This window comes from Vombatus ursinus, unplaced genomic scaffold (assembly GCF_900497805.2).
Source record: "Vombatus ursinus unplaced genomic scaffold, bare-nosed wombat genome assembly UNPS02014812.1, whole genome shotgun sequence".
Lineage (NCBI taxonomy): Eukaryota > Metazoa > Chordata > Mammalia > Diprotodontia > Vombatidae > Vombatus > Vombatus ursinus.
In genome coordinates this window covers 43,882,455-43,954,543 of record NW_020954590.1, presented here as the reverse complement: position 1 = coordinate 43,954,543, position 72,089 = coordinate 43,882,455, and positions in this window count along the sequence as shown.

Below are 72,089 nucleotides of genomic sequence, written 5' to 3'. Positions count from 1 at the left end.
ACTAAAAATAATAAATTACTAATCTTTTAAAAAGATATAAACTCTTTAAGGGAAAAAAAATAAATGCTTATTCCTTTCTCTCTCCCAAAACAAAGTAATTTTTAAAAGCCAGAATCTGCTACAACCATTATAAACAAATATTTCGCAGAATATTTCCCACAATATTTCACAAAAAGTACATAGACTTTTGAGGATTGTAATAAAACAGAATATGCCCTGGTATGGACCACAGATAGAAATATCTCAGAATATTCCTGATAGCAACTGTCAACTATCACCATGGCAGAAGCAACTTACAAAAACTATTGATGACCACCAGTAAGATACTGGAAGATTCCATCAAAGTCTAGTCATAATATGTAGTAGAAAACTTACACATCATGTCACCCAATTAAAGGCAACAAAAAAGAAAGATGTGTAATTGAAACTGGAAAACAAAATATTCAATATCCATAATCAACAATTTGAAGCCAAAACCAAAAGGTTAGGATATCACAAGGAGTCAAAACAGCCCATTGAACAAAATAAGCAATGCACCATCAATTATAAACTATATTATTAGGCCTTAAGAGGCAAAGAAATTCAGAGAAAAGAAAGAACTTCTTGAAGAAGAAGAATGCAGAAAATTTCTGATCACCTGTGTGATCAGAAGAAGTCCAACACAACAAAAATTCAAGGTTGAGTGAGAAAAACAAAACTTGTATATCATTAACATATTGAATGACAGAATGACTGTCAAGGTAAACAACAAAAAAATCTAGCTTCTCTACAAAACTGAAAAGTGGCAGCTCTCAATGAGATCTAGAATTATTGGCTCAGGCATTTCCAAGTGGCACCTGAATTACTAGCAAAGCACTTTGCCAGCATCCTCTCTGGTGCAAGTGTGATCCCATCTGTCCTGACAGAAGGAACTACATATTTATTACCAAAGGACAAAAACACTGGTGATCTCTCCAAAAAGAGGCCAACTCTTGTTTTTATGTACTTTATACAAAGCATTCACAGCTCATGTCACCCCAAAAATCTGTATAACTTCACCAGAGAACTATATTGAATGGGTGTTACCTCAGTCAAACTGAGACCTGTTAAAGACCTCTCCTTAAAAAGGCCAACATCTCTCACTGCATCCAGGGCCATCTCCAGTCATCCTGCTCTATATCTTGCTACTGGACCCAGATGACTGGAAGAGAAAGAGAGGCTGGTGACTTTGTGCAGCCCTCCCTCACTTAAATCCAATTCACTTGCCTATCATGGCATCACCTCCCTGATGTCATGGTCCTCTTTGAAAACAAAGGACAAACAACAACAACAATATTGAATGAGGAACCAAACAGACATGCTCCAAAATTTTAGGAGTGTAAAGATCAACTCATTATTGATTCAGTAATTATTGAGCAAGCCACCCCTAAGCACTATAACATTCATACTACTTTTATTGATTATTGAAAAGTCTTTGATTCACTCCTTCACTCATGGTTTATTCATGTTCTCCAAATATGTGAAACAAATCCAAGCATAGTAAGAATGCTAAAGTATTTGAGGTCTGCATGGAAAACTGTTGTCTGCTTAAAGCATGCCACCAACACAATAATGTCAAGGACAACTGATACCAAATGTGGCACCTTCTAAGGAGACAAGTTAGGCCTGCCATGACTCTCCTTGGCCTTTACTCTATTATCATCACTCCTAACTAGAACTGAGTATGGCTTTCAAGACAAAGAGGGAGTCAAAACAAAAGGTCATATCAACCACTCAATGTATATTATGACATCACAGGTGGCCCAGTGGATAGAGTGCCAGGTCAAAAGTCAGTAAAACTCATCTTCCTGAGTTCAAGTCTGGCCTCAGACATTTGCTAGCTGTGTGACCCTGGGCAAGTCACTTAATCCTGTTTGCCTCAGTTTCCTCATCTATACAATGAGCCAGAAAAGGAAAGTATCTAGTATCTTTGCCAATATTGGAGTTAAACATGACTGAAATGACTCAACAACAACATAGAAAAATACATTAATTAGCAACTTCATCTCATGAGATTTTTTCCCAGTGATATTGATATATCATTTAAATGTTTTAATATATACCAAGAAATAATATAGAAACAAGGTTTTGAGCTTAAATCTGAAAGCCAAACTGAACCAAAGAATTAAAGTGATATTTATAAATACCTTGATCTTCTCCAAACATAATATATTAAACACTAGGCTATAAGAAGAAAGTTGAAGCTTTGTCTGTTAAGAGATTGACTGGCAAACTGAAATCAAAATTTAATAGGAAAAACAGATTTAATGCAATTAATAACTACACCCCCAATCTTTATACACACTTATGTCTGTATGTACATACACATATATACATATACATACATACACACATACAGTAAAATATACATAATACTCTATGATGTTAATGAAACATAAGACTCATCACCCCAAGGTAGCTATAGAAAGATTAATACCTCCTCATCACAGAAGAGGAAGATTGATATATATTCTCAATGTACATGATAAACAGGCTAAAACTTAGAGAAACACTTTTAGGAGGCTGCAAAAATTTGGAATCTCCTAGATACCTAGAAAGAGAAAACCAGGTGGCCAGAATTATGCACAAGAAGCTCATTATCCTTCATAATGACAAATCCCTGCACTATTGATACAAACCCAAAATTGCTTTGCGATTTCAACAAATAAATTGTACCAGAACTAGAGAATCATTTCAAACAACTATTGGCCACAACCACCTAGACATCACATTTGATCCATAAAAATTTAAGACTAACATTTCTCATAGTTATCACCATACCAAGCACTTGTAATCTTCAAACTAAAGGAAATGAGAAGGTCTTAAAATAGAGGCAACTAGCAAAAGAAATTAAAACTATGTGGGAACAGGAAGAGATACACATCATTCTCATTACCCTGTCTGATAATTCAATTGTTCCGGAGACATTTTCAGTGAATCTACAGAAGATTGCAAACACTCAAATACAGAAAGTAATCATTTTATTCATCTGTTCAATAGTGAGTAGAACAGCAAATATGAAAGAATGATGGCAAGATAGTGACTTGTCTTTGAGCCTTTTCTATCTAAACTCCATTAAAAGATGAGATGAACAAGGTAGCAATGAGAATGATGATGATGATGATGATAAGAATAATAATCTTTACCTAAGGTTTACAAAGTTCTTTCCTCACTACAACCCTGTAAAGTAAATTATGTAGTATTTATTCTCATTTTAAAGGTAAGGAAACTGAAACTCAAAGGAGTTATTTGACTTACCCATCACCACCCAACTGCCGTCAGAGCCAAAACCTGAACTGACCTCTCCTGATTGAAATTCATTGCTCTTTCCTTTACATAGTGTTTGTCTGTAGATCTTGCCTTAGGGATCATGAAAACATTCTTCTCCTTTTAGCTTTCTTTTACTGAACCACAGAAATCTGTTCTCAGCTAATGCCTCACAGCAGCATTTGGTATTAGAAGGCAGAAAATTAAAGATGAGGTTTTGAAATCTATGCTTATTCTCAGGATAGTTTCAAGACTACTAATTTACACACACACTAAGGATACTGAAACATCTCTTGGTCTGCCATATGCGCAGAGATGGAATGATCACTAAGAAAATTAAAAAAGAATCATTGGAACATTTAACAGTCCAGACAGGGATGCCTACTCAAAAATGGAGGGGTAAAATGATGGAACTTATTTCCCTATAATTAATCAGCCAATCAACAAGCAATTTTTAAATGTCTACTGCATGTCAAGCACTGCGCTTAACACCAGGGATTCAACAAGGAGCAAAGGAACTCACATTCTATTGGAAGAAACAATGTTTATGTACATATGAGAAATCAAACACAGGTAACCTTTGAGGGGGCTGCTCTTGCTGTTGGGTAGGACCAATACAGTCCTCACCATTGCTCAGAATGCCATTTGAACATTTTCTCTCAAATGTTTCAAGAATGTCTTTTATGGCCTTAAGAATGCTGGGGGTGGGGCAGAGAGAATGTTGTGGTGAGAGCCGTCTCAAGTGACAGAAAAACAGAAATCTTATTTTTTTAAACCATCCATTGCCAAGAGATCATGGGCTTTACTCCTAAATGTTCCAGTTAGATTGACCCTCTTCCTTAAGCTATACCCCACCTTAAAACTAAATAGCTATCTTCAATCAGCCAGTCAATTTCTATTGAGTATTTACTATGTGACCAGCACTCTCTTAGAAAAAGATGGCATGCAGGGCTTCAGCAGTAGTCAAGAAGATTTGAGTGTGTCTCCTAAATTCTCCCTCATATACTCATTAGCTGTGTTATCTTGGGTAAGTCACTTAATCTCTCTTAACTTCAGTTTCCTCTGAAAATTGTGGATAATAATACCCTCTTTATAAGGTTGTTGGAGAATCAAATGAGGTTACACACACACACACACACACTACATACATAAGTGCTCTGTAACCTTAGAGCTCTGTATAAATGTTAGCTATTATGATTTATCAGGAAAGAGATTGACAATAAAGGGTGAGTGCATCAGAGAAGCCTTAGCCCTGTTCCTAAAATAACTCAAATTTCATATGCTACTGCTGAGGGAAAGGTACAATCCTTGTTGTATAGGGCCAGAAACAAGAGAGAACACAGCAAGAGAAGGGGCCATCATCATTTATATCTAATGGTGTGATTCCTTTGGGCATGTTTGTGACTGGTATTGCTAATCAAAGAAATAGGAATTCTTATCATATTTGCAGATACCCTAAAGCTAGGAGGGAAAGCTCACACATTAGATAAGAATCAGGATTCAATGATCTTGTCAGGCTAGCTAGAACATATTGCCAAATAAAATAAGATCAAATCTAATTGAGATAAATGTAAAGTTGTGCCTTGGTTTAAAAAAAAAAAGCTTCAAAAGTCCAGATTGGGATACACATAACAGTTTGAATAAGATCATACTCATACAGAGAGAGGGTTGAGTATGCCACACACCTAGAGGGAACATTCATATTGGCTCTTCCCTTTTCCTTCAGAACAAGGGCCAATAGGACTGCCAAAGCTACTCTTTGTGCATACTTATGGTAAGTGAATGAACAACATGATATAGTATAGTTACCATATATTTCTTAGAAGAAAACTAATGCAATCTTTGGATACAGTGAGAAGCTCTTCCCTAGAAATAAAAAAGTAATAATACTACTTTACTTGTGCCTAGTCAGGCCACATCTGGAATTTGTTCTTATTGTCATGTCTGACTCTTCATGACATCATTTGGAGTTTCTTGGCAACGATACTGGAGTGGTTTACCATTTCCTTCTCCAGCTCATCTTACAGATGAGGAAACTCATCTGAGGCAAACAGGGAGAAGTGACTTGCTCAGGGTCACATAGCTAGTAAGTGTCTGAGACTGAATTTGAACTCAGGTCTTCCTGATTCCAGATCCAACATTCTATCCACTTTATCACCTAGCTGCCTCACATCTGGAATATTATGTTCATTTCTAAGATGCCATGTTTTAGGAAGGATAAGCTTGAACACATACAAAGGAGGTTCATCAGAATGGAAAAAAGCCTCAAACTATACAAGAATGAGAGTAAGAATCATTGGAAGGAACGAAGGATAAGTAGGCTAGAATATGGAAAATTTAGGTAAAGGGACAAAGTAATTGTCTTCAAGGATTCCCCAGGTTTAAAAAGAAGGATTATATTTATTCTTCTTGATCCAAGAAGCTAGAAGTAGGAACCATACATAGATATTACAAAGAGGAAGATTTGGGCTTTGTATAAGAAAGAAAACCTTCCTAACCATTAAAGTTATCCAGAAATGAAACAAGCTGCCTTGGAATGTTATGGGTTTTCTCTTACTGGAAGGCCTCAAGCATGGTCTGGACGACCACTTGTTAGGAGTACTGAGAAGGGGCTGGACTTGATAGCCATGAAGAGCTCTTTCAACTCAGATTCTGATTCTATGAAATAAATGGAAGCCAAAGCCACACAGAAAAGTTCATCCCTTTGAGCTTATATGATAATAATATAATACATAGTATATATTATATCATATACATACAATATAATATATAGTATATATACAATATATGTATTGTAATATATGCATACAATATGTGTATATGCAATATGTATTGCATATACAACATATTACACATATACAATATAACATATATTATATATAATGATGATAATATAATATGTCAATCTATCTTATACTTCATAGCATTTTACAGATTGCACAGCATTTCAAGTCAATTTTCCTAGTTGACCCTTATGAAATAATCATGATTGATTCTGTTGCAGTTTCTTATTGATCCTAGTTGTGGTTAATTGATCTTGTCTTGAAATTGCTTTTGTCCTATAATTGCTTGTCATGGGTTTCTGTTTCTGAACTTAGTTCAGAATACATCTGACCTATCACGGATTAATTTTAGAAACCCAGTTCTTTTTGTAATCACTGATCTATTCTTGCTTTAAGGAATTTTGCTAACTTTGGGGGATGCATATGAACACAAGAGAATTAGGCCTAACATCTTTACACCACCAAGCTATCCTTCAAAGATGTCTGGTTTGCTGTCCAAAAAGTCTGGCCTGCTATCTTGCAGGTGCTCTAAAACAATGAACACATCTTAGTTATAGAGAAGAAGGAGGGGGTTGTTGCTAGCCCCTATCACCAAGCTTCCAATTAATCATATTGTTTCCTGCCCCTCATTTATGCCATAATGTCACCTACCCTGTTCTATTCTTTGTTCTGTACTCCTCAAAACCCTATAAAAGAAAATTATCCCCCTCATTCAGGGTCTTAGCTTACTGAGGAAGCTGAGATCCTATTTATTAGTAGATTCACAGTTCACCAATAAATTGATCATGCGCAAGAATTTTGTGCCTCAGTTTCCCTTATTTTAACTGTTATACTTATTAATGATCCTCTAAGTTAGACAAGTTTCCCCATTCCATCCTTTTTTTCCACATAAGGAAACTGAGGTACAAGAAAGTGGAGTAATTTGTCCCAGGTGACACAATTACCAAATGTAGGAATCGAGAGCATAGGTTTTACGATGACTCCAAGTCTACTGCTCTCTTCATTTGGCCACAGAGTGACTTTTAAACAAAAGATATTTGTACGGACCTATTAATGATGAAGGGAACACCACTTGGTTTGGTTTTCTCTGGCAAGAAACTTGTCAATCTCATATTTAGAGGTAGTTGAGCAGATACTAGGTAGCTATTTTTCCACTGACACAATGAGCAATAAAGAAAAAGCTGCTATATTGGGCTCCAATGAACTCTGCTCTTGACACAAATCCCTGGCTGAAAGGAAATGAAGTCATAATAGCTGATATGATAGCTTGGAATGCATTTTAACAAATTGTTGTTGTTGTTGTTTCTTTCAAAAGAGGAATGATTCTACCTCTGCCTTCTCCCTTCCTTTGATTGTCCCATGTGGTAAGTAGCTCTCCTTCATGAGACTTGCCATGAGAAGATGGAGGAAAGGACACAACTTCTGTCTGCCTTGGTTTTCTCATCTGTTAAATGGGGATAATAATGACACCTGCCTTCCAGAGTTGTCAGGATTAAATGAGATCCTATCTGAAAAGTGCTTTACAAACCTTATAGAAATGCTGTATCGAATGTGTTACAGGATGAACAGGAGAGTGAGAAGACTCAAAACCATGCCATGTAAGGATTTGTTGAAAAAACTGGGAATATTTAACTTGGAAAGAGGGGAAGGAAGGCAAGGATGCATTAAGCACCTATTATGTGCCAGACTCTGAGCAAAGTGCTTTTACAGATATTAGCTCAGTTGATCTTCACAACCACCCTGCAAGGGTTGCTAGATGCTATTATTGCTATTATGCTAGATGCTATGACGATCCATGTTTTACAGTGAGGAAACTAAGGCAGACAGACGTTAAGTGACTTGCCGAGGGTCACATAGTTTTTTAAGTATTTGAGGCTGGATTTGAACTGAAGACTTCCTGACTCCTGGCCCAAGATCACGGAACCACACAATCTCAGAGAAGAAAAGACTGAGATGGAAAATAACCATTACCATGAAACACTTGAAGAGTTGTCCTGTGGAAATAGGATTAGACTGGCCTTTCTTGCTTCTAAAAAGCAGAAGTGGGAGTAATGGGTAGACATTACAAAAGAAATGGGCAACTAGGTGATGCAGTGGATAGAACACTGGGCTTGGAATCAGAAAGACTCATCTTCATGAGTTCAAATCCAGCTTCAGACAGTTACTAGCTGTGTGATCCTGGGCAAGTCACTTAATCCCATTTGCCTCAGTTTCTTCAGCTGTAAAATGAGCTGGGAAAGGAAATGGCAAACTACTCCAGCATATTTGCTGAAAAAACCTCAAATGGAGTCACAGAGTAAGACATGATAAAAAAAAAGACAATTACAAAAGAGGTAGATTTTAACTTAATATGCTGAAAAATGAATGAGTGAGGCCCCTTGTCTTTAAGTCTTCAGAGAGGCTAGATAGTAATAACTTTAAAGTTTATAAAGTATTTGATTAATAATAATAATAATTAGCATTTATATAGCACTTCAAGGTTTGCAAAGTTCTTATCTCATTTTATCTTCCCAACAACCCTGGGAGGATAAATTAAATTATTATCCCCATTTTATAGATAAGGAGGCTGAGGCAGACAGATTACAAGATTTGTCCAGGGTGACAGATATTAACTGTCAGAGATTGGGTTTGAACTCAGGTCTACCTGACTCTAGCCCTGCACTCTATTCACTATACCACCTAATTGCCCCGATCTCACTTGATCCTTACAACTATAATGTGAAATAAGTATTATTGGGATTATTATCTCCACTTGGCAGATGAGAAACTGAGGATCAGAAAAATTTAACAACTTGATCTTCATCACTGAGGTAACATCATAGATGACCAAGCACCATAGGTGTGATTTCAACCCCAATCCCTCCTGAACTCCAAGTACAACATACTTTCTGCAAACTACCATGGATAACTATTTGTTAGAGGTATTAAAGATGGGATTCATGTTTTGAGTGGGGCTTTGTATTACTTTGTATCTGAGGTCCCTTCCGTAGTTCTGGGAGGAGAAATATTTTTCTGCAGTCATCAGTCATTACACCTTCACAGAAATGAAGAAATGAGAGTAAGTTTTGAGGAGATGAGAGAGCCTGGGAATGCTGCGTACTTGGAATGGGAAAAAAGTAGAATGATAAAAAAAAAGACACATAAATAGGAGACCTAATTTGCCTAATTGACAATTTTCCCAGGGGTTGTCTGTTATATGTAAAGATAATACTACTAAGGAGCAGAGTATACCCCCCTTAAAGACCTCTGACCCTCATCTTACCCTGCTATACATCAACCCTCCAGGTATACCCCAAAGGCTACCATTATTAGATGCTAACACCATTAGACAGGTATTCAGATCTCTGCTCCTCTCTCTGAATCATCCTGAAAGCATAGCTTAAGGAGAGAAAAATAAAGTGAGAAAGAGGATGCAGAGGAATGGCCTGGGAAGCAAGAAAGGTTACCTCTCTTCTCTCATCCTTATCCCATTTGTTATAGTCCCCTGCTTAATGGTGCTGTTACCAAACAACATACAGGTCTCAAGCCCATTGGTGAGTTAGAAGGATGTGTTCCCCAAGCATGTGAAAACATCCCCCCCACAGAATGGGCAAAAGAGAGCAATTTGTTCCAACAGTGACTGATACAAGCACTGAGGAAAGCTTATATCTTGGTCAGACATCAGACACCAAGGTCATCCACTGCATCCCATGCCAATTGTCCTGACTTTTGTCTTGCCATTGGACTTTGATGACTCTGGAAGAGAGAGTGAGGCTGCCTCACTTAAATCCAATTATCAGGTGAGTCAAGACTCCACCCCGTGATGACACTGTTCCTCTTTGAAAATGAAGAACAAACAACAACAGCCAAACACCCTCACACCAGTCTCTGTGAGCTGCCCACAGGTCCCAACCCCCAGCTTAAAAAATTCTGGATTAACTGAAAAATAGAAAAATGTCTTCTCTGTGATTTACATTTTTTTAAAAGCAGGTTTCAAAATCATCTAACTATGCAACTTGCCAGGAAATAAATGAAAACTATATCATTAAAAACTATTCAAATTAACTGTCTATAATTGGTGCTGATGCTCAGCAGACTATATTTACTCTTCACCTGCAGCAATTCAGTGCTGTATTAGTAGCAAGTTTTAATAACTGAAGCCATTAGGAGTCTTACTGGAGGTACAAATATACTAGTCAGCAAGCCTGGCACTTTCACCATATTCCTAATTCACACATTTAAGATATTCAAAAATATTCTGACTTTAAACAAAAATATGGCCTATTATGCATTATGTGCTAAAATATGTTGTGTGGGTAACTTTGGCAGGAAGTCATCTGAGCATGTCAAACACTCAGAAAAAGAACTTTACAAATATGAGTACAAGTATCATACAAATTAGGGATGAAGATATTCTATTATAACTGGGCCTATTCTCTTGCCTGATTTTAAAGGTTCACAGAGGATAAGATCTTTATAATATATCCTGGTTAACTCTCCAGCATGTCTGTTTTTCCTGGCATTGAACTTATAAGAAAAGGAACATTGGGGCAGCTAGATGGTGCAGTGAATAGAGCACCGGCCCTGGATTCAGGAGGACCTGAGTTCAAATCCGGCCTCACTCATATAACACTTACTAGCTGTGTGACCCTGGGCAAGTCATTTAACCCCATTGCCTATCCTTAAAAAAAAAAAAAGGAACATTTGGTTCACTTTCTTTTTTGTCATATCCCTTAGTCTGAACTTAAATAATGAACAGCCATACCTTTGAACTCGTGCTCTTTTGATCCACAAGGATAATTTTGTTAGCCACCCTTCATTTCTGCTTAGCCAAATTATATTTAGCTGTTATTTGATCCTCTTAAAAATCAGCTTCTATCTTTTTAGTTGTTCTAAGTTGCTTGTCTTAAGCTTCTTAATTTGACTTTGAGTTTCCTTGTGGATGGCAAATAGCCACTTACTCTTTTACTGGGCTTTTCTTTGCAGCATGTATCAGTTTCAACAAAGGACACATGCTGCAATGAAAAGTCCAGTAGAAGAGTAAAAAAAAAAAAACTCCTTTATATACACAAGCAATCCCATTCCATCCTGTCTTCTCAAAGAGATTGCCCTCACTGTCATCCCTACTGTCTCATTATCTCTATTCTTTCCATGTCTACTAACTACTTTACTATTATATTATATTATTATATTATATTATATTTATTATATTGTATCAATATTATATCATTATATATAAAGATAATAAATGTATATAAAATACATAAATAAATTATATATATAATTATATAATATATTATATATATTACTACTATACTACTACAAACATGCCCACGTCTCCCTCATCCTCAAAAATCCCTCAGTTGATCAGTCTATTCCCACTAGCTATCATCTGATACCTGTTCTGACTTTTGTGGCTTAACTCATTGAGAAAGTCATCCACAATTGGTGCTCCCACATGCCTTCTTCTCACTCTCTTTGTAACCCTCTACAACCTGGCTTCTCACCTCATCATTCAATAGAAATTGCTCTTGGGGCAGCTAGGTGGCGTAGTGGATTGAGCACTGGTGCTGGAGTCAGGAGGACCTGAGTTCAAATCAAGCCTCAGACACTTGATACTCACTAGGTGTGTGTGACCCTGGGCAAGTCACTTAACTCCTGCCTTACTAAAAAGCAAAAGAAAGAAAGAAAAGAAATTCTTCTCCCCAAAGTTATCAATATTCTCTTAATTGCTAAATCTAATAGCTTTTTCACAGTCCTCAAACTGTGTAAACTTTCTATAGCTTTTGATGCTATAGATCACCTCTTCTCCTTGATCCTCTCTTTTCTCTAAATTTTTATAACACTCCTCTATCCCAGTTCTTGTCCTACCTATTTGACAACTCATTCTTGTCTCCTTTGCTAGATCTTCATCCAGGTAATATCTCCTAATGGTGGTGTCCTCCAGGGCTCTATCATAGGACTTTTTTTAATGTTATTTTTAATTTATGGAATAAAACAATCATTTCTATAACATAGTACAATAAAAAAGATGGTTGTACATAAAACTGCAAATCTACCGTGCACAAGGTGCTATTCCTTTCAAATATACAACAAAATTCTCATGTAAATTTCTTTTGTTTTTTTTCCTTCACTCCCCCACCCCCCATCCTAGAGATGGCTACCCTTAGACACAAATAGGTATATATATATATATATAAAAAATTATTTTATTATGTATAATTATATATAATATATTATATTACATTACATATTAGATAAATAGATATGCGTATTATTCTATACATACTTTTATTTATCAGTTCTTTCTCTGGATGCAGATAGCATCTTTCTTCATATGTCCTTTATAGTTAATTTGAGTATTTATAATATTCAAAATAACTTATTCACTCAAAGTTGTTCTTAAAACAATGTTGCTATTACTGTATACAATGTTCTCTTGGTTCTGTTCATTTCGCTCTTCATTATTTTGTGCAACTCTTTCCATGTTTTTCTAAAAGCATTGAGCTCATCATTTCTTATAGCACAGTAGTATTCCATCACAACCATATACCACAACTTGTTCAGCCATTTTCCAATTAATGGGCATCCCTGAAGTTTCCAGTTCTTTGCCACCATAAAGAGAGCTGCTTATAAACATTTTAGAAGACAGAGGTACTTTTCCTTTTTCCCTAATCATCTTTAGAAATAGACCAAGAAGTGGTGTTGCTGGGCCACAGGGGTATAGGTAGTTTAATAACTCTTTGGACATAATTCCAAATTGCTCTTCAAAATGGTTGGATCACAATTCTACCAATAATGAATTAGTGTCCCGATTTTTCCACATCCTCTCCAATATTTGTCACTTGCCCCATTTATCATTTTAGCCAATCTTTAATCTGTTTTTCTCTAATCAGTAGTAATTTAGAGCATTTTATATGATTGTTTTGATTTCTTCATTGGACAACTGCCTGTTCATATCCTTTGACCATTTATCAATTGGCGAATGACTTGTACTCTTATAGATTTGACAAAGTTCTTTCTATATTTTAGATATAAGGACTTTATCTGATAAACTGTCTATAAATTTTCCCCCCAATTTTCTGCTATCCTTCAAATCTCAGCTATATTTCTTCTATTTGTACAAAAACTTTTTTAACTTAATGTAATTTAAATTACCCATTTTATACTTAATTTTGCTCTCTATCTCTTATTTAATCATAAATTGTTCACTTAGCCACAAGTCTGATGAGTAATATGCTCCATGATCTTCTAATTTTCTTGCAAAATCTCTCTTTATGTCTATGTCATGTATACATTTTGACCTTATCTTGGTAAATGGTGTGAGATATTGGTCCATGCCCAGTTTATGCCATACTGCTTTCCAGTTTTCCCAACAATTTTTTATTCCAAAATCTTGCCTTTACACTTGTCAAGTACAAGGTTATTATGTTTATTTGTTCCTGTAAATTGTATGTCTACTCTATTCCATTGTTCTACTTGTCTATTTCTTTGATAGCACCAGATAGTTTTGATAATTACTGCCTTATAATACATTTTAAGATCTGGTACTGTTAAACCTCCTTCCTTTACACTTTTTTTTCCTTCATTTCCTTTGACATTCCTGACTTTTTGTTTTTCAAATGAATTTTATCATTACTTTTTCTAATTCAGTAAAATATTTTTGGTAATTTAATTGGGATAATGTTGAATATATAAATTCATTTGGGTAAGATTGTCATTTTATTACATTGGTCCTGACTACCCATAGACCTTCTTTTCTTTTCCCTCTATACTATTTCATTGGGAATCTCATCAGCTCCCATAGATTCACTTATCATCTCTAAACTGATAATTATTAAATCTACTTATCCAACCCTAATCTCTCTCCTAACCCCTAATCTTTCATGTCCAATTGCCTGTTGGATATTTTGAACTGAATGTCCCTTGAACATCTTAAATTCAACATGTCTGAAATTGAACTCACCTCATTATTATTAGAAAAAAGTTATCAAAATTACACATTTTTGTTTTAGACCTGCCAAGAGGATTATGTATTTTAAATCAAAATAGAAGAACATGACCACAATAATATTGGCTGGGATTCTAGACCTGTGATCAGTGAACTTACATATTTTTAAAATATATTTTGATAACTCTATTTAAATACAATTTTAGTAATCCTATCCTTTAGTAATCCTATCCTTTTTATTAATTTCAAAGTATTACTTGAGGGAGGTCCAGAAGTAGGCTTCACCAGACTGCTAATGGGGCCCATGACTCAAAAAGAAATGGTAAGAACCACTGATAAAAACAACTTTGAAAGACTCAGTGCAGTGAGCAATCATGACTGCAGAAAACTGATGATAAATCATGCCTCCCACCTCTTGGCAAGGATGTAATAGAATAAATGTGCAGGGGGAGAAAGGCATACATTTACCTACAGAGGCAATGTCTTGATTTGTTTTGCTTTATTATACTTATTGTTTATCAGGAAGGCTTCTACTCAGGAGGTGTTGATGGGTAAGAGTAATAAAGAAGAAAAAAGAACAAAAGGAGAGTCAATGCAATATTTTTTAAAACACACAGAAGATACTGAAAGGAAGTTCAGAAGGGAACAGGGCAGTTTTGTTATTAGCATATTAAATTCAAATATATACTGTAATTCAAAATTAAAACTTCAAATTCAAAATATACTTTAAAAATAAACTTTGTAATGTAAATTCAGCTTCACATGCAAAAAAAATGCAATAGTTGAACAGTAGTCTGTTGTGTATGTATATATATTCATATACACACATATATGTGTATATATATATATTATATATATATATGCACATATATATATGTAGTGTGTGTGTGTGTATAGGCAAGTTAAGTGACTTACCAGGGTCACACAGCTAGTCTGAAGTTGGATTTGAACTCATATCCTCCTGACTCCAGGACCGATGCTATATCCACCACGCCACCTAGCTGTCCCTGTGTATAATATTTTGTAGCTAATTTTTTTTCAGATAACTGAATTAAGATGGTTAGTTCTTTCTCAGCTGCCCATCATAAGAACAGCTACTAGCAATACGAAATGATCCAACAAGTGCAGTTGATATCTCTCTCATCAGCCACATCAGAAATATGAAGTTCTGCCTTTGTTAAGCACTAAATAGATTTCAATAATGATAGCAGGCTTCCTTTCAAAAACGAAGAAATGCCTAGGCAAAAGTTCTATGTATTTTTTCCTTTTGTATTAATTTTTTTTTTGTTTTTTCAAAGGCTAGATTTCCCCTATATCACTCCCCCTTTCACCATCAGATAACTATCCCATAAAAAATTTTTTCTTAAAAAATAAAAAATGGAAGAAGAAAAAAAAAACCAACAAAACAGAACAATACATTTTTTTTTAATCTGACAACATATAGAATATTATACACCTGTGGATCCCACACACACGCACCTCTACAAAGAAAAGAGAGGGAATATTTTCTCATAACTTTTCTTCAAGGTTAAGTTTGTTCTTCATAATTTCAAGATATTCAGTCTCGATTGTTTTGTGATGGTTATTCTATGTTTACATTGTTGTAGTCATTGCTTTTTTTTTCTTGGCTCTGTTCAATGGTTTTTCAGTCAATTGTGACTCTCTGTGATAAGTGGTTTGCCATTTCCTTCTCCAACACATTTTACAGATGAGGAAACTGAGACAAAAGTGACTTGCCCAGGGTCACACAGATAGTATCTGAGGCCAGATTTTAATTCAGAAAGATGAGTCTTCCTAACATCAGGCCCAGCATTTTATACACTATGCCATCTAGCTGACCCTCTCTTAGCTCTGCTTATTTGATTTTGCATCAGTTCATGTAAGTCTTTCCATGCTTCTCTATATTCATTATACTTGTCCTTCTTATACCACAGTGCTATTCCATTTTATTCATGCACAACATTTTTAGCCATTCCCCAATTGATGATATCTACTTTCTTTCCAGATCCTTCTGCTAAAACAAGAAGTCCTTCCATATTGATGTAGAATTTCTAGTTTCAGTACTGGATTAGTGCTGCCTTAGTCATACTTTCTTATCCAGAGCTCCTTTGGCATGTCAGATTTCAATCCTTTAACTAAAGACTTGCTCTCTTCGTGAAGCTTGAATGGATATGATGTCTCTTCACAATTTAGAGAGGTTCTCTAAATGAGGAGCTCGTACCATATGACTAGGAGTTTCCCTAAAATGACTAAGTTAATGTCTTTCTTTTTAGAAACACACAATGTTCTTATGCCAAGCTGGTTTCTGCCTCTCTTCAATTTCTAATATTGCTCCTTAAAGTGCCCCCTCCCACCCCAAGGCCAAGCTGATATGCTAGCTTATTAATTTTGAGTTGTATCATTCCTTTCTCCCAACACAGAAAAAATCAGCTTTGTGCCACAAATAAAATGAATGACAAGTTGATTTTTTTCTTTCCATATCCTGGTTTATTTACCATTATAAAACTGCATGCCAGAGAAATAGTAAACTCAATTCCTCTGCAATTCAACAAGCATTTATTAAAACCTATCACATTCTCCAATCTGTCATATATTGGAAATCCAAAGACAAAAGAAAAAAAAAAGAAAACTGTCTCTTGCATCAAAGAGTTTAAGATCTTAACAAATTCCCAAAATAGAATTGAACAGTTGGACACTGTAAAGAAAATTCCCAGGTGGGAAAGGGTTCAGCACTCACAGCTGAGCCCCAAACAACTCTCCATGAGGTTATCCTTATCCTCTGATAGGCAGGAATTTCAAATCCACTAGGGTGGCAACACCTCATCCTTAACCCTCCAATCCCTACAAACTCCCCAAGGAAATGGGTTTCCCAATATCTCTTCTAGGCAAAGAACTAAAGACTTTCTTCTCTTCATTCAATTAGGACATTTGAGATTAAAAATAAAAATTATTGTCTAATATGCAGTCTTTGGTGAGGCCTGGGGTCACCAAATGGATGGATGCGTCTATAGAAAGGGTCTCAAAATTCATCAAATGAAAAGCAAAATTGGAATGGGATGTCTAGGATTCTGATGCAGCTGCAAATCCATTCCCATCCCCAGATACACCACAGGATGATTGATTTAGAATTGTAAGAGACCTCAGAAGCCATCTAGTCTAACTGTGGAATTGGGGTCTAAAAAAACAAGTAACAGTGATGTTGTAAGGATGATCAACTGTGAAAGACTTGGCTACTCTAATCAATACAATGACTCAAGACAATTTCAGAGGCCATATGATGAGAAAATTCTATCCATCCCCAAAGAGAAAACTGATAAACTCTGAATGCAAATTGAAGTATAACTTTTTTCACTTTTTGTGATATTGCTATTATGGAAATGTGTTTTACATGATTTCTCATGTATGATTGATATCATTTTACTTGTCTTCTCAGTGGGTAGGGGAATGGTGGGAGGGAAAGAGAGAATTTGGAACATAAAACTTAAAAAAGAAAAGAATGTTTAAAACAAATAATAAATTTAGGTTTTTTTTTAAAGAATGAAAGAACTGGTAACTTTGGAGGGGCAGTTTTAGATGAGTTTAGAGGTTGAAAGCCTTATTGCAAAAGGGTTGAGGAGTAAGTAAGAAGAACAGAAGTGGGCATAGTGAGTGTGTGTGACTTTTTCAAGGGATTTGTTTAAGAAAAGAAGAAGAAATACCAAATGAAAGCTTGAGGGAACAGTAGGCTCTAGTGAAAGTGGTATTATTTTTGTTGTTTTTAAGGATGTGAGAGAAAACTGGCCTTAGACACTTATTAGCTGTATGACGGTAGGGAAAGGTCCATTTGAGAGGGAGAGGCTGAAGATTTAAAAGAGAGGCAAGATTACTGATGATGCAATCTGTTGGAGAAGAGGATGAGATCAAATGTACGAGCAGAGAGGCTGACTTTGGCAAGGAGAAGTGCCACCTCTTCAGAAACTGGAGCAAAGGAGGGGAGAGTAGGAGATAATGTTAAGGAATTTTGAGATTGTCTTTACAATGGGTCCACATCACATGGTCCCATTTTTTTTTCAGTGAAGTAAGAGGAAAGTTAGCCAGCTAAGAGAGGAGAGGGTGAAGTATGAAGGGCTAAAAGAAGGTTTGGAACAGTTTCTGTGGGGAGTAAGGTAGGGGATCGAATAAGGAGGAATAAAAGGGCTGCAGTGAAGGCCCATTTGAGGTTGGATAATATGATTTTGCAATTTATGAAGTCAGTAGAGTCATGAGTCTTCTTCCAGCTACATTCAACAACTCATGAGTAGGCTTAGGGGAAGGTGACAGTGGGAGTCTGGCAAGAGAAGAGCAGGAAGAGAACATGAAGGCAATGAATTCAAAAAGAGAAATCATTATAGTTAAAGTGGCTAACTATGGATTACCAGTTGAAGAGGAAGGAAAATGAAGTTAGAGCAAGAGAATGGCCTGAGAAAATACTGAGGGATGTCCTCCAGTTACTAGTCTAGAAAATTATTTGAACGGTGTAAATACCCACACCAGGCATAACAACCACAGCACAGTATTTTCAATCTTTGTTGAATATATGTTACTAAAATGACTTAACAAGCCAAAGCTTTACATTTTTATTCAATTATATGATATTTTCCCTTAATTTTAAAAAAGGTATATACATTGTTCAGATAAGAATAGGAGCACACAATCCAAATTAAAATGACAGTTCTAATAGTGCAAGCACCTCAGGCTCCTCATTTAAGAGCTTCTGAAGATAATGTTGTCATCAGTGGATTCAATAAGTTGAGTAATTCCAAAGACAAACAAATATTTGTATCTAAATGTTTAGTCCATCTAGTTCTTATTCCAAGTCATCAAAATTCAATCTTATGAACCAGCCCAGGATATTCCAAAAAATAGATTAGGGCACCAGTCTCACTTGTCTAGAGCAATGATATCAAAGGCCACTAAGTAGTTCATGATAAACTATAGGATCCCTATGGGCTGCATATTGATTTAGAAAACTACATATTAATATTGGTTATGTTTTATTGTATTTTATTTATTTTGTTAATGTTCCCAATTATATTTTAATCTGATTCTAACTGCTGTTGAAAGTGTTGTGGGCCTCATGTGGCCTGAAGCTGTGTGTTTGACACCTGTACTAGAACAATGGTCAGTAAACTACAGCTTCCAGGCCAAATCCACTGCTTGCTGCTTGCTTTTGTACAGCCTTAGCTAAGGATGGTTTCTACATTGTTAAATAAAATTTTATGGTATTTTAAAATGTAAAAAAAAAAATACTGAGCAGTACCAAAACAGGCAGATGGCAAGATTGGACCTGCAGGCTACAATTTGTGTCTGACCCCTAATCTAGAGGTCCTTTTCAGCCTAGACTGAGCATATTTCTGAGAAGTAAAATAAAGACTATGCAAAGTTGTTGTTGTTGTTGTTGTTGTTTCAATGAATGGTCTCATCAAAGGATGAGCATTTTGCTTTTATTACCACTTCTCCTCTAATGGTGCAACAAACAGAAGTCACACTGATCCAGAAGTAGGATCCCAATTGAAGACTTTAAAATTACTGTCAAACACAAGCTGACCATGCAGATCATAAGCAGCAACTACCGAAAAATAAAACTCTTCCATTACTTTGTTGGCTTTATAAGAGATTTACAAAACAACTTGCCTTGCTGACATGGAATTAAAATCCTTAACCATTAACTAACTTCATTCAAGGTTGTTGATAATCAACATGTGTCAATTAGAACATAATATATGCCAAACACTGTGCTAAATGTTGGAGACACAGATGTAAAATACTGTTTCCTTCTTCATGAGGGCATTCTAATTTTTGAAAGGGGAAGGAAAGGACATTCATGTGAATAATGCAGTCTGATATAACTCTGAGGACCTCAGAGAAAATTGCCGCTTGGATGAGTATAATGAGAGGACCGATAGGAAAGCAGCCCAAAACTACAGATACTGTCTGAAGGTGAGGATGGCTGCCATGGATTATGGTCCACAGGCTCATTTACACATGACTTTTCAGAGTTTTGAAGGATATAGCTGAGAAACTGTAAATCCAAGAATGGTTTCAAGATTATGGGAAAATTGTGTTCCTATAGGATAATGTATTTTGAGTTTATCCACCTAAAGTTAAAGATAGATCACAACTTATAAGGGGGTCCTGGTTGAGGCATCAAAAGCTATAAAAGGAGTCAAGGGATTAAAAGTAGAGAAGCCAAAGATCAGAAGAACCAGAAAAGACAGAAACACCTGAAAAGAGAAGCTGGCAGTGGTGGCTGCTGCCCACTGCTGTTTGAAAGATGAAGAGCAGGGGAGATTCAATAGATAAGAGCAACTTCTCTGGGCTGTCAGCCAACCAACAAAGCCCTATAGGCTCTATAGAATCGCTGGAGGAAGCTGAATTGTGTACAGCTGTGTGAAGAGCTGACTGGCCTAATTGCCCTTGAGCCCTTGTGGGTTGGGCTGTGTTTTCCCTCTACTGCCCTTTCTGGCTTGAGCAGAGTCCTATGACCATACAGGAAGAGCTTTGCAGCTCTTCAGCCTATAGGAATCACTTGTCACTGAAATACCTTAATGATGCTTCAGCACTGGCTAAAGGAATAGATCCAGAAAGCTTAATACAGACCCCAGTATTAAGCCTGCTGTTTCACTTAAAAAGTGTGGTGCTGTTTTCAATACTTAGCAAAAGTACCTGGCACATAGTAGGCGCTTAATAAATGCTTATTGACTTGACTTCATCAAGTACTACCCAGGGTAATAGAGTAGTATCTTTTAGAGTAATGCTCCTAGAGGAGCAGAAAAGCTTAGAAGGAAAGCAGTTCATATATGATGCATATGATTCCCTAAAAAAGACCACCAACATCTAGACCTATCATCTAGTCATGAATTACCCTAGACATTTATTCTTCCTACTCATGTACCTTACTGCTAGGTTCCTGGAAGTGGGTGCCAACTCTCTCCCATGAATACTACACATTGGAAGGAGAATGTGAGACACCAATGGATTTGTGGATGAACTATTACGCTGTTTTATATTTTGATTTTTCCTGTTTTTGCCTCTTATTGAATAAATGTTGTATTCTGATTATTATTGCTTTGGCTTCTGTTAATAAATGTTTCATAATTAAGAATTAATTATGTATATTGTCAGCAAATGCTTTGAACAAATGGAAAGCAACTGATTGGGTCTCAGGACCTACAGTGGTAAATGTTAGGAATGAAACACACACACACACACAGACACATATAAACACATACACACACACACACACACACACACACACACACACACCCCAGGATTACCTTCTAGGACTGTGAGAAGGTATAGTAAAAGTGTAGTAGTAGCTATGCCCAGTCCTACCTCCTAAACCCAACCCCTAAACATGCCACCATGACTGCATGCTGGGATGAGTGAGCCAACCCAAATGTAGAGAAGGGTGATGCCACCTTGAGGGCTATATTGTCGGTATGAAAGTGTTTTCCTGGCCATACCTGCCCAACAATAGAAATAAAGGCTAAAATGTCCCTATCCTTAAGGAGCTAATTCATTTTTTCTTCACATTTTATTTTATACTCTAGATGGTAGAAAAGGAATTAAGGCTCTTTAAGCTCCAACTCTCAGTTTACTCACCTCAATGAAAGAGAAAAGCTTCCATAACTCTGTGGCAGTGATGAGAACTGTTTAAAATGTTTTAGCATATTTTCAATACAGTATGAAAATGTAGAGAGAGAATATTACATTTGCCCAATTAAGATGAGAAAAAATATTTATATTGATGATATATTTGAGTCCCAGCATCACTTTAATTGTCAACTAATTGGTGCAGTGCATAGAGTACTGGGCCTGGAGTCAGGAAGACAACTTCAAATCTGCCCTCAGACACTTACTAGCTGAGTGACCCTGGGCAAGTCACTTAACCCTGTTTGCCTTAGTTTCCTCATATGGAAAATGAGCTAGAAAAGGAAATAGAAAACCACTCCAGTATCTTTGCCAAGAAAATCCCAAATGGGGTCATAAAGAGTGAGACACAACTGAAATGACTGAATAACATGTTACTTTGATGCCAAAGGAACAGAAGAATAACTTCATTTCATTTCATGTATTCTTAGGTGGAATATTTCCCAGCATTGATCAATGATCTGAATAGATTTTTATAAACCTATGACTACACTGAGAATACTGCTGAGCTTAGACAATGGCAGGGATAATATGAGAATAATTGCCAACAAATCAATTCTAAGTGGCTTTGGATAAGTTGAAAACTGAGGTCAAATTGCTTCAGGGTTATAATAGAGTTGTTCCTAAAGGTAACACTAAGAATATTAAATTACATAAAGGAATAGGAGGAGTATTCCTTAGTTTAGGCCTTTCCAAATCAACCCAATGTGTTACAGCCTTACTTATTACAAGTTGTCTCTGTGAAAGAGCCATTTTGAAACTAGAACTCATACAAAGTACAATGTCCCATTAACAGCAGAATGCACACACTCATTAGTTTGTACATTCAATTGGTCAATCAACAAATAGTAATTTAGCACCTACCTGAAGACAGAAACATAAAGAATAAAGTGATGTTGACTCTCAATGAATTTACCTTCTGTGGGCATAAATATTTAACAATAACTCACTTTGTTAGTTAATTACAATGATACGATTGAGGAATTTAAGTCTATAATACCTGATAAGCAATATCCCATTTTCTAGGATAAAAAGACTAAGAAAGTATAAATTGTTTTGGTCATTTGAGGTTAGTTATATTATCTGGTGGAAAATAAAGATAATGTAAATTAACTATTTAATATTAGTCTGATTATAACTACCACAAAATTTTATAATTTTTGTCTCATTGTTAAGCTTATATTTTTAAGATAAAGTTTAATTGTTAATATAAAAAATTAAATTTAGTTAAGTTTTAGTTTCTTTTGATATATAAAAATATTGTTCTTTGTGCCTAAGTATTCAATAAATGACTCTCCTGAAATGAATATATATGTATATATTATATATATGTATATATATATACATAATATTGTATTGGAGTATTTTGCATTACATCTTTTATTATGTTATGTTATGTTGTTACATTATGTCATGTTATATTACATTACATTATATTATTTTTGTTGTTGTTATTGTTCACTTGTTTCAGTCATGTCTGACTCTTTGTGACCCCATTTGGGGTTTTCCAGGCAGAGATACTGAAGTAGTTTGCCATTTCCTTCTACTGTTTATTTTACAGATGAGGAAACTGAGGCAAGCAGGGTTAAGTGACTTGCCTGGGGTCACACAGCTAGTAAGTTTCTGAGGTCAGATTTGAACTAATGAAGATAAGTCTGCCTGACTCCAGGCCTGGTACTCTATCCACTGTACCACCTAGCTGCCCACATTATCATATCATATCATATCATATATGTATATTTTATATATGCATACACCTGCACAAAATTCCTTGAGTGTGCATAGCCATGAAATTAACTACAATTTTGGATGGGTATATGTCCAGAAGCTACCTCCTTTACCAGCTTGAGTACTGGATAATGGACAAGGCTCTTGAGCTTTCCCAGTCACCATTGGAGTGAAGTAGGGCTGTGTGCTTGCTCCCATGTTTTTTAACATGATGTTTGCAGAAATGTTGCCAGATGCCTTCAACGGGAATGAAAACAACATCAAGTTCAGCTACCACACTGCAAATTATTTAACTTGAAAAGGCTACAAGCCAAGACTAAAGTGGAAGGAGAGTTGGTACATGATTTTTTGTTTTCAAATGATATGCACTCAATGCAACATCTGGGGCAGAGATGCAATAAAGTATGGATAGATTCTCTGCTGCTTGTGCTAATTTTGGCCTAACAATTAACAAGAAAGCACAGGTTCTCCCCCAGCCAGCACCACATCACCTATGTGTAGAACCATCAGTTACAGCAAATGAGAAATTTTGAATACTGTGGATAAGTTCACTTACTTGGCAGTATACTTTCCAGGGATGCACATATAAATGATGAGGCTGATACACACATTGTAAGAGTTAGTTCAATGTCTGGGAGGCTCTGAAGGAAAGCATGGGAGACAAGAAGTGTTAGACTGCTTACCAAACTGAAGGTTTACAGAGCCATTGTACTGACCATTGTTGCATGTATACCTGTGAAACCTGGGCAGTCTACCAGCACCATGCCAGGAAAATGAATTGCTTCCATGTGAATTGTCTTAGGAAGATTCTGAAGATCACTTGGCAAGATAAGGTACCAGAAACTGAGGTCCTCTGTCAAACTGAACTACCAAGCATTCAAACTCTACTGTAGAAAGCTCAACTCTGATAGGTTGATCATGTTGTTTGAATGCCAAAAGTATGTTTGCCTAAAAGACTATTTTATGGAGAACTCACACAAGGCAAGTGCTCACATACATGGAGCTCAGAAGAAACACAGGAATGTTCTTAAGGTCTCTCTGAAGAACTTTAAAATAAATTGTGAGACATGAGAGACACTGGCAGAGGACTACCTGGCATGGTGTGCCCAAATCAAAGAAGGCGCTGTGCTCTACAAGCAAAGCAAAATTTCAGTAGCTCATAGGAAATATGAGATGCACAAATTTAGAAACATGTCCATTCCAAATGTTCATATGGATTATTTGTGCCCAACTTGGTAGAGCTTTCCGAGCTCACGTTGGTCTGAACAGTCAGAGTCAGACACACTGTACCTTGATCCCAATGTAATCATGTCATTTTGGTCCTCTTAGAGAATGAAGGACAATGACCACAACCTTTACCAGCTGCCACTCATTAACCTAGAGGGGGTTGAAAGGGCCAGTGGTAGCTATTGACCTACCCAGAAGATCAAAAAAGACTATCTGCGAGAACTAGATTTAAGTCTCTTCAAGACCCTATAAACCAACCATCTGTCAATACATTAGGATGTATTGGTTTCTTCTGCTTTCTCTCATAAGGATTTTTATTTATCTCTGCTTGCTTTTTGTTCTTCTTCTTGTTTTCCTTCCTTGGGCCCCATCATGACAAGCACCTTACCCATACTCCGACTGATACTTTCAATAAAACCTTTCCCTCACACGTTCCAAAGCTGAGCCTCCCCAGCACCTCTGGTGGCCCAGCAGGCCCCACCCCTAGGTGGAAATTGTGAGTACAATCCTGTACAGATGTAATGAAGCCTCATGCATGGTGAGAATTGTGGTAGCTGGAGAGAGAAGGAAGCAAGCCTTTGAGGTTTAACTATAGCAACTGTCCTTGAGTTCTTAGGGGCAGAGGGGAAGACCTTTCCTCATAAGGTTTACTTTGCTCCACATCTCTCCAAAACATGATAGGAGTTCTCTGCATAAGAACACATAGGGATAACGTTGGGGACTGGGCCTGTAATTTCATTGGTATGGAGAACTTTGTTAAGGGAATTCCTTCTACTAATGCAGGTCAGTACCTTCTCTTCAATTTACAGTCTTAGAGAATTGTCTAAAACACTGAAAAGTTAAGTGACTTGTCCAGAGTTACTTAGCCAGGATGTGTCAGAGGAGGGACCTGAACCCAAGTCTTCCTGGCTTCAAGGTCAGTTCTCTTTAAGAGGCCTCTCAAAAACACATATGCTGTCTTTATGGCAATGAAAGGCAATATGAGGTAGTAAGAAGAACACTAGGGGCAGCTAGGTGGCACAGTGGATAGAGCACTGGCCCTGAAGTCAGGAGGACCTGAGTTCAAATCTGGTCTCAGACCAAACACTTGACACTTACTAGCTGTGTGATCCTGGGCAAGTCATTTAATCCCAATTGCCTAAAAATTTGAAAAAAAAGAAGAGCACTAGCTCAGGAGTCAGAGTCTGGGGTCACACCCCAGCTCTTCAACTTAATGACCTCAGTTGTGATGTTAGACAAATCATTTAGCTTTTCTGGGCCACAGTTTCCTCATTTTTAAAATGAGGGAATTGGATCAATCAGTCAATAAACATTTATTAAGTGCCTACGATGCTGCAGGAACTGTGCTAAGTGCTGGTGATACAAAAAGAGGCAAAAGATATTCCCTGCATTCAAGGAGCTTATAAAGGGGGAGAGAATAGACAAACAAATGTATGCAAAGAAAGCTATGTACAGGATAAATTATAGATACTTACAGAGGGGAGACATTGGAATTAAAAGGGTTTGGGGAAGGCTTAGAAGATTTTAATTGGGACTTAAAGGAAGCCAGGGAAGCCAATAATCAGAGTGAAGGAGGGAAAGCATTCTAGGGATAAGGAACAGCCAGAGAAAATGTCCTGGACCAAGAGATAGAGTATCTGTTCACTGAACATCTAGGAAGCCAGTGCCACTGGATTGAAGGGTACATGGCGGAGAGTAAGATGTAAGAAGACTGGAAAGTCAGGAGGAGGCTAGGTTATAAAGGGATTTTGAATGCCAGAGAATTTTGCATGATCCTGAGTGGAATAGGAAGCCACTGGAGTTTATTAACGTGATTGGAACTGTGCTTTAGGAAAATCACTTTAGTGGCTGAATAAGGAATGGATTGGAGTTAGGAAAGACTTGAGGCAGACAGATCCACTAGCAGGCTATTGCAATAATTCAGGTATGAGGTGATGAGAGCCTGCACTAGAGTGGCAGATCAGATGATCTCTAAATTTCTTACCAGTTCTAAAGCCTATGATTCCCACCCCCCACACCCAAGAAAAAAAGATGCAAAAGAGAATATGAGAAAGGATCAGTACTACCACCCCACCCTGCACATACTTATACTTCCCATCCAGCACTATATTCTCTATGTTGCTACATCCAAAGGATATTCAAGGAGGAAGTTGGGAAATACATAAGGATAGCTCCAAGGAGAAATATGGTAGAAATATTTCCCCACTCATGCCTAGACTCAATGATTGTTTGAAGAGTATTTTCATTTCTATACTGTCATCCAACACCCAACATTAGGAAGCTTCTTTTTTAAAATAGCATAATAATAATCAGTATTCTCTTGTTGTCCAGATATTCTTAATTAGGGCAATACTCCCAACCTAATACTAGCATATCACAACCAAAAAGGGCATCCACAAACCAATTTGTCAGTTTGAATGATTCTAATCTCCACCCCCACTGAGCTAAAATTTAAACTCATGCTTCCTGTAGCTAGTGTGCCCAGATACAAATTGAATAGCATAGTACAATGTCCATGTATATGTTCTTTGGGTATAATTCTTCATGTCATTCTTGTGTGCTCTGAAGCTCCTCTGGAAACCTTCCCCCTACTCTTACAGGAGATAATGCTACTGTAGGGACATAATCATTCACCATTTCTGTGCAATGAATCAAAGTAAGGTTAATGAAAATCCAAGTACTTGCCCCAAATGCTCAATGCCAGACTCTCAAACACACTTAAATTCTTCTCTGGCTCCCTGGTATTCCTAATACTATGACTACTCACCTTGCTATTACCACTTTTCCTCACTCTTCATTCTTCTATCAGTAAGACAAGGTGTCAGCTCCTGGAGCAACTCCTGGCCCACCAGAATAATTGTAATCATCCGTGGTGGATGAATAGAGGGCCATAGAATCCTGGGATCCTAGGACCACAGATTTAGAGCATGAAGAATCACATACTCATAGTATTAGAACTGGAAGGGATCTTACAGGCCATTGAATTCAGGACTTTTGAAGGGCACCTAGTTGAACTCCCTACTTTTATTGATGAGCAAACAGAGACTACTGGTGAGTGACAAATCCAAGAATTAAACCTAAGTTCTCTGACTCCAAATCCATCACGCTTTCCACTCTACCACAAGGAATCTTTTAATTTTACAGATATGGAAACTGAGGCCTCAAAAGGATAAGCGTCTTGTCCAAAGTCACATATATACAGAAGAACCAAGATTTCAGCCTAGGTCCTCTGACTACAAATACAAGTACCAATATTCAGGGCAGAAATTCCTAGTTCCATATGATTTCTGTAGCCAGTATTTCATTGTGGAAAAGGAGAAAATATGATTGACAGAAGATAAAATTCATATTAAATGAGCTATATTAATGCAATCCTGTTTTGAGATGGTCACTTTAGGAAAGGAATAATGATTATTTATTGACATGATTCTAGCCTGATCAAATATAAATTTACTTATTTTGAGGCATGAGTCACAGTAATTACATCTATTGGGAACTCATTTCTAAACTCTCTGATTTGGTTGGATTAAAATTCTGTCTATAACATCATAATAAACAACTTCATATTTTAAAATCCCACAAAAAAATAAAATTAAATGGGAAGGCAGAAGTGTCAGATCATAAATGTTGGAAATAAATTCTAAGGGAATAAAATTAACTACTGCTGCCTGGCAACAAAAAAACTGCATCCCATGAAGGCCTTCTGCCCAAATACCAGACAGTCACATCTCACTGAGTTTATGAGAGGTGACCAAAACATTGACTACTGCAGTAGAACTATTGCATTCATAAACAAGGCTGTGGGTATAGCTGGAGCATAGTAAGCACCATTTTAATCCTTAAAAAACAGAAGACCCAACCATTTTTAAGTGAAGACAAGTAATTTTATTGTTTATGATGGTAAAATGTTCAGTCTTTTACCTACATTCTTCTCCTCTTAAAGAAAAGTCAGGTTTTTTTTCAAAATACAAAAATTCTAAAGTTCAAAGCATAATAAAGGTAACCATTTGAAAAGGAAGGACACGGAAAGGCCAAGAAACTGACTTACCTAATGTCATACATCAAACCAATATCAGATTCAAACAAAGGCTCCCACCTCTCTCCTGAGCCCTAGACCAGTGCTCTTCCCTATAGACTATGCTATTTCACAAGTAAATTTTGTGACTTTTCTACAGTGTCTAAACACTAGTCAATCTTTGAAATGAAGACAATAAGGCTTTAGCTTCACTCACCTACAAGTGTGGATGTGGCTATAACAAATAAATGACAGTGGTGGGTATATCAAGGCTTAGTAGAAGGAAGAAAATATATAAAATAATGACTGAAAATATTACCCTATTAAGAGTGCATACTCTGATGCTTTCACCTAGAAACAACCATCATAAGATGGTAGGTACTTTTATGTCATCATCAGACCTTTTAAATTTAGACAAGATTGGGACTATTTAGCTCCATGAAGAAGCCATCTGCTTTCAAGCATGCAGATGCTAGCCTTTCAATTGTGATTTTCCATGATTCATAACTTATTCATCCCAGGATACATTCAGACATCTGCTTCATCATCATTTCAACTCATCATACCATTAGCTGTAAAGGTTTGTAAATGCACCATAAAGGTGGTACAACCAAAGAGTGAAGGAAGTCTTCCCTCATCTCACAAGAAAGGGGATAGATGTGATGCTCTTTCCAAAATACATGATGCAAGTCAGAGGTCATATTTCCATTGTTAAATGATATGTGGTACACCTTACTTAGTGGGAGAAAAATGTACCTCTAGCTATAGGAGGCTCCTCTGAGCCAGCCAGCACAGGGAAGGTTGTTTATGGAACTCACTGAGGCATAACTCAAGGACAAAATCAGCTGTGGACTTTCTCAGGCATTCTCATGGCCATTTTGAAGCAGTCTCTTACTTGGATACTTTCCCATGTAGGTGCTACCTCAGTTAAGTGAAAGCTGGATAGGAGGAGTTTGGAGAGGAAGATTGAGGAATATTTTAATGTCTTTTATGGCTCTAAAGAAAAGGCTTGCAAATCAAAATAACTCTGAGGTACCACATCACACCTATAAGATTGGCCAACATGACAAAACAAGTAAATGATAAATGTTGCAAAAGATGTGGGAAAATTGGAACATTAATGCATTGATGGTGGAGTTGTAAACTGATCCAACCATTTTGGAGAGCAATTTGGAACTATGCCCAAAGGGCTATAAAAATGTGCATACCCTTTGACCCAGCAATAGCACTTCTAGGGCTACATCCCAAAAAGATCATAAAAATGGGAAAAGGACCCACATGTACAAAAATATTTATAGTAGATCTTTTTGTGGTGGCAAAGAATTGGAAATTAAGAGGATGCCCATCAATTGGGGAATGGCTGAATAAGTTGTGGTATATGAATGTAATGGAATACTATTGTGCTATAAGAAATGATGAGTAGGCGGACTTCAGAAAAACCTGGAAAGACTTGTATGGACTGATGTTGAGTAAAATGAGCAGAACCAGGAGAACACTGTATGCAATAACAGCCACGTTGTGTGATGACTAATTTTGATAGACTTAGCCCCTCTCAGCAAAGTAAGGATCCAAGACATCTCCAAAAGTCTCACGATGGAAAATGCTATACACATCCAAAGAAAGAACTATGGAGTTTGAATGAAGATTGAAACATACTATTTGCTATTTTTTACCTTCTGTTTTGTTTTGTTTCTTCTTTCTTGTGGTTCCTCCTATGGTTCTAATTCTTCTTTACAACATGACTAATGTGAAAATATGTTAGAATATATATGTATAGCCTATATCAGATTACGTGCCATCTTGGGGGGGGAAGAGGAGAAAAATTTTAAACTCAAAAGTTTATAGAAGTTATTGTTGATAAATCAAAATAAATTAATAAAAAAATTTTTTTAAAAAGAAGAAGCTTATATGTATCCCAAATCCAGAGGAGAAAAATAGGGCTCATTATATAGTAATCATGACATAGTGGAAAGAATGCTGGATCTTGAGTCAAACAACACTGTGTTTGTCGTTTATTAGAGAAATAACTTTGATTCTTTGGGCCACAGTCTTCTCATCTTTAAAATGAAAAAATTGAACAAGATAACCCCTGAGATATCTTCTACCTCTATCTGTGATCCTTTGAAGCAGCAGGTCTTTCCAAATCATCCAGCCCATTTGCCCTATCTCTAACTTCAATGTGCCAATGTCATGTGCCTTTGATATCTTCATTTAATAATGGTTTCCAAATTTAAAAATCTGAGGCTGATGGCATTATTCCTATAATGAGTTATCCATTATGTTCTGCCAAAACATAGTTTTATTATTAATGTAGAAACTACTCTTGCTGTGTGCCTCAAGATTAAATAGCACTTGGTTATAAGTAATGATGGGTCTTCAGTAATTTCAAATGGAAAGAATCTAGGCAGTCAGGACCCAATTAAATCTACCTTTAAAATTCCCTGCTAACTGTTAAAAATGTATTTGGGTTGACAGATTGTAAACCTTACTTTAAATCAGCATGCAGCAGTTATTTATTCATCCATTGATCTCTCAGGAACTGGTAGGCCATGAATATAAACAAAGAAAAACCATAGCTGCCTTCGGATAAATAAGACACTCTCTTAAGCATTTTTGACAGTTATCTCTGATGGGACCAGTGCTAAATGTTCAGGACAATGATGGGGAGGGAGTGATTACTTACAACTGCACTATTTTTATTTCCCTGTAAAAGTTTTCTGTTACATTGACTTGTCTGATATGTACACAACGTAAATTTCATTCTGTTTCCTCCTTGGTAGGAAATTCTTTCCCATACCAAGGAAATTTATTAGTATAGATGCAAACTAAATAATTTGAAGCAATCCATTTGTCAATCAGCAACCATTTATTAAAAACCCATAGGGGCATATTAATACCGGGGATAAATCACAGAATCACAGACTCATAGGGTTGGATGCTTACTTGGACATCATACAATTCATTTCAATTCAACTGACATTTATTAAACACACACTGTGTGCAGAGCTATGTTGGGAGAGTGCAAAGTTTAGATAACACAGTCAAATGTGTTATAGTCTAGAAGAGGAACTGAAACACATACATAGATAACACTCAATAATACAACCCCTACCCAAAACATAAATTGCAAGTATATAACAGATACTAGATGTCTTTAGTGGGCTTAAAATTTACAATACACAAAATAAGAAACCTCCTAAATTACATATTAGAAATTATCATTGTCATCACTCAACCTCTTAAAATAGCATACTCCTATGACAGATATATAATCTTATTATTACAGAACACCCATGTTTTTGTTAAGTGTGAAAGAGCAGGTGGTGGAGCACTGTAGTATTCTCAGCCTTAAGTAAACTGAGAAGATGAAAAAGATGAATTCTTCTTGCCTTTTGTCCTGTAACTACCAACATTATCTCAGCTATTTTGCCTAAATTAAGATTTATTCACAATAAAGCAAAAGAAAGACTAGTAACACAACATAACAATAAAACTCTTAAAGTGTTTTAAGGTTTTTACATTGATTTCCTCAGAACAAACCTGTGAGGCAGATAGGTAATGCCACTATTATTCTTTCAATTTTACATATGAGGAAACTGAGGTACAAAGAGGTTATATGACTTATTCCAAGTCAAACAGCTATACAATGTCAGAGTCAGGCAACCTGATTCCAGGTTTCTGCTACTCTACATTGAATCTTGGTAGGGAAAAATAATTTCTCTTTTCCTCTCTATTCTCTCACACTTTTAATGATACCTATTCTATGGTTTTCTGCTTATGATTTATTGTTTACCAACCACTTTCAGGGTGAGTGATGAGTCAAGTGAAGACCAAGACTTTCACTCAAGATTATGCAGCACAAAGGAGCAAAGTAAGACCTAGATATACAGAACTCTGGGTTCTAGATTCCACTTTTAAAATAAATTATTATAGTGTTGCTATGAATGGCTCAGTAGCCATTGACCCAATTTTGTGAATAGCTCATTATTAATTTATTACCCTACTAATCTTGTAGTGTCTAACACCTTTTCATTAATTTTTGAGCAATCACCTTGATACACACTTCCACTGACTTACCTTTTAAAGTTTTAGATGGGGAGTGGGAAGGGATAATCTATTTGAGGTAGCTAGCCTTTTTTGAGTCTGCTCAAAACACCAGGATGATGGACAGTGGGGACTGAGAAGTGGTGTGATGAGCCTGGAGACATTGCAATGCTGAAAGTCTGGCCCAGTTCAACTATACAACTTCTTTCTTTGTTTAATCACCAAAAAAAAATATCTATATTGGAAAGGATAACATTGGCAGAGCACTAGATTACAATTCAATCCAACAAGCATTTTTTAAGCATATATGTGTCAAGAACTGTACTAGGTCTAGGTACTAGAGCTAAAATTAAAGATCCTATACTCAAGGAATTTACATTATTGAGGTGGGAAATAATACATATTTAGATCAAGAGATACAAATGAATACATAGCAATTTTAGAGGGAGCAATAATAAGGAAAAATCAGACATAGGAGGTAGCATTTCAACTAAAACTTGAAAGAAGCTAGAGATTTGCTCCTCTCAAAGGAAGGAAAAATGTGTATAGACCTTAGGGCAGCCTTCTGTACTATTCAACTATCCCTTAGCTCAGCAATATAGCTTGAATCCAATAATAGTACTACACTGTTTCATCCTACCACCCACCCCTCATTCTTTAGCCTACACTGACTTTATTATGATAGCCTAAAGTAGTTTCTGAATCAATGGTAAACTGACCCAACAAAAAAAAAATTATTTCCACTAGGTAAACAGTCCTTTATAGACACATTCCAACCCCCTTTCTCTTATACCTGATATTCCAGGACTGGCTCATACTATTCCCTTTTTTCCTAAATAAAAGTATGAAAGAAATTGGAAAATTGCAAGGTTTTTTTTAATCAAGTCTTTGAGTGATTACCCACTACCTATTTCAAAATCCTGCTCATCATGGTGCATTAGAAAGAATACTGGATTTGGAGTCGAAGGACAAGAGCTTCAAATCCCAGTTCTGCCATTTGCCTCCTGCTTAACCTTGAGCAAGTCACCTCTCAGGTTCTTAATGCCCTCTATTATAAAATGAAGGGTTGTATTAGACAACCCTAAAAGTTCATTCCAATTCTGTATCTGTGATCTTTGATGTTCAGAAGCTGCCTAATCTTGAGATCAAAGGAGTCACTGATGTCTGGAAATGTCTCCCCTCTTAAAGTGGGAAGGAGATAGATGGCTTCCAGGCAGCCTTCTATGCTAAACAGCAACCCTTTAGCTCAATGACGCAGTAAAAGTCCAACACTAAACTTCATCATTGGTCTCAGAGCAGTATCTTTCCTCTCTCTTCTTTTGACCATGTTTTGGCTTTGTATTCTGAACTGGAGATACTTAGTTCTACCCTTAAACATGGGATAGGGGACTCTGGATAAGACCAAACTAACTTTCCAGAAACCTTTCAAGGTCCATAACTAAAAGAGACTCACTGCATATGATAAGAGTCAGTGACCCCTAAACAGATACCTGCTAAACCCCACCCTTGTTGGGAAACCCCACAGACATACTTATACACCACCACAAAGTCTTTCAGTTCAGTTCTGGTTTCGTTTTGTTTTGTTTTTACCACCTGGACCTGTCTTCTAGTTAAAGGCATGACTTTTCTTCCTTTCTTTTCTCTTCCGTTGGTTAACCCAAGTTTTTAGGTATGTATGAGCACAGAAAAGACAAACTGCCTTTGCAACTTAGTAAAAAAAAAAAAGCCTAAGTTAGGCTTTTCTATGGATCTTTTCAACAGCCTCCTTAAATAATGTCACTAATTATAGGGGCCTGTGTAAAAGGCTTGACTGACTACACTATACACAACTGTATAAGGCGAAATTTTCCACCCTTGCTCCCCACCCAATCCGATCTTTACCCAGCTGATACACAGCCAGGGTCTACGCAGTTGAATCAGCAAGCGCGCGAACGAACGTGAGCCGGCACACACACAAACATATACACACACTCACTCACTCACTTACACCTAGACTGGATCATCGATGGCGGAATCTGAGTCTGTGGTCTACTATCCTTCGCCTCTTACAGAAGCGAAAAGATTTCCTCTCAGTCACTTCTCTCAAAGCACTACAACAACCTGTCTCGCCACAGTAGCAGACTCCAGTCGCCGCAGCAGCTACAGCAACCTCTAGCCAGAGTTTCAGGTTCGGCTCCTTTAGGAAATCTTATTCCTTTGAACCACCTTTTTCTTCTTCCTTTCTCCTCCCAGACTTTTCATTCCCACCCCCAGGCCTTCGAGCCCTCTTTTCCAGAATTCCCCTAGGAGTCCCTGCCACTTCATCACTACTCTGGGATTCCAATAGAAGTAGCTGAAGCCCGCACCTCTGAACTCCCTCCAACCACTCGCCTCATCGTCCAGATATCCGATGTCCTGGCAAAGTTTCCATTTTTAAGGTGCCTGGCCTCGAATGGTGCATGTAGAGTAACCCAGAGAGAAAATACTCTGGGAGTAAACAGCTAGGTAGTTGCTTCTGCAGCTTCTGCTGCATATTTCAGAGTGGAAAGGGTCCCAAAACAATATTAAAGAGGGGCAGAGACACATGGGAATACACTACCTCCGAGCATAAATGATGGGCGGGAGAGGCCTCTTTTTCTCCTCCTCCTCCCTAACCCACTACAAGTCCCGCCACTAGGTGACTCGATAGGAAAAGGGGTAACGTTACCTGGAGCAAACACCATGATCACCTCCTGCAGCAAATACCCCAAGGTGGAGAACAAGCGATACTCAGAAGGTGAGGGGAAGAGAAGGGGATAGCTGTAAAGTGGGGGGGGGGGGGGGGGAGTGGGATCTGGGACGACCAGAAAGCCAGTGGACGTTGGGAGATGAGAGCGCAGAGCGGGGCCTCTGGGACAGGGAACAGGCAGCACCTTGGACAGCTCCCCTGCCCTGCTGAGCTACTTAGTAGTGAAATGAACCTGGCCTTGGCCAGGAACAGGAGTCTAACTGGGCTTTGCTTGTTCCCTCCACGATGCACTGCTCCGGAGGCGGCGGCGGCGGCGGCAGCAGCAGCAGCAGCAGCAGCAGCAGGAGGAGGAGGAGGAGGAGGAGGAGGAGGAGGAGGAGGAGGAAATCGGCCCAGGGCTCAGCTCATTCCTCATTTCTGTGCCAGCTCAGCGTACATTGATGCTCAAGAGAAAAAGTAACCGCTACAGTTTCAGCTGGAGGAGAAAGGAAGGAGAAAAGAAAAGGAAAGGAAAGAGAGAAAAAGGTAATTGCCTCTTCTCCCAGCAGGGGGACAGCTAATTGCTTCTAATTGCCTGCTGTCTTTGGACCCCATGGATGCACACTGACATTTAAGATGAGTTTGCTTTTTTACACTCAAAGAGCTTTACTTTCAGGGATGATTTTGAGTTAGCAATGTTGCGTTTAGACTGGCTCTGTGCTTCGTGGGTCCGAGGAGTTCCTGCAATTTGCCCAAACTAACCATGCCACCTCTCTCACAGTCCAAATCCCTCTACCAGGAATAGAAAGAAAAGAAGAGGAAAAGATGGGTAACTTTCAGATCAAGTAAGGAAGGAGTTTCTAGCAGAGCACCAAAATGCAAACCTAGCCCCAGAGAAAATTCCATTTCTCAAGAAAAGAATGATATCACGTTGATATGATGCTTTGTTCACAACAACCCTCTCAAATAGGTAGCACAAGCATTGAAAATCAGCAAAGTGAGGGACCAAAGTGGCCCGAGGTTATGTTCTGATAATTGGCAAAAATTTTCACTCAAAACTAGGTCTGCTACTGTCAAGTCCAGTGCCTTCATTCCTATACTAGCTGCCTCAAGATTGCCATCCCAGAATACTCAAGGAATAGCAACAAGGTTTTCCCTTTTCTCTCTTCCTCTGCATACATTAAAACTGAAAGGACTAAAAAAAAATGTATTCTTATCTGAGATATATTTACTTTCTCTTAATCTTGATAAGTATATTTTGAGCTGATCTAAACTATCTGACTTCATAGGCATTTATTTAAATCTATCTATTGATCATCAAATAGCCATTTTAAGAAGACCATCTAGTTCCAAGATCATGCTTGTGTAGTGTATACACACCAAACAATAGGCTATCAAAACACTGTACCATTCAATTCTTTAGACAATTCAACAGTCACACAATAGAGAGTAAAGAACAGAGACACAGCCCACACTTATAGGAGGCACCTATCCAGTACACTCATACAGATCATTAGCATTATCAATCTATTCATGTAGGTGAATATAATTTTTATTTCTATCTTTTGTTCTTACTTACCTAAATTTCCCCTGTTTTCCTCACTTTGTCCTCTCTGAAACAACTATAATTTCAATTGTAACATTAATTAGGTGCCTATTATGTGAATGGCTCCATTCTAGGTTCCAGGGGTATGAAGATAATGGAAAAAAAAATCTCTGCCCTCAATGAGCTTGAGTTCCTGACAGATTTTTTTGGTTACATTTAATGAAAGAAAGCACAGTCTGGTGGATAGAGAACTGGATTTGTAGTTAGGAGAGAGCTTTGTTGAAAACCTACCTCTGATACTAATCTATGACCATAAACAAGATACTTAAACTTTCTTAATTTTGGTTTCTTTTTCTATGAGCTGGCAGAAAAAAATAATACTCATAATGTGTATTTCATAGGGTTGTTGTGAAACTCAACTGGGATAATATGTAGAAAGCACTTTGGCAACTTTCAAGTGCCTTATAAATGTAAATAATTTTATTTTCATCTATCCCTCTTCGAAGGCTCATAGCCCTAAAGCTGAAAGAGTCCTGAGAAGTCATCTAGTCCAAACTACTCATATAGATGAGGAAAATTAGATTCAGGAAGGTTGTGACTTGCCCAAGCTCATACAAGCAGTAAGCAATCAAAACCCAACCCACTCAAAAACTATTAATTTCTCAATGATTCAAATATTGAAAGAGATGTTATCCCATTTTAGAAAATATGAAGTAATCATTTTTAAAATTTTGTAGAACTCAAGTAGAAGACTCTGGGGGCCTTTTGGACCAATTTAAAGTTATTTTATGGACATAAAATATGAACTAGTTCACCCAAATATGGAGGTCATATTAGTGGGCTGACAAAAGTTTCTTGAAATCATGTAGAGCTAATTTCATTTATTTGGGTTGAAACAAGGAATGATTTTCTAACTTCAATCTCTACCTTCATCATTTGGAGAAGCATCAGGAGTTATTTTTTTTGGAATGGTCTTTGGATGATTCTTAAAATTTTCTCATGAAACCCATCACATTCTGTGAAAAATGTGAAAGAATTCAAAAGAAAAAGAGACTCAGAAAAATTTTAGAGTTGAACCCCAAAGTCTCTTCTCCAAAATGTTTCTTTCCTCTCTCTCACTGCCACTACCTAAGCTATAAGGAAATGTGAATGTTCCTCCTGTGTCCTAAAGTTGGTGTTAACAAGCTCTGCTTTGCCTAATTAAACTAAGACTAGGCTAGTATTTTTAAAAGTTTCAATAGGGGGTTAAGGGGAAAAGTAAATGGAAATACAATGATGTATAGAAGTTTGGAATTTTTAATTTGCAAAGGTTCATTGATATTCTTCCATCTCTCCCTGTCTGAAAAGTCCTGTTGTCTGTCCTGATGCACCTCTATGACCAAGCTAGTAGCCTAACAGATACATAAGAATTATTCTCCCATTAAGTCAAGTAAGGTTCCTTCACCTCTTACTTATAGCAATGCTTAACCTAGGATCTGTCTGAGGTTAAAAGACAGTCATTTTTTTAAAAAATATTTTATTTATTTATTAAATATTTCCCAGTTACATGTAAAAAAATTTAACAATCTTTTTTTAAGTTCCAAATTCTTTCCCTTTCTCCCTTTCCCCCTCCTTGAGAAGGCAAAACAAATTTATATGTCATTCATGTGAAGTCATGTAAAACATATTTCCATATTAACCATGTTGCAAAAGGAAACAAATGAAATAAAACAATAAAAAAGTATTTTAAAAGTATGCTTCAATCTACATTCAGAGTTCTTCAGTTCCCTTTCTGGAGGTGGATAGCATTTTTCATCATGGGTCCTTTGGAATAAGATAGTCATTTTTAATACTCGGAGCTAGCTGATACTTCTCTTTTAAGCACTGAGAACTAACTGATCTTTACATATTTCAAAGTTCCTACCTCCTGCTGTACTTTCAACCATGTTCTGGCTCTCAATCTGATGATACTTCCAGCCTATATTAGTTATCAAAAGATTTGCAGAATGAGAAATGCAGACATTTACTCATACCAAATACCATTTCCTACCCTTCCTGGCCCAACTAATTGACTTCACCCACTTTTCTCAATGTTCTCATAGTCTGGCATGAGTACCTCTGAAGGTGCCTAAGACCCTTTCAGAAGGTTGTCAAGGTCAAAATTATTTTCATAATGATATTAAGATGTGATTTAGCTATCAAAATACTCCTGCTTTTCCAACTATATAGCTGTAAAAAGCCAGATTTTTTTCATATACTTAAACCAAAATAACAGAATGCAACAGACTGAATGTGGAAGAAGATATGAGAATACAACTGTCTTCTATTATGCCAGATAATGAAGAGATTGTTTTAAAATATAAAACAATGTCACTTCTCACAATTTTTTGCTGTGAAAAATATTCTCATAAAATATATTATTTATATTAACATGTAATAGGCTTGTTATTCCCAAATGAATTAATAAATATTTTAAAATCTTATTAGTTTTAATTTCTAATATGGTAAATATCAACACATATAACATATAAACAAAAGCTCTTTGGGATCCTCAAAAACTTTTAAGAATGTTTAGGGGTCCTCAGTTTTTTAAGAATATAAACAGGTCCTGAGATCAGAAAGGTTGAGAATTGCTGATGTAGAGGAGAAGTCATAACTCCCATTCAGAAACTTTTCATTCATAGTAAGAGAAGGATTGCTTGATCCAAAGTTCTACTGCAGCATTCTTCCTTTTTAATGAGCCTATCTTCAAGGTATTGTACTTGGAGTTGGAAGATCTCGATTCAAAGCTCTAGATTTCTTACTTCAATTCTATTCAAGTTAAGAAACACACTACTATAACTAACATTCTTTTGAGGAGACATAACATTTACAGAGTTAGGTAAATACAAGTTGAAAAGGTAGGACAGGAAAAGGAACCAGACCTATGGTTTCATTAATATAGGGAGCTGTCTTTACATTACAGGTAGACATCTTGCTTATGATTTATAGTCTTACAGAATTTCCTAGACCACTGAGAGGTTAATTGACTGGCCTAGGTCATAAAGCCAGTATGTGGCAAAGGTAAAAATTGAACAGGGTCTTCTTTGTTTGAAAACCATCATTCTATACTCTCTGCTATGTCATCACATTCTGAAAATTTTACTAAAGTATGAACAGGGCACACAACCTTATCACTGCTACATAAGGGAATTAAAAGAGAGCACCAATCAGTGAAGGAACTTACTCTGTGTGACCTTGGGTAGTTCACTTCAGTTCTAGGTTCCCTCATCTATGAAATGAGGGGGTTGTATCAGATGATTCCCAACATTCTTTCCTGCTCTAAATCCTATGATCTTCCCAATGTATAAAGAATTCTCTACTAGATAAAGCTTTCTTAGCCTTTTTTATGTCATGGAATACTTTGGCAGTATGGTAAAGCCTATAGATTCCTTCCCAGGACAATATTTTGTTTTTCAAACATTACTGAAGGAACTGCTAAATTCCAGTTAGAGATTAGCAAAAATAAAGATGTAACTTTTCCCATCCAAGTCCATAGACTCCTTGAAATCTATCCTGAATCCATAGACCCAGATTAAGAACCCCAGTGGGAGAGGGTGGTTGTGTTGAGAGAAAGAGATAGGGGGGCTCTTATTCCTTATTATGTCCCCTCTGCATTAGGTTTTTCTCCACTTACAAATTGCCACGTATACTTAACAAAGAATTGCCACTGATAAAAACCAGTGTTCCCCTTTCTCTTGTAATAATCACTATAGCCTGAGGCCACCTGGTTCTGATCTGAAAGGGCCTAGGTCTAGTTAGTGATTCCAAGGGCGACCTGTGAGAAATAATTCATTTCCCCTATTCTATTCAATCAGTATTAATCAGTTTGCTATGATTCCGTAGGGGTAGTGATTATAAGTTCTGTTTATTAGGCCCCAGAGCTGTGAGTTGTAAATTGTAAGTTCATTTGCTTAATCATAGGAAACTAATTAAAGGCCCTCCATCCTTGTTTTCCCTTGTCATGGAAACCAAGCCCAGCATGGTAGAGGTGACTCAATTGCATGGAAAGTCCCCCAACTTATCTTTGTACCTCTTGACCACTCTCTCTTGTCCAACATGAACACTTAGTCAGTGGAGATGCTTCATGCTTCACCCAACCTGAGATCCCCCTGCTGACATACCATTTCTAGCTGATGCATCATTTTTGGCCCTCAAAGCAAGGTCTATCAACCAATGGGATTCTGTACTTTGTATAGCCTCTTTGAAACATTCAGGTATCAAATCTGTTATCAAACCTTATAAAAATAAGACCCTGGAAGAATGGGGCATCTCAGATTGTGAGGAAGACCCAAGATCTACTGCATTAGAGGAGACCATGGACCCTTTAAAAAAAAAGTGCCATTGGCTCAGAGCTCTGCCTCAGTGATTTTTCTTGTAGGTTGGGCAATTGTAATCCCCACACACTTTCTAGCATACCCCAATGTTGCAGGTTTTTCAAAACTTTCTCCATGTCCTCTAAACTGACAGTGCCCCATAATGGACATTCAAATACCCCAGTCATTTGACCAGAGCATAACTCTAGAGTGGTATAATAAGTATGTAAATATAAAATGTATAAATAAAAAATTAAATAAATATGAAACAATATTTCCACTATCCCATTCTAAAATCTGATACAATTACTACCAATCAAATAGTGGATAGGGATGGGAGTCAGCTGTAGAATTCTGATTCTATGATAGCCTTGAATGAATGAGAGGAAAATCACTTCTGAAGTGCTTACCATGTGCAGCAGACCATACTAAGGACTAGAGATACAAATAGAAGAGTGGGACAGTCCCTGCTCTCAAGGAGCTCACATATCTAATACAGGGAAACAACACATATAGGAGTTGTTGTTCAGTCATTTAATCGTGTCTTTCTTTTCATGATCCCAAATGGGGTTTTCTTGACAAAGATACTGGAGTGGTTTGCCACTTCCTTCTTCAGTAGATTAAGGCAAACAGAGGTTAAGTGACTTGCCAAGGGTCACACAGCTACTGAGTGTCTGAGGCCAGATTTGAACTCAGGTGTTCCTGACTCCAGGCACATCAAGCTATCCACTGAGCCATCTTACTGTTCTTGGCTCATATAGGTGGGCTGAATATAAATCAGATGGAGAGGCCTGGTAGTCCTTAGGGTAGAGAGATAAAGCAGCTGGTTACATATATTTTTTAATGGTATTCCCATTAATAAAAACCAAATCAGTTTCTGATTCTGAAACATTCAAAGAAGACAAAGACTTTGCTGGTGAGAACTTTCTTTCCCTGGTCTTCAGTAGCTGTGGCCACTGAGGAGACAGGAGCTGTAGCACTTGCATGTGTAATTTCTAGTTGATACTTCTATAAGGCTTGATTTTGGATAACAGCTGAGGAAATGGCCTAGAATCAGGGGTGGGGAACATGCAGCCTCGAGGCCACATGTGGCCTTCTAGGTCTTTGGGTTCAACCTTTTGACTGAATCCAAGTTTTACAGAACACATCTTTTTATTAAGGCAATTTGTTCTGTGAAGTTTGGATTCAGAAGCAGAGATGGTGAAGGTTGAGGGAGGAATCATTGCTCTTCCCAGGTGTTTAAGCTTATCTGGCTATATGTGTCAGCTGAAGTGGTTATTCCCATACATGATGGATATAGGGCCCAGCTGGAAATAGAACAGGTGGCCTAGTTCCTGCTATTCCCAGGGCTGTTGATGCTAAAACTCTGGAATTTCTCCATCAGGGTATGAGGGGTGGTAGTAGTCATGGTGGTAGCCATTATTCAACCCCTGAAGTACATTTATGTTTATCTTATCCAATCACTTCTCTTACTATTTTCATCACACCTTTGTGCCCAGGTTATAACCTTCTTTCTTCTTCCCCCTTTTATTTCACAAAAAAGAGAACTTGATTATCCTTATGCCACTGGCTATATTTAGACTTTTTCTTTGCCTCCTTATGGGCATTTTTAATATATTTAATAGTAATATTCTTTAATATATTTAATAGTAATATTCTTATGATATAGTAATATTCTTATATATAATATATATAATATAATATATAATATAGTAATATTCTTATAATAAGTGCTATATAAATGTTAGCAATTATTATTATCATCATCATGTATCAGAACATAGTGATTCCAAATTGCACTGCTTCATTTTATAGATTTTTGAAAATTATAATAAAGAGTTGAAAGATCATTTTTTTCTCTCAAGGGCTGCTATGAAAATTAAAACTGAGACAAGTGAACTATGTTAGAATCAATATAAAAGAAAAAGGAAAACAAGGGAAATATAGAAAGAAAAATTAAAAAGTAAAACTGAAAGAAGAGAAAATTATATGATGTGAATATATACACATAAAAGAAAATAGGGAGAGAGCCAATGGAAGTAGCACAAATGGGAAAGAATGAAAGAAGTAAATTAGAAGGCAAGAGGCCTATAATAACAAGAAAAGGAAGGAAAGGGGAAATGAAAAAAGAATCTCATGAGCTTAAAGAATATATCCTAAGAATTCTGCAGTGGCCAGGTTTGATAGCTGATAAACTGCGTGGCTGGATTTTTAAGAGCCCTGAAGGAAATTAGAAAAGAGATGATGAAATATTCATGTTTTCCAAAAGGAAAAAGAACTAAAATTTTTACTAATTAAAATACATTTTCTTCTTGAAAACCCTAACTAGGGAAATGTCAAAGTGAAAATGATATTCTAAAAGCCATATAGTTTTCTTTAAAACAGGAATAGAGAACTTTTTCCAGATTGTTGACTCAAAGGGAAATTTTAAAATTCACTACATATACAAGTGAAAAAGCATTTTTTGTGTTTTTGAGAGAAAATCAAAACACCACATTCATATGATTTTAAATTTTTGAAGAGGAAATATAAAATACTATTTTAAAAATATTAATAAATATATCTTCCATGTGTCCAACTAAGTTACAAAGATAGAAGTGAGAAAAAAGGAAGGAGCTAAAAGAAATTTTTTAAAAATTGCTGGCAGAGAGAAGGGCAGATAGGAAAGGAAGAAAAAGGGCTTTTTTAAAAAAAACAATTGAAGTAAAAAAAGTGAATAAAAAATTAAGGATGGAGAAAGAGAATAGGCAATAAACCCACACTTGAAAAATATAATCATTTGAAGAGAGATAAAGAGAAAAACAGCATTCAAAGGTGTGCATTAAACTGAATTGAGGAGAGAGAAAAGATTTACTTAGTTTCTTAGGTCAGTGCCCTTCTTATTCCATCCTTCCCACTGGGACTGAGAACTGCAGAATAAGCTATTAGTTTTTTATTACTACTGTTCAAAATACTGATTAGTTGATCAACCAATGTTCAGAAGTCTTAATGACTCTTTATTCATATATCTGGGAGTACTATTCTTCAGTAAAAACCTCCAAAGTAACCCTTGGATGGATTTATTCTGTTCTTCATTGAATACTCCAAATACCCTGCTAGATGGGGATTTAGTCTCCAGACTTTTTAGTCTCCAGACCCAAACCAACGAAGCAGCATCTGATTGAATATTTGTGGAGTCAATGAAATTAATCTGAGAGTCAGCACTGCTTTGAAAAACAAATATTTTCTCAATTTATAATTATATCAAATTTTGGTAAGAGAGGAATGGGTACACATATCCTAAATAAAGCAGCATTGCTTGGACCAGTGTGAACTATAGAGCTTTAATGTCTTACCAGATTTAATGAATCTGGGGGAAAAATAATTTCTTTTATTCTTAAAGGTATAAAATAATTGTACTTTTCCTGTAAAAATCAGATACTTGTCAGTTTAACTAGAGACTATGTTGGTTTTAAATCTGTCTATATTTCATCTTACTTCACTACATCCAACAGTCTAGGGTTTTGCTGATGTGGGTATTCTCTCTGTCACTACAAATTAAACCCCTTCATGATTTTATGACTTGTTCTGTTCTATTAGTTATACCCTGTGGTGGTCAATATGCTGAAGCTCCCCCTTCAAACTGAGGTAGGTACTCTTAGAATGGCTATTCATCTCCTAGAATCAACTGGAAACAGGGGTGTGCTGGAGCCAGCTCATACTGACAGAGAGCCAACTGATAATTTTTCTGTGTGGATTTTTACACTTCAGAAATCTGCAACCATTACAAGTCGGGGATTGGTTAATTGCTTTCTAGACTTAGATTAACCTTATAAATGTGTCCTGAGTACATTTCCACCACCACTACTCAGATCCTGTTGTTAAATATTTACCAGCCCTAACTTTTTAAACTTTGCTTGTTTAACTCTGTATAGGCCTGGCCACAGTTTCCCTTCTGCTGGAATCAGATTTCAAGAACCCGCACAGACCTTCATGACATTAGGAAGCATCAAAGTACAATCTAAGTGTAGGATATTATCTTTATAATGACCTTAGAACAGATCAAAGAATTTCATCAGCTGAAAATCCTGCATTTCAAGGAATCAAAACTCTTGTTAATGTGAAGAATTAGAAGCAGTTTTTCTAAATTCTAACCACAGAATCCTCCTGAGAGACAGAGTCTGGCAATAGTAAACACTCAGAAAAGCTTGGGTCCAATAGGGGAATGCTTCCAATTGTACATCATTACGAATTGCAAGGCAATGTGTGGCTTGCTTTTCATGAAAGTCAGGGGCATATCAAGACTCTGGGCATCCTCATTCCTCACCCCCATATTCTAATTTGATGTTAGGAGAAACCAAAGAATGGGTCCATGTAGCTTGTACCTAACCCAGAAGTAAGATACTATTTTACCTGGTAATTTTATTCTGGCATTACCTAGATAAAATTGTTGTTGTTCAGTTGTTTCAGTTGTGTCCCACTCTTCATGACCCCATTTGGGATTTTCTTAGCAAAGATACTGGAGTGGTTTGCCATTTCCTTCTCCAGCTCATTTTCCAGATGAGGAAACTGAGGCAAACAGGGTTAAGTGACTTGCCCAGGGTCACACAGGTAGTAAGTGTCTGAGACCAGATTTGAACTCAGGAACAAGTCTTCTTCACTCCAGGCCCAGCATTCTATCCTAGCTGCCCACATAGATAAAATACTTTCACCCACAATGAACCTCTGTAGGTAGAAAAATAGAGGTGTTGTCTGTACACAGTTTATATTTTGTTCATTTTTTTTTATGAATGACCTATTTCTGATCTATCAGATGAACCAGCCATGTTTTCTATCCAGCTGTACTCACAGAATTTATCACCAGAACCAAGCAACATACATTCCAAAATACTGAAAGAAACAGTAGAGGGGGATTATTGAACCATCATTAGTGTTCTTTAAAAAATCATACCAAATGGCACCACAATTCTGGAGACAGGTAAATGTCCCAATTTATTAAAAAATAACACAAAGAGTAAAATCTTTAAACTATGAGTTAGTAAAACTGGCAAAATTCTAGAGCATTTTAGTAAAAGTGATGGTTTGTGAGCATCTGGAAAGAGAAATTTGATCACTAAATGTCAATATGGCTTCATCAAAAAAAAGTCATTCCATGTTAACATTTCTTTTGGACAGTGATCAGGGCAATGCTACAGATGTAGTAAATCTGGATTCCAGTACTCTATCTCATTGAGGAGATATACAGATAAAGGTTAGATGATAGTAAAATTAGATTGGGAATTGGTTGAATGACTAGAATCAAAGGGTAGTAATTAAGTAACTGATGTGGAAAGAATTCTCTGAGTCCCTCCAGGGACTTTGTTCTTGGCCCTGAACTATTTAATATTTTTTTGCAAATGACTTGCATGAAGGCAAAAATGGAATGCTTATCAAAATCTTGGATAACAGAAAGCTGAGAGAGATAGCTAAGATATTTATGACAGAACAAGTATCCAAAAGATCTTGACAAACTAGAACAATGGGCTGTAAATCTAGGGGAAGGAACTTCAGAATCCATTTAGAGCAACCTAGATCATCCAGTCCTCCTTCTACACGTGAAGACAGAATCACTGGGTGGAGTGATTTGCCGGTAAGGACTGGAGGTGGGATCCGAAACTACAACCTCTTATCCAAGAGCTAGTAAAGGCCCAAAATGTGATCCAAAAAAAATTCAACTACACAAATATAAGATCATGATAGTCTTGCCAAACAATTCATATAAAAAAGTCTGAAAGTTTTTAGGGAATTACAAGCTCAAGATGGGTCAATAGAGTAAGATGGCAGCCAGAAAAACTAATGAGATCTCAGACTATATTAATAGAGCATGTAGAATTGCAAAGTGTGATACTTTCCCTGTACTCTGTCCTGTCTGACCCTATCTTAAGTACTGGGTTCAGTTCTGGCCACCCTATTATAGAAGTGATATTGACAAACTGGAAGGTGGCCAGGAAAGGCAAATGGGAGAGTAAGAGGACAGAGAACTCTGACCTGAGGATTGATAGAAGGAATTAGGGAGGTTTAATCTGTAGAAGAGAAAATGTAATGGGGAACAATGTAATTATCTTCAACCATTTGAAAGAATGACATATAGAAGAAGGATTGGAAGCTGAAATTGACTCCAAAGGCCAGAACTAGCGATAAGAGGCAAAAGTTGCAGAGAGACAGATTTCTACTTGTTATAAGGGAAAACTGCCTAATAATTAGAGCTGCTCCCAAAGTGAAATTGATTGCCTCAGGAAGTAGTGGATTCACCCCTCCCTGGAGGACTTCAGACAGAGACTAGATGAGTACTTGTCACTGATGGTGCAGGAATACCTGTCAAGTACAAAGTTAGAATAGATGACCTCGGAGGTCCCTTCCAACTCTGAGATTCGGTGATTCAGTTCGGTTGAAATAGCTAAAAATGACAAATTGAACATTTTTAAAATCCATTTTCATGCAAATAGAATCTGAGAGGAACTATATTACCAATAGCAAGTTCAAGGCACCGTGGGATTAAAAACCTTGGTGTTCCTTTCCATGGGCCCATTAACTCTATAGATCCCAGGGAATTTCATTCAAACTCCATTTTCTAGTGGTGGTTGTTTAGTCATTTTTTTTTCATTTATGTCTAACTCTTTGTGACCCCATTTGGAATTTTTTTGGCAAAGACATTGGAGTACTTTGCCATTTCCTTCTCCAGATCATTTTACAGATGAGGAACTGAGGCAAACAGGGTTAAGTGATTTGCCCAGGATTACACAGCTAGTAAGCATCTGAGGCCAGATTTAAAGTCATAAAAATGAGTCTTCCTGACTTTAGGCCAAGTTCTCTACCCACTATACCACCTAGATGCCCCTCTAGTGAAGGCCCAAGGTCTAAAATTTTAAGTTTCCACTTACCTGATTCAGAAAACCACCAAGCATTACTTTACCAAACATTTTCATGTTTGTGCATTTACACAAGATATAGGTTATTTTCAGCTACACTTGGGTAGTGTGCCACTAACCAAACAAAAATGATAATTTGTATAAGACCAAGCTTGGCTAACATACTTTAACACACTGAAGGCTTCAAAGCAAATTTTATGTGGCTGTCACATGCTGTAGTTTTGTACCTGCAAATGGACATAGATAAAGTAAAAGTGTGTCTTTTATAGCAGGATTGATAACAAAAATAATGCGATAGGCTCTGAACCTTAGACCTTGCTCATTTGTGAACTCCTGGGGGCATTAGCTCTTTCTTGGAAGTTGTTAAAGGAACAGATTGGCTTGATGCCAAGGCAGGCTTTTGCCTTTTACTACTTCAGGGAGCCTCTTAGATCTTCTAGGGCCTTGAACATATGCAGGTTTCTGGACTCAAATGACATCATCTGCCCTAACTACACCTTGATTGATTCTAGCATTCTCTTCCTATTTCCATTTTTGCCCTCATCTGCCATACGCTCCAGATTCTGAAAAAAGTTCATATTCTAGGATTTATTTACAAGGAAAGAAAAAATATACAAACTCAAAAATAATACAGAGAGTAATAGTAATTTGAAAAATACATGAAAGAAAACTATCCAACACCAGACTAGGTGGTAGTTAACTTCTATGCTAGGTGTTGGAATGGTTTATAAAAGAAATAGAAAAACACAATTTTTGCCTTAAAGATCATCAAAATCTAGATGAGATGCCAGAACACTGATTTGATACAGCAAAAGAACATTTTTTTTTCCAAAATGACATATAAATAAGTGAACATTAATACAGTCCAAATGGGACAGCAAGTACCAAAGAATGGTCATGGTAAGTCAATCATGAAAGATTTTCTGGTCACAACCAGCTTTGAGTTATGCTTTGAAGAAGTTGAGTGATAAATATCAGTGAGGAATAAGAGAAAGGCACTGCTAGACAAAAAAAGACTGACGTGACAAAATAAAGGGAGAAAGAAAGGGTAAAGGGGTGGGCATAAATGACTTCAATTGTCCAGAACAGGGATGTAACAAGAAAGAGATGGATCTTAAACAGTAAAAACCTTAAATGTTAGCGCTGAAGATTTTGAAGTTGTATATTATTAATGTTAGGTTATTTTATTAGGAATTAAAGTATTCATACAGTTTGATATTTATTAGTATAACCAGTTAGATTATTACAGACCAATTGACTATTCTTTGTCTCATCCCTGTGAAGTGGATCAGAATTATGCAGAAGATGAGCAACTGAAGCTCATGCAGGTTTTGCACTTACCACAACCATAAATATTATCAGCAAGACACAATTAGAACTAAATTGGCTCCTAGGCCAAAATGGAATCTGTTGGATACCTCCAGTCATTCCCTAGACAACTCACATGAGGCCTTACATAGAGCCTCACATTTAACTGGCAGTCTTTTCCCTAGCAGGCATTTGCTTTCTACACAATTCTTTACTGATCAAAATCAATAAACATCCATTAAGTGCCAGGTGCTTCTGGGGAGACAAGCTTTCACTAAAACAATGTCCTTGACATCATGCTTCTATGCTATTTATGACAGCTGACATAGTTCTGAGTGGTGATGTTCAGGATTCCCTATCCCTATCTTCATCTCTTTTTGACTTGAAGAATTATAGGCAAAAGATGCATAAATACTGTATTGATTTGTGAATACCTCACATATCTAGGATGGCTCCAGCCGGGCTTTACTTTACTCCCTAGTCATATTCTCAATGGCTGCCTTGCTGCCCAGACCAGAAACCATGCCCTCGAGGACTTAACCATTTCAGCTCTGGAACTTCTACCTTACAAGTGGTGGGACCCCATGTTGATTGGTGAGTACTTAACATAGCCCATTTTATTTAGACTATCTCAGCTATGCTTTACCTTATACCCCAGCCATCATTTTGCTTCTCTACCCCTGCTGGAACCATCCATCTATGATGCGGCTACCTCAGACATTTACTAGCTGTGTTCTGCTTGGTGACTCACTTAACTTCTTGGTGCCTCAGTTTCCTCATCTGAAAAATATGGCTAATAGTAACACTTACCTCCCAGAATTATGACAGTAAAATGAGATATTTGTAAAGAATTTTGTAAACTTTAAAAATTTATAATAATTCTAGTTACATAGATAATTACCATTATCAGCATTGTTGTTACTGGAAAGGGTCTGTCAATCTACTCTGCTATGGCTCCACTCATTATCCCTGTAACTTTCCAAACCAAAATGTAAGTAAAACCCCTATATGTAAGTTACTAGAATGTAAGTTGCTTGATGAGAGAACCTATCTTGCATTTATGGAAGATATTTGTCATCCTCAGTGCTTAACATAGTCAATGCTTGACACATAGTAATTACTTGATAAATGTTTTTTTTTTAATTCATTCATTCATTTATTCATTCATAAATGACCCAGGACAATTAAGACAGAATTTTAATAAAATAACAATGCTTGGATACAATAGTTCTTGATATTCTTTTCTAGATATTTCATGTTTCTATCTGAGACAGCTGGTGTAGTAGGGGAAGCATAGAGTTTGAAATCAGAAGGCCGGTATTTAGATTTACACTCCACCACTTCCTAATTGTCCAAATCCATATCTTAAGACCTCAAATTGAGTTTTCTTTCCACTACACCATGTTGCCTCACCCCAACATGGAAATGGCAAGTCTATTTGAACTTCTGCTATCTTCGTGCTTTTCCCCCACATGTATGAACTGCATAGCTTCTGGACCCAGTTTGTCCGTGTTGTTGCTGTTCAGTCATTTTTTTCAGCTGTGTCTGACTCTTTGTGACTCCTTTTGGGGTTTTCTTGGCAAAGATACTGAAGTGGTTTGACATTTCCTTCTCCAGCTCATTTTTACAGATGAGGAAACTGAGGCGAACAGAGTTGTGTGACTTACCCAGGGATACACAGCTAGCAAGTGTGTGAGGCCACATTTGAACTCAGGTAGATGAGTCTGCCTGACTAGAGGCCCAGCACTCTATCCAGTGTACCACTTCGCTGCTCCTATGTTTGTCCATCTAGGTTTATAATAACTACGTGCTTTTTCCTATACCAGTTGAAGAGGTCAGGATTTCTATCTATCCAGACCTTTGTGATAGAAATTCATTCAGAAAACCAGGACTTGAATTCCAACTCTGCTACTTGTCGCTTGCAACTCTGTGAGTCTCAATTTTCTATAAAATGAATGGGTGAGATTAGATAATTTTTAAGGTCCCTTCCAGCTCCAGCTCCAATAATACTGTGCTCCTGTGACCTCAGGCAAATTTTTTAACCTTTCAACTTTAGTTTAATTTCAAAGTGAGATTAATACAAATGCTATCAAGATAATAGAATTGCTGTAAGGATATTATTAGTTAACCTATTTATAAGTATAAAGTACTATATAAATGGGAGTTGGTATTATGATGAAAAGAAAAATGTTAGGGTCTTGAAAATCAAATTATGTTTGTTTGCACAATAATAATGATGATGGTGTTAATGGTCTTTTTTTCCATATAGAAGGATTAATTTGGCAAATTGCTAATAGTATACAATTACTTTCCCATTACTAATTTCACTGAGAAACTTAAGAAACTGAATAGCCTCTGTCTGTGCAAACTTTTTACCAAACACAATACTGCTTTGGGGCTATTTCAGAGATGAGAAAAAGAAATAAATGTCTGAGCAGTGAATGCATCATCTATCCAAATGGCACTGAAAACTCCCACATTTCTAAAAGAGATTATTTAAATACATCAAAGTCAGCTAGAGAATCAGAGAGACTACTTGATCATGATACAGAAATTTAAGAGATGAAAGGAGCTTGATAATAATACTAACACTAATAATAACTAATATTTAAGGTTTTTAAGGTTTTTCAAAACACTTTAAAAACACTTTGATATTTACCAAGAAAGATTTTCAGGGAAATTCACACTCCCAAAAAGATTAGTGGCATCAATAATTTTAAAATAGCATACTGTAGACTTGATTTACAAATATAGATGAATAAATAAATAAATAAATAAATAAATAAAAAGCAGCCACCCAAGGAAACTTGAGGTCAGAGGCCAAATCAATTAACCAAGATCATATAAATGATAATTTATCATATCAAGATATCATATCACATCAAGATCATAATAAATGATAGAGTTAGAACTTGATTTCTTTATCCCCAGTCCAACACTAGTTTCACTAATAAATGCTATAGAAAGTTACATGATCTTTATAAGGTATATAGTGAATAGAGCACTGGACCTGGAGTTGGAAAGAACTGGGTTAAAATCCTACCTCAAATACTAGCTGTGTGGCCCTAGGCAAGTCACTTTACCTCTTTGGGGCTCAAGTTCCTCATCTGCAAAAAGAAGGGGCCAAACTCATTGCTCTTGAAGGTTATCTTCTAGCTCTAATTGTATCATTCTATGATAATTACCTCTTAATAAGTGTCAAGTCAAGGTGGGGATGGGGGGAAGGAAAGGAAACAAGCAGTTACATAGTACCTTCTTTGCAGCATACCAGGCACTGTGCCAAGCACTTTACTTACATTATCTCATTTGATCCTCACAACAACACTGTCAAGTAGGTGCTATCATGATCCCCATTTTACAATAGAAAAAAACTGAGGCAGACATAGTTTAAGTGATTTGCCCAAGGCTCCACAGCTAGTAAGTGTCTGAGGCCAGATTTCAACTCAGGTCTTCAGGAAAAGGAAAGTAGATGCCCCGTATCTGTAAAAGTAAAGTAGTGTATCAGTCAATCAATCAATCAACACGCATTAATTATTACCCTACTATGCATCAGGCACTGTGCTAGGCACTAAGAATACAAAGACAAAAATGAAACAAGTTCCTGTACTCAACTGTGACAACTAGAACTAAGCACAATATTTATGAATATGAAATACTGAGTCCAATGGGAGCAGTGGACTACCTCTTCTTAATGTAGACTAAGATCTCATTAGCTTAAGACGTTAATGGGTCTTATGAATGAGGGACACATAATTAGAAAGACTCATATATCACCAGCATCAAGTCTAGTTCCTGGCAACATTTAATAAATGCTTATTGGTTGATTATAATAATGAATGAATGAATGAATGAATGAATAAAAAAAGCATTAACTATTCAATGTGTGCAAAGTGCTGGGGATACAAACAGAAATGCAAAACAATCCCTGTTCTCAAGGAACTCACATTCGAATGTGTGGGGGATGGGTTTGGAGAGGAGCAACATACATCAAAAGTTTCAGCTGCAAATCAGAACGTTCCATGGTTCTTAGGGCACAATGGCAAAGCAAACAGTAATGTATCTTCTTCGATGTCATTTCAATCAATATTATATCTATTTCTGTTGCTGAACTCTTTGAATATGTAAGGATGGTTAGAAGTCCCCCCATCCCATTCTCCTGACTTGAGCAGCTGAGGAAGGAGGCTTGTAGAACCTATAGAAAGAGATTAAAAGGAACTTAATAATGATAATAACAATAATAACTAATATTATCCAATGCTTTAAGGCTTCCAAAGCACTTTGGGAATACTTTGATCTTTACCAAAAAAGATTTTTAGGGAAATTCACATTCCCAAAAAGTATTTCTGGGAGGGAAGGGAAGGAGGTAAAGTTGTAGCACCTATGCAATCCTGGATGATGGCTGAGGAAGCAGGACTGGAATCATTAGGAATCATTAGAGTGATGGGGAGAATGATGTGTTCATTCTCTACAAGGGTTGTTGCCCTAGATGATGGCTTTGGGAGACAGGCTAGAAATAGGGATGATGATCTAGAGAGGAGTTGGGGTGAGGGGAGGCAATACTGCTGTTCTCAAGCCTTAGGGGTGAAAGGACCTGTACATTTTAAAGGAAAGCTAAGAACATCTAAATTAAAACCCTAAACTTTACAGACATCCCTAGGTTACAGAAAATAGGAATGGTTACACTAGGCCCCACATATTAGGGGCCCAGAATGGAAACAACAGCCAATACAATTAGCAGTCATTGACTAACTCCACCCCAACTATTCACCATCACTCTATCCATACAGATAAGGCTTTCACTAGTTTCACACAGAATTATAGACATGATCTAGAGTTGGAAGGAACCTTTGAGATATTTAGTTTATCTCCTCATCTTTCAAATGAAGAAACTAAGGCCCAAAGAAGCTAAGTGTCTTCTGCAAGGTCCCACAGCAAAGAAGTAGCAGATCTTCTAGAACTTGAACCCAGGTCTTCTGACTCCAAGTTTGGTCCCATTTCCCCTCTACCACATTTCCTCCCCCTTATCCATAACCAACCCCTTTGTTCCTCTACTTCAATATTTCGTGCTAATCTTAACCAGATTTCTCTTGGATAAACATGTCAATCAATGGATTAAGAATGTCTTTATACATCACTGTAAATGATCTTGTCTAATTGACATTAAGGGAGGTCATGGTGCCCATTCAAGGAGAAGAGGGAAAGAGAGGAAAGTAGAAGAGAAAGAGGTATGGGGAAAAGTAGAAGGAGAGAGACTTTTACTTCCTGGAAATGCTTGAGTAATTAAGTCATCCTCTAGAGATATGCTCTTTCTTCTATATATACTCCTTCCCTTTGTTGAAATCCATTTATTATTTTGTGGGCCTATTTTACTGTGTTTTATGCTCACTTTAACTCAGCATCATTTCACTGAAAGAAAGAGATAAATTAAGTAAAATATTATCTGGAGTGTTCTTGGAACCCATAAAAGGAACTTGTGACCCTCAATACTGAAGTTTTTGAAAAATATTTAAATTGCTACTCTGGCTTCTTTAGGTTCATTCACTTTGAAAAGATAACTGACTACTTCTCAGAGTCATCATTTGTATTTATATCATAAAACTAGATAGTACATATTCATTTTTAATTGTAAAGTTGAAAAGTAAGCATTGACAGCTCTGAAATATAACAAAAATTCCCTTGCCATCCATGGTACCAAAAAGTTTATACAAATGTATCATACATTGATCCAAATGTAATCATACATTATCTAAATGTATGCCATATCCTCCAAGTTGTGAGGAAAGTGCTTTGCAAACCTTTAATCCTTATACAAATTTGAGTTGTTTTTCATGTTTTGTAGAAAGTGACTTTCCTATTCAGATGATGGATGATATCTCTTTGATGGAGTGAGAACAGATTGACAGATCAATTTGGCAAAGTTAAAAGAGTTAAAAGATAAGACCTTTGAGTTTCCTTTGAAGATATCTCCCCACAGAATATGTAGAGGGAAGGGGAAATTATAGTGATTTTTATCATTGTTTAATGCTGCCAAGCAACTATTATCTGTGTCAAAAGTGTAATTCCTCATGGAGAAAAAGGTGTAGGGAATTGAAGTATGCTTCTCCCTTCATATTGTTATGGAGAATAGAGTGTTTCTAATGGGAGCAGAGTAAGGCAGCTAAGTGGCTCAGTAGATATACCACTGGACCTAGAGTCAGGAAAACCTGAATTCAAATCTGGCATCAAATTCTTACTAGCTGTGTGACCCTGGGCAAGTCACTTAATCTCTGTTTGCATTAAACCACTGGAGAAGAAAATGGCAGACCACTCCAGCATCCATGCCAAGAAAACCCCAAGAAAATATTATTGATATGCTATGGTCCACAGAGTCATGAAGAATCAGACATGACTGAATGACTGAACAACAGCAAACAGAGCAGAAATAAGATTTCAGTGGAAAAGTGGTGAAGAAGAGTGAGGGTGTGGGATCTGAAGCAGAGGAGGGACTTGTCCCCATGACAGGATGTTGAAGAGTGTTGCACAGAGGAAAAAGGAAGAAAAAGATGAGCTGTATAACTTGTCTAAAAACAGATTTGAAACTTGCCCCAAAGAGAAGGGAGATGGGTGCTCTGAGGAAGAAGAAGCTTCTTATTCTCCACAGCATGATATACACAGAGCATCAGAAGATATCAAGAAAGAGATCCTTCAATAAAGATCATCAGGAAAAAAAAGGAGTAATACAATGATTCCTTGCTAGTATGAGTACTGAGGCAATCTAGTCTCTTTGGAGATTAGATAATAATGCCTATTGTCTTTCTTGAGTTTATACCCAAGAAATAACACAGAAACTCCCAAGACTTATCAAAACAGATGAAAACTACCTACTTCTGGTGATTCACATATTACTAGCCTGGCAAAAAGGTGAGACAGAGTAGTGATCAGCAATTTGAAATATCTGCTGAAGCTCTCTGCCAAAAAGAGAGAAGCTAATAACATCTTGACTTGCCCTAGTGATAATTTCATCCTTCAAAAGGTAGTAGAAATAACAGGGGAAATTCTATTCTACATCTGATTCTCATTAAGAGAGAGTAACTGGATTCTGGATTAGAAATGTTGGAAACCCTAATAGAAAGTGATTACTCCTTCCTAGAGTTAAGGAAATAATTTAATCCAGGCATAGTATGACATGCACCCTAGATTTTTTTGTTTTTGTTGTTGTTATTTTTTTAATTAATTTATTTTTAGTTTTCAACATTTACTTCCATAAAATTTTGAGTTCTAAATTTTCTCCCCCTCTCTGTCCTCCTCCCTCCCCAAGACAGTGTGCAATCTGATATAGGCTCTACATATATATTCATATTAAACATATTTTCACATTAGTCATGTTGTAAAAAAGAATTAGAACCAATGGGAGGAACCATGAGAAAGAAAAAACAAACAAAAAAAAAGAGAGCAAATAGTATGCTTCAATATGCATTAAGACTCTATAGTTCTTTTTCTGGATGTGGATAGCATTTTCCATCATGAGTTTTCTGGAGTTGTCTTAGATCTTTGCACTGCTGAGAAGAGCTAAATCTATCAAAGTTAGTCATTACATAATATGGCTGTTACTGTGTACAATGTTCTGGTTCTGCTCACTTCACTCAGCATAAGTTCATTTAAGTCTTTCCAGGTTTTTCTGAAGTCCACCTGCTCATCATTTCTTATAGCACAATAGTATTCCATTACATTCATATACCATAACTTGTTCAGTCATTCCCAATTGATGGGCATTCCCTCAATTTCCAATTCTTTGCCACCACAAAAAGAGCTGCTATAAATATGTTTGTACATGTGGGTCCTTTTCCCATTTTTATGATCTCTTTGGGACAGAATGGACTGAGGCTGGTAAGGGATGTTAATGGCAATAAAAATTGATATTTTAAACTGTGTTAAGGAAAGGGGAGAACTCAAGAAGGAATAGGACCTTTGCTTGGGCACATGGGACAATGATAACAATAGAGAGGGGGCAAAGCTTCTCAATTCTTATTTTCCTTCCATTTTCTTTGCCAAAAAACAATGACCTTGACATTGGAAACAACAAACAAAAAAATGACTAACAGGGAGTCAATGTCTCTGGTAAGTAAGGAAAGAGTAGCCCTTGATGAATTCAAGTCAACTGGATCAGATAAATTATTTCCTTGGGGACTTATCCCTAAGGAACAATCAGTGATATTTGAAATATCAGAGGGAAATGGAGAAATACTATATGACTGGAAGAAGGTAAATGTCTTGAATTTCAAAAAAGGAAAGGAACAGAGTCTGCAAATGATACATCAGTAAGTTATATTTTCATTCCTGGGAAAAACTCTAGAACTATAATTTACTAGAACTAGAACATCATTAAAAGGATGATTGGCAAATGCCTAGAAAGGGAAGCAGTGACTACAAAAAGCCAGTATGATTTCATCAAGAACAGGTCATACTAGATTGATTCATGTTCCGTTTTAACAGGATTACTAAACCAGTAGTTGTGGATATAGTTTATCTAGATTTTAGCAGATTTTGATAATGGACTGTATGCTGTTCTCATGGAGAAGATAGAAAGATGTAGATTAGATGCCAATACAATTAGAAGGATTCAGAACTGACTGGATGGCTGGATTCAAAGAATATTTGTTAATTATTCACTGTCAGTATAGCAGAAGATCCCCATTGGAGGACTCAAGAGATCTGTGCTTTAGCTCTATACTATTTAACATTTTTGCCAATGACTTGAATGGTGTGCTCATCAAGTTGGTAGAAGAAACAAAGTTTGGAGGGGTGGGGAACATGCCAGGTTGTAAAAGGATCTCAACAGATTAAAGGTATTGAGCTGAATTGAAGAAAATTAAATTCAAAGGGGATAAATACAAAGTCTTACACTTGACTACAAAAAAATCAACTTTACAAATACAAGATAGTGAAGGCATGTCAACATGTTATGTACCAGCCAGAAAAGCTAATGCTAAAATGGGCTACATTCAGATAGATATAGATTCCAGGCATAGGGGTGATGATATACTTCTGTAATCTGACTTTGTCAGACCTTATCTGGAATACTGTATTAAATTGTAGGCACTGTAATTTAAGAAAAACATTGATTAGCTGGAGAGTATCCATGTAGAGCAAGATATTGAAGAGCCTTGTTTTGTTTGGCCCTAGAAGGCAGACCAGAGCAATGGGTAAAAGCTGCAAAGAGTAATATTTAGGCTAGACATCATGGAAAAACTTCCCAATAATTTGGGCTATCCAAAAGTGAAATGGATTTTGTCAAATAAAGGTGGTTCCCTCTTCAAGCAGAGACTAGATGACCATACATCAAGATGTCCTAGTGGTGTCTCCTTTCATATATGGACTGAACTAGGTGGCCTCTATGGTCCCTTCCAACTCTCAAATTCCATTCTGTGATTGTGGTTCTGTGTGAGAATCTCATGGAGGGATTTATTTTTTGAAGTATGGCACTGATTGAGTCATAGTTACAACAGTATGAGCCACACCCTTGTCTTGGATCCATAAAGAAATGCAAATAGATCTTTCACAGATAAGGAAATTGGGGGGGGGAAAGACAGACAGACAGACAGACAGAGACAGACAAAGAGACAAAGACAGAGAGACAGAGATAGAGAGCATGCTCAGAGCATTCTCAGGTCCCTGTGGAGGAATAGGAAAAAAGAGACTCCGTACATCTGCAAATTTCCCCATGGGAATATATCAACCCGAGAGACAGGAACCATGGACGGGCAGTGACAGAGTCTCTTGACCCATGAGATGGCAACTTCCAGGCTCAGCAGAATAATGGCAGAGGTACTTAGACCCAGCATCCTAAAATGGTGAGGGGTGATTTCCTGGTTAATGATAAGTTCCTGAACTCAGCCCTCAGGAAAAAAAAAAAGAGGAGCAATCATAAAGCACCAAGTTGGGTAAACAATAAGCAACTGAATCACAGTGTAGAAAAACAAAGATGGTCTTTGCCTTATTCTGTAACTGGAATTATGTGACCTATGAACATCTAATGGGATGGGAAGTAGATTCTTTACAACCCAATACAAAATTATCTCTTTCAGGGAGTCTCCAAATCTTAGGGTAGAACTATAATTCTTTATATGTATAGGTCATTAAATTCTGCTATTCTCTCATATAATTATGCATATAATTCCTCTAATGATTATCTTTTCTTCTCTGAGGTGACTTTACTTTATTTTGCTAACTTTAAGTTTCTTCCCTTTTCTTTTTGATCAAGTTATCTAAAGGTTTATTAGTTTTGTCAGTCTTTTCAAAGTAATGTTTTGGTTTTATAGATTATTTTAATACTGATTTTGGGAGGCTATATCTATTTCTCCTCTAATTTTTTAAGATAATACTTTTATGCTTATTTTGTATTTCATTATTTTTATTTCCCAGTTTTCTTAATTGCACACTCATTTCACTAATCCTCTCTTTTTTCCTATTTTTGAAAGAATGTTTTCATATGCATAACTTTTTCCTCCATGTTAGCTATATATATCAGAAATTTGGGCAAATTTTCTCATCATCATAATTCTCTTTTTCATAATAATTGTCTACATGATTTGTTCCTTGACCCATTCATTATAAAGGATATCATTATTAAGGTTCCATTTAGGTCTATATATTTCTATTCTGTTCCCTGTAATAATTATGATTTTGATTGCATTATATAGTCTGTAAAAGATATGTTTAATATCTCTCCTTTTTATTTATAATTATATGATTTCTTTCTCTAAAGGTAAGATTTGCAATATACCATTAGTTTTTCATCACTTAATTCACAAACAGTTTGTTCAATTCTACAATTTCCTTTTTGTTTAAATATCTGTTAGTTTTATTCAGCTCTCAGGGATGAACATTAGGGTCTCTCATAATTATTGTAGGCAGGCTAGTGGTGCAGTGGATAGAGTGTCTGACCTGAAGGGTAGAAGACTCATCTTCCTGAGGTCAAAATCTGGCCTCAGACACTACTTACTAGCTGTGTGACCTTTACCCTGTTGTCACTTTACCCTGTTTGCCTCAGTTCTGTAAAATGAGCTAGAGAAAGAAAAGGCAACCCACTCCCGTATCTTTGTCAAGGAAATCCCAGATAGGGTCACGAAGAGTTGGACATGACATGACATGAAACTATTGAACAACAACAAAAAATAATTATTGTATTAATATCTAGGTCTTTTTTCATTTCAATGAACTTTTCTGAATTAAGATGTTATGTCATTTGGTGCATATATCTTTAGTTCTGAAATTGGTTTATTGTCTATGACTCATTGAAGCATAATATGATTTTACTATTTACATGTCAATATTATGAATTTTTATTTTTTTCTTTATCTGATAGTATGATTTCAATTTTTATTCCCTACATGTACATATTTTTTAGATTTGATTCTTGTGTACAAAAGATTGTTGTTGATTTTTCTTATCTATTCTGCCACTCTTTGGGATTTTTTAAAAATCATCTAATCCATTTACATTTAAATTTATGATAGACTTGGGTTTCTTCCATTTTTATTTTGTATTGAATTTTATTCCCTTCCTTTTTTATGTCAATATTTTATTCTGCAATTAGTTTCACTTCGACTATTTGTAGGCCAACATTCTCCTTACTCCTCACCCCATTCCCAAACTACCTTTACTATCCCAAGGTTTTTACATTTTTACTTAAATTCTTGATTTCTCTCTTTTTATTTGTTTATCTATTTCTCCTCCTTTTGTCCCTTCTCTTTATTTATTCATTTAAATGAATGGTTTGGAATGTGCATTCTCTGCTTCTCTTCCAACCTCATATTTTATGTTCCCTTTTCCAAGAACTTTTCCTTTGCTTTATTTTCTTCACTATTTCTTTTCTATTCTAGCACATCCTGAATTTTATTTTCTGATCAATTCCTTCTTTATTCTTTCTGTGTACCTCTTGAGGTTAAACCATGAGCCAAAGAATAATGTGTGAGAAACTCCCCAAGACTTAACCTTTTCTGCATAAGGCCAGAGTTTAGGGTACTGGGCCATGGATTACAATTATTATTCATAAAGACACTATTATGATATATTCTTTTGCACTCTTTGGATCAATCAGCAAGCATGTATTAAGTGCCAACTACATGCCACGAAGTGTGCTGGGCATTAGGGATACAAAAACAAAAGTGAGAAAGTTCTTACTCTCAAAAAGTTTATATTCTAGCATATATGGGGGGGGCGGAGCCAAGGAAAACTTTTGATTCATATCCCTGGAAGTCACAATACTTGTTTCTGGGTCATGAAATCAGTAGATCATCATTCTTTTTTCCAGGAGCAATAGTCATTTGTTTTATTAATGTTCCCAAAAGATATAGAAGGTTGAGGTGAAGATAGACTTACTCACCCTCCCAATCAAGCAGCTTCTCCCAAGGTGAAGCCAAAGACCAAGTAGATTTACTTTGCCTAATCCAGAGCATTGCTATTTCTGGAAAAGAGTGGTGGTTGGATGTGGGAAAAATGACAAGATGATGGTAACTAGGCCCTGATGTTCTGGTCAATAGGTGATTTCGATGAAGTATGAATGGTCTGGGGAATGGGCCTCAACTGTTCCAGAGTCTCACCTTTACTTGACTCCTTCCTTCAGACATGTATCTGACAGATGATATGTGGCATATCAGCACACTTGCTGAAGTTATTCATGGCACCAGCTGCATTAATGTACACTATCTTACATCAAACTCAAACATTCCAATTTGAGGTATCTTGACAATTGAGCCCTGAGAAAAGGTGAAGGACTCATGGTGCAGATTTAGATACATAGTTTTGAACTTGGCCTATTTGAGAATTTGTTTTGCTTGATTATACATATTTATTATAAGAATTTCAAATTTCTTTTTTTTTCCAATTGGAGGAGAGAAGATGAGCATCAGAGGAGGTGGATTTTCATTAATTAAAAAAAATAAATTAAAATATTTAAGTGATCCCTAAGAATATAGGGTCATCACTATGCTATAATGAGCATGAGAAGAAGAACCCAGTTCTGTTCCTTCTACCTATGTGACTTTGGGCAAGTTACTTCCCTTCTCTAAGTCTTACTTTTTTTATCTGTAAAATGAAGTGGTTGGACTAGGAAATCTCAAGGTTCCTTCAAAATCAAAATCTATGATCCTATCACTTTTGTAGAGAAATTAACTTTGCATTTGCATAATTTCCCACTGTAGTTTGACTAAGGCAGCTTTGGTTGTCATGTACTTCTGAGGGATATAGAAGAGGAATAGCATTAGCCAGATGTTACCCAGAGGTGCAGAAACCTCCATAATAATTTGAAAGTGGCTATTTGGAGACTTTCATGATTTAGTAAACCTGGCAGCTTGCATTTTCAGGTACATATGCATGAGTGCACACACAGAAACCCTCAGCTTTAGGGCACGCAAAGGATCAAAGAATTCTGCTATATTTTGAGTGATACACAAACTGGAGAAGTAGGGTAGAATTAAGCAAGGGTTAAAGTTTACTACAAGAGGTAAAATAAAATGTTTCATCCTAAGCCTGTGTCTTATAAGTGGTAAATGAACTAAACCATGTGTCAGGGACCCATTCCAGGATCCTCTGACACAGATATCAACTAAAAGAGGAGACAGTTCAAAAATTACTATGAAAGACAGAGCTTCATTGAGCTATTACAATGGTTCATCACAGTCATATTTCTTTGATATTTTAATATGCTGAAGTCAGGTCAACAAGCATTTATTAACACCTACTATATGCCAAGCACATTGCTAAGCACTGAGGTTACAAAGAAAGACAAAAGACAGTCACTGCTCCCAAGGAGCTTATGGTCTAATGGGTGAGATAATAAATAAACAATTTTATGTATAAATAAGATAAATTTAAGTTAAATTTAGAGATAATCAACAGAGAAACAGCACTAGAACTAAGGGGAATTAGAAAAAGGCTTCTCTTAAACCTCAGAAAACTTGAATTCATAGTCTGGTACACAAGATAAACACCCACTTTACCCAGGCAACACTAACAACACAGGAGAAACAGTCACAGATGCAAAGAGAAAGATACCCAGAAATACCCAGCTATGCTACTTCATCATTCTGTCACTGGTCCTACCATTTGGGTCTGGCCTATCTTCTTTTCTCTCCCACTTGTATACACTGTAAGATATTGGATAGACAGTGTGATTAGGACAATCTTTCAAACACCAGAAGTACAAGTTGTGCTTCTATCTGCTGGATACAAGAAATTTCAGAATGGAAGACAGGAACAGACACAAAGGACTTCCTCCAGAACTCAGTTGTACTTTTATTACTATACCAATATTATTAAAAAGCTAGACCATTCATTTCAGCCTTTCATGGTCAATATTCATCACTACATTTGAATCAATAATTTCACAATTTTAATTTGTCGGATGGATGGATAGATAGGATAGATAGATATGTAGACAGACAGAACATTTATTAAGCACCTACAATGTGCCAGGCGCTGTAGACCAGAATGATTCTGAGGGCAGAGTCTAGGGTGTCTGTGAGAAGGAGGTAGGCATGATGACCACAGTGGAATCAGCATCTTGTGTAGATGAGTGAAAATAGTGAAAGGTAATACGGACTAGTGAAAGAACTCTATTGGGGAGTAAGGTATAGGAAGACTTGCGAGATCGGAGGAGCTAGATTATGAAGGGTTTTGAATGCCAAACAGAGCATTTTGTATTTGCTCCTGGAGACATAGGGAGCCACTGGAGTTTATGGAGGAGGGAAGGGGGATGACATAATAGGACCTGGGTTTTAGGAAAATCACTTCAGTGACTGAATGGATTGAAATGAGGAAGAAACAAGAAACAGGCAGTTGTTATTGCAGGCTATTGTAATAATCAAGTGTGAGGAGATAAGGGCCTGTACTAGAGTGATGGTAATATCAGAAGGAAGAAGGAAGAATATCTGAAAGATCTTGCAAAGGTGAAATTAGCAGGCCATGGTTACAACTTGGATATGGGGTAGGGGAAGTGAGAGATTGTGAGCTTGATGGGCTGGAACAATGGTGTTTCCCTCTATAGTAGGAAAGGAGGGAGAATTTCTGGGGAAAAGATAATGAGTTCTGTTTTGTGATATATTAAGTTTAAGAGATCTACATGACATCTAGTTCAAGATGTCTGAAAGGCAGTTGGAGATGCTAGACTGGAGGACAGAAAAGAAATTAAGGCAGAAAAAATAGATTTGAGAATCAGTAGCATGGAGATGGTAATTAAATCTCTGGAAGCAGATGAAATCACCAAATGAAGAAGTATAGAGGCAGAAAAGCCCAGGACAGAAGTCTGAGGGACATCTTTGGTTAGAGGGCATTATCTGGAGGATGATCCAGCAAAGGAGGCAGAGAAGAAGCAGTCAGATAGGTAGGAGGAAAATCAGAAGAGAATAGTATCCCAAAAACATAGAGAGAAGAGAATATCAAGGAGGAGAGAGTGATCAACAGTGTCAAAGCCTGCAGAGAAGTCAAGAAGAAGGATTAAGAAAAGATCATTGGATTTGGTGACCAAGAGATCATTAGTAGCTTTGGAGAGAGCAGTTTTGGTGGAATAATAAGATCAGAAGCCAGGTAGTCAATGTATTCATATTTTGTCTCTGTTGTACCTATTGACTCTGTCAATGAAGGTAAAAGATTGCTTCTACTCTGTTCTCAATATTTCAAAGATAAAGTAGGCATGTCTGGATCAGCTCGTTCAATTGATTGGAGCACAGTCATAGGTTCTCTTTCTAGCAACATCATATAACTACTAAGATATCTGTACATAATTTGATGAAAATCTAGAAGTAAGTCTACTAGATTGGAAATTCATATAAGACAACTTTGGTCCACTACTCCCAGACTTATTCTGGGGAAGAACCAGAGACAGGACCTGCAATGGGCTAGAGCTTGAACTTGTCCATTACACAGACCAAAGGCTCTTGGGCCAAGGATCAAGGCAGGCCAGTGGCTGCCAAAAGAGTCGGGGTGATGATGTAAAAGCTGAAATTTGTGTAAGAATGTGCAGAGACTGAACTAAGAGGTCAGAAGTTGATACCCAGAGCAGCAGGAATCAGTACCAGGGGCAAAAAAAAGACCTTGGGGAATAAAAAGATGTGGCCCAGGTCTCAGGCTAAGGCATTCCATACCAGTTTACAATTCTATAATTTATATCATTGGCCATCCTCAGTTTCTTATAGGTGTATGCATATTTTTATGTTCAACTGAATAACACAAGACCTATTTTCAAGATTCTTCTAAATAATAATAATAAATAATAAATAAAACCTACATTTATATATTGACAATTCCTGCCAACAACAATAATATTACCCCCTAAGGAAATCTTTAAGTGGCAAGAACCAAAATATGCTACAGAGATATCTATGCCAAAAACTTTGGTGAATTCCATATGGGCCAGTTAGCTTTGCAAAGAGATAAATTCTGTTCTAGGCTACAAACTGAACTTCTACTCTTGACCAACTGTCTCACAAATGTATGCCTTTGATCACAGAGAAACCTAGGCATTCAGTACAACCAATTGCCCCTACTGGAAAAAAAATCACAGCAAAGTTCTGATCGATGAGGGTCAATAACATCTCTGAATCCAAAATTATTATTATATGTTACTATTACATAAAAACCAAAGAATCTGTGATTTCATCAGAGTGGGGAAGTACAGGTATGCAAACTCCCCTACAGATACATACAATCAAAGCAGCTTCTATTCTTGGGATTTCATTTTTTATCTGTTAAAGGAAAGAAAGGCTTAGAATTAAAGATTTCTATGGTCCAACTTTAAAATTCCATGATTCTCTAATTCTATTACATGGACATTATAGAATTATAGACTCTGGAATGTTGCTGGTGAATTGACCTAGGCAAAGACAGCTCTCTCAGGGGGAAAAAACCATCATCTGAAGCAAACCACTGTCTGTTCAATTCTTGAAGATACCTAGAGACGAAAACACTTTCCTGGGTAATCCAATCTGGTATTTCATCATCCTGCAGTACAAGAACTTCGTCCTTATGTCAAAATTAAATCTTTCCTATTTGGAGCCCATTTCTTTTCTTTATCCTCTACAGATGTGAAGAACAACTGCTTAGAATCACCCTCACAAAAAAATGCATTTCCTATAAAGGAAGAAGTAAGATTATAAACCCAGCTGGTATGCTGGAGCCGTTCATATTGGCTTTCAAGGCTGATTATTAAATTTTAAGTGTGTGTGTGTGTGTGTGTGTGTGTGTGTGTGTGTGTGTGTGTGTTTGTACCTTGGAGTTTGATGGCAAAGCTACAAATTAGGGCTTGATTTATTGTTTTGTTTATTTTCCATACTAAAGAAAGCGATGGAGAAAATGTTGATAATGCAGGTTAAACTTAAACGTGTGACCTCTGTACATTTTTTTTTCAAAAATCCATTTGTTAAATATTTACCAGCATACTCTTAACTAAAAAGGACCTTGGGAGTCATCTAATTCAACCCCTTCACGTTTTAGAGATTAAGTTACTTGCCAAGCTAGTAAGTAGCACAAATAGGATTGTTAATTTGGGTCTTGAGACTCAAAGTTCATCACTCTTTTCATTGTACTAGTCTGTCTCTACAATCACTACTTAGGCTTCTTTCATTTGATTAGACCCAAATCCTTTCATCTTTCCTTAGAGGACTTTTAAGAGAGCCTTTTCAGGTATATTGTCTTTCTTACAATAGGTGTGTCCTTTTAAAAATTGCAAATTCCATCACATTTCTGATGGTAGGAATTTAGGAGCTGGGCTAGTTCTGGTGTTGCAGAATGACTAGCCCCTTCCTGGTTTGGGAGTATAAGAGGCTTAGCCTGGGGCAAGGGTCAGTGTAGAAACTTGCCTGAGCTCTTACAGCCTTCTGGATCTGGAAGACTGTCTTATTTATTATTTATTATTATTAATAATTATGATTAGAATTGATTCTGAAGTGAAAGCAGAGTAACATTTTATTTTATTCTTGTATCTTTTTCATCTCCTATTAGGTAAAGTTTTTGATTACATATTATGATACACAGTACCCTGTTTTATTTTAAACCTTGAACCTGAACTGTTGGACTGGCCTAATTTAGCCTGGCCTACAATATGTTCTTATTGATTTAATATTTCTGTGACCACCTTCATTGGCATGGTTACTCTCTCTTTTGCCACAGATCATAACAGATTGATAGCCTGGAGCATTCTTTTCCATTAATTCTGTAAATTTATTTTTTTAAAAAAACAGGAATAATAAAGACTTTTATCTGGTTAATTTAATATATCACAAATACCAATGCAAGACTCTGTCTTGTTACATGAATGGCATAATTCTTTTTCTTGTAAGAGTATTTGATGGTAATATACTGCAGCTTTCTTACATCCATTTGTCTTTTATTGCTCTTTGGATCATTTGATTCTTTTGAGATTGTGGTATCCTATGATTTATTGTGATATAGTATCACCAGGAGAATGTTAGTGCTAACAGCAACAACAGAAAAGATGGACTTTTACAGCAATGGTCAGATTGAGATCATAAACAATATAAGAAATACTTTTTCCCATTTACGCTATGATTCACTGTCATATAGCATCACTAGGAGACTATTCACACTGAAAAAAAAATGGACTATCACAACGATAAGCAATTTTGGATCATTAAATATATAAAATATATTTCCATTCCCCAAAAAAAGATCTGGCCATATAACATAAAACAGTTAGGTGAATTCCAAAATCTTTGAATAACTGAACCTAAAGAGTGGTCATTAATCATTTGACATCAACTTGAAAGGAGGTCATGATTGGAGCATGCTAGCAATCTACTGTGGACCCTGGACTGTTCCACATTTTTCTCAAGACTTGGATAAAGGCAGAGATGATATATTTATAAAGTTTGCCAATAGTAGAACTCTGTCCCTGAGAGGCATAGACAGCATGCTGGATAATACCAAGGTCCAGAAAGTTCTTGACAGGTTAATGTTGAAGAAAATTTAATAAGATGAAATTTAATGGAGATAAATGTGAAGTCTTACACACAGAGGTCCAAAATACCAACTTCACAAGGACACGTTGGGAGAGGTATAGCTAAACAGAAAACAATCTGGAGAGTTTTCAATTCGAATCTCATTGTGATGTGATAGTCAAAAGAGCTAATATTATCTGTGGCTATATTGCGAGACTTAGTGCCCATAACTAGGGTAGGATAATTCCACTGAACTTATATCTGGATTATGGTGTTTAGGTCTGGGAACCACATTTTAGGAAGCATGTCACTGATACCCAGAGGACAATCAGGGCAATGAAAGGTCCTGAGTACATTTTCTGAAGATCAGTGGAAGGAACTAGAGACATCCAGCCTGGATGAAAGATGACCAAGATGGGCCATGATAGCTTTTTTATTTTCAAGTATTTGAAGGACCATCATTTGAAGGATTAGAATTGTTCTGCTTGTTCATAGAAGGAAGAACTAAACGTGAAGAATGGGAGTTTGCAAAGAAACAAATTTAGACTTCATATCAGGAAAACCCTCCTAACAATCAGGGCTTTGTGAACACGAAATGTGTTGCCTTGGGTGGTCGTAACAACCAGGTCACTGGAGCTCTTTAAGCAAATGTTAAATAATCACTTGTCAAGTACATTGGAAAGGATTTTGTTTGGTGTGAACCAGATTGTCTCTAATATCCATTCTAACTCTGAGACTGATTTGCTAACAAAACAAAAAAAAATGTATTTAAAAATGCTACAAGTCTTTTAAAATCCCATGCCTAAAAGAAAATCAAGCAACTTTCTAATAAGACATTAAAAACAACATTCTTGTGTATTAGATAGATGTATGTTGAATCAGGACAAACTGAATGTGAAACCTAACTCACATTTATTGACTGTGTGATAGTGGGCAAGTCATTTAACATCTCTGAAACCCAATTTGCTCCTCTATAAAATGCAGATAATATATCTATTGGACCCAACTCCCCAGGATTGTTGTGAGGGTCAAATGACATAATGTTTTTAAGGCATTTCACAAACTTTAAAGCTCTATATCAATGTCACTTATCAGGTAATATAATTCAATTCAACAAGCATTTATAATCACCTACTATGTGTGGCAGGTATGGTGTTACACACTAGGGATACGAAAGCAAAATATACATAGTAGCCCCCCGCTATCAAGGAATTTACAAACTAATATAATGTATCATGATTGTTGTTATTATTATTGCACTTTTATTTATTGCTCCCTCTTCAGAATAGGCTCCATCACAATGAATGAACCACTCAATAAACATTTATTAAGCACCTACTATGTGTCAAGCACTGTGCTGAGTGCTGGGGATACAAAAAGTGGTAAAAAACAGTCCCTGATCTCAAGGAGCTTATAGTCTAATGGGAAAGACAACATGCCACCAAATATTTAAAAAGCAAGAAATACAGAGGATAAATAGGAAGTAATTAATAGAGGGAAGACATAAAATTTTAAAATTATAAAAAGTTATAGGAACTCGTTGGCTCAGTGGATAGAGCACTGGTCCTGGAGTCAGGAAGACGAGTTCAAATCTGGCCTTAGAACTTGCTAGCTGCGTGAACTTGGACAAGTGACAACATCTGTTTGCCTTAATCCACTGGAGAAGAAACTGGCAAGCCACTATCTTTACCAAGAAAATCCCACGGACAGTAATATCTGCAGCATCACAAACAGTCGACGACAACAACAACAAACTAAAATTATTATCTACAGTCTTTCATTCCTTTTCTAGTCTTACTTAACATTATCATCCCCAAATACACACTCACATATACTTTATATCTCCAGCAAAATTAGACCATGACTTATTCCTGAAGCTCTACATTCCATCTTGACAAAATTCATTCCTTCCTCATCTTGGCCTTTCAACATTTTTATTTTCCTTCATGATTGAGATGAAGTTTCATAAAGCTTCCTGATGCCTCACTATGTTCATTTGCATATTCAAATTTTCAAATTACTTTCCATGTAGTTAGGTGATATAGAGTGCAAGACTTAGAGTCAGAAGACCTAAGTTTGCATCCTGCCTCAGACACTTCCTAGCTGAGTGACCATGGGCAAATCCCTTTTTCAGCCTCAGTTTCCTCAACTAAAAAATGAAGATAATAGCTTAGGAGATTGTTGTGAGGATCAAATGAGTTAGAATATATAACATTTTACAAACTTTAAAGTACTATATAAAATGCTAGCAATTATTATTATTGATATATCTGTGTTCATATTGTCTCCCACCACTCCTGGTAGAATATAAACTCCTAGAGATGGGGTAGCATAAAACGGAAACAATGCACAATGTGGGGTGTGCTGTGGCAGGCCTATTATCAGCAAGCAAAAACTTCATTTCTAAGAATAATTCAGGTCTGAACTGCAGAAAATGGCAAAAGCAAAAACAGAAAGCCCTCTAAGGAGAGGCTGTCAGAAAGAAGAAAAAAGAGGAAGCCCTGTGTGTGTGGAGATAGGATTAGTTCCAGATTTTATGGCATTAAGGAGGAAAACAAAGATGATTTACTATCAGCAAGAATGAAGAGATAGATGAAATGTGAATGACTGATGGGAGAAAGGTTTCACTATTCTGGGAGTGGCAAAGTTACCAGTGAAGTCATGGGACCAATCCAAGGGCTGTGACTCATCCAGAAGTGGGCCCAGATGACTAAGACTTGCATTTTGTATCATCTTCTTTAAGGGTAGACTTTGCCATTTGATGTAGTCAACTTTATAAAGGAAAAAAAAATCATTCAAGGGAAAAGGGGAATAAGAAGAACTCACCTGGAAGTGAAAGATATTACATACTGCTTGCCCAAGAGGTTGAGACATCAGCTTTGAATAAATATTCTAAATGCTGAATGAAAGTTTTTAATTGATTGTAGTGGTAAAATCGAATATCTCCAGGACAGATCTAAAATGAGCTCAATTCTGATTTTCCCCAACAGAAAATGAGTAGGGGCACAAGCTAAAAAGATATAAAAGAATATTCTTAATTGTTAATAAGCCTCTAAGAGTGTACCTGGGTCCATGTCAGTCCAGAGCTCTGGTTTTGTATAATTCACATTTGTTAAATTGAAATTAAATGGAAGTTGTAGTAGAAATGTCTACATGGTGCACTTGAAATTCTAGTATATGTTGATAGACAGACAGACAGACACACACACACACACACACACACACACATCCTGTTGCTTTAAGAGTTATTTACAACTCATCAGGAAGAGAAAATCCAGAAAAGAACACAGAAAAGGTTAGAGGATCAACACCTAGGCAAGAAAGTTCACTTTAATAACTAGGCCTTTAGGAAATAAAAAAGAATGATTATGCAAGCAATATGGAAATTAGTTGTGAGGATTTCAAATATAGAAATTTAATCATTTAGTGGAAAGTTAAAGCCACAGATAAAATTAATTGACTGTGATAAAATGGAATTGTTCATATTGAAAATATCCTATTTGACATAGCCTATAATCACGTTGGCCTCTTTTCACATAGAAAAAAATTTTGGACTGGCATAATTTGCTCTTCATAAACCTGTATTGGTGGGTTGTTATATAGTATTCATGACCATCTATGGAATTGCAAATTGTGGACTGATGCTTTTTTTCTAATATATATTTTAAGAATATTACCTTCATAGTCTCTTACAATTATCTTTCCCGACCCTA